Genomic DNA, 70,950 nt, shown 5'->3' with positions numbered 1-70,950 from the left:
CCCACTTGTCAGGCTGGCGGGGTCAAGGCGGTCAAACCCGCCGGCGTTTAGCCGCCGGCGAGGCCGAACGTGGCGGAGGGCTCGGGATTTGCCCTCCGGTGTCCATTCGGGCGGCGGAGACCATCTCCGAGGAGCTGGTGCTCGCGAGCATCCAGTGGGGCAGGGGGAGGAGCCGGGGAGGCCGGAGCTCGCCGGAGCAGAGCTCGCAGCGGCGGCTGGAGCTCGGGCTCGAGCGGCAGAGGGGATGGAGGGTGCAGAAGGGCAGGGGAGTAGGGGGAATCGATGGCGGGGCTCACAGCAGTCTCGGTGGTGTCATCAACGAGCTCGGGGAAGGCTGAACGGCGGCGTGGCAGCGAGGACGATCTCCGGCGTCCGGAGGCGAAGATGACGATGTTGACGGCGTTCCAGGGCGCTCCGGCTTGCGTGGCCCGGTGGAGAGCTTCAGGGCGAGGAGGCGGAGCTCCTGCGCGTGTCAGAGAGGCGAGGGGGAGGCGGTGGCTATGGTGACGGCGAGCAGCGGCGACGGTGGCGTTCGGCCGTGCATGTGGGAGAGAGACCATGGGAGGGGGAGGAATGAGAGAGAGGGAGAGAGGTGTGGGGCGTGCGTGGCGTCGCGCGGGTGATCCAGGCGATGAGAGGGAGAAGCAGGAGGTGGCGGGAAGACATGGCCACGGCCGGCTGTGGCGCGGCCATGCAGCAGCTCCTACTGGCAGGAGCTTGAAGAAGCTCCTGGCAGTTGGGCTGGGCTGCCTGCTGGCTGGGCCGGCCTGTTGGGCCACTGGGCCAGGCCAGGCTGCACAGGGAGGTAAGCGCCAGGTAGGTTTTTTCCCATTTTGTTTTTCTTTTCTATTTTTCTGACATATGTTTTGATTTAATAAAAATACTAAATCATTTTATTTCCTATGCCAATTGTTGTAGGAACTAGTGGTATCATTCCAGAGCTCCTCAACAAATGGCATAATTTTTGGACATATATTATATATATAACAAATATATAGCCAATGCAAATAATTATGCATTAATTCCAAATGCCCAAAATAAATACTTAGGAGCTCCTAAAAATATTGGTTTGATTTTTATCTCTGTCCAATATTTTCAGAGAGCAACATGAGCATTTTCTTGGACCTTTTTGGAGCACTTTTTATTTGGGTCATTTCCAGAAATCCTCATTTCAAATTTAAATGGAATTTAAACATGATGCAGACATGACTAGCTAGTCTAGGTCATACCAGAACTAGGGATGTGACAGCCCTCCTCTCTTGTGGGAGCCTCGTGTCCCTTTCGGACTACTTCTTTCTTCCTAAAATCCTTAAATAATCCAAAACTGATGAAAATTGCCATTAGAGTTGTTTTGGAATCGGTTTACTTACCGTACCACGTACCTATGCCTTTTCGGAGTCTGGAACGTTCTGGAAAGTGTCTCTTATGTATTCCTGAGGGGTTATGGATTCAATAATATTAGTTTCAACGTTGATAGGATTACCTGAAATATAATGTTTAATTTTTTGACCATTTACCACCCTCGGATTTGTGCCTTCAAAGTTGTTGATTTTTATAGCACCAGAACGATAGACCTCCTCGATAACGTAGGGACCTTCCCATTTTGAGAGAAGTTTTCCTGCAAAAAATCTTAAACGAGAGTTGAACAATAACACATAATCTCCTACGTTAAACTCACGCTTTTGTATCCTTTTATCATGCCAGCGTTTGACCCATATACTCAGTGGAGCCTGGTGATGACCCACAAGTGTAGGGGATCTATCATAGTCCTTTCGATAAGTAAGAGTGTCGAACCCAACGAGGAGCAGAAGGAAATGATAAGCGGTTTTCAGTAAGGTTTTCTCTGCAAGCACTGAAATAGTAGGTGATAGATAGTTTTGTGGTAAGATAAATAGTAATGAGCAAAAAGTAAATAAAGTAAATAAAGTGCAGCAAGGTGGCCCAATCCTTTATGTAGCAAAGGATAAGCCTGGACAAATTCTAATAATGAGGAAGGAACTCCCGAGGACACATTGGGAATTATCATCAAGCTAGTTTTCATCACTTCATAAGATTCGCGTTCGGTACTTTGATAATTTGATATGTGGGTGGAGCGGCACTTGGGTACTGCCCTAACATGGACAAGCATCCCACTTATGATTAACCCCTATTGCAAGCATCTGCAACTACAAAAAGGAGTATTAAGGTAAACCTAACCACAACATTAAACATATGGGTCCATATCAACCCCTAATGAAGCAACGCATAAACTAGAGTTTAAGCTTCTGTCACTCTAGCAACCCATCATCTACTTATTACTTCCCTATGCCTTCCTCTAGGCCCAAATAATGGTGAAGTGTCATGTAGTCGACATTCACATAACACCACTAGAGGAGAGACAACATACATCTCATCAAAATATCGAACGAATATCAAATTCACATGCTACTAATAGCAAGACTTCACCCATGTCCTCAGGAACAAACGTAACTACTCACAAAGCATATTCATGTTCATAATCAGAGGGGTAATAATATGCATGAAGGATCTGAACATATGATATTCCACCAAGTAAACCAATTAGTATCAACTACAAGGAGTAATCAACACTACTAGCAACCCACATGTACCAATTTGTGGGTTTGATACAAGATTGGATACAAGAGATGAACTAGAGTTTTGAGATGAGATGGTGCTGGTGAAGATGTTGATGGAGATTGACCCCCTCTCGATGAGAGGATCGTTGGTGATGACGTTGGTGATGATTTCCCCCTCCCAGAGGGAAGTGCCCCCGGCAGAACAGCTCCGCCAGAGCCCTAGATTTATTCCGCGAAGGTTCCGCCTCGTGGCGGCGGAGTTTCGTCCCGTAAGCTTGCCCACGATTTTTTCCAGGGGAAAACCCTTCATATAGCAGAAGATGGACGCCGGAAGCCCACTAGGGGGCCCAGGAGATAGGGGTCGCGCCCTAGTTGGGCGCCCCCTATCTCCTGGACAGGGTGTGGGGCCCCTGGCCTATTTCTTTTGCTCATAATTTCTTAATAAATCCAAAAAGTTGTTTCGTGGAGTATCAGGACTTTTGGAGTTGTGCAGAATAGGTTTCCAACGTTTGCTCCTTTTCCAGCCAGAATTCCAGTTGTCGGCATCCCCCCTCTTCATGGTAAACCTGGTAAAATAAAAGAGAATAGCCATAAGTATTGAGATATAATGTGTAATAACAACCCATAATGCAATAAATATTTATATAAAAGCATGATGCAAAATGGACGTATCACCTGGCAACTTATTCTGATGGATCACCTCTTCTTGTCTGTATACAGGGCACTGCTAATGTTACTAAGGAAGCAGGTGTTGCCTCGCATGGTCGCACTCTCTGGACCTATTCCAACATCCGTTGCAGCGTATTCGGGATGGATACTAGTGTACTAGCGCCAACACCTTCTCCCTGGTTCAGTATTGAAAGTCTTGGAGGAAACTCGCTCTTCCTTGGACAAAACTATCCAATGATGGTGGAAGGCGATCTAGCTGCTGTTGACACAACATTACTACCATTTATGAGAAGCAAATGTATCTATACCTCGGACATTGCTATGCTTCCCTACCATCCCAATATGGGTCCCGACATAGGCCGCTTCCCAGAGAATCACTTCTGGTTCAAAGCAAGCGTTTCCAACTCCGACGAGTGGTTGAGCTGAAGTTCATTTCATCGCTTTGTTATTTGTTGTGTGAGAAAAACTTAGTAGAATGTTTTGTTGGAAATGATCTATAATCCAACTTGTATCCTCGTTGTCGTTGTGGGTTGATGACTTGTTGTATGTAATCAATGGTACATTTGCATATGCGTCCATCAACTCACGCCTGCTAGTGGTGTCCATATGAACAGTGCTAGTGATTTTAGTTGCAAAAATTAGATAGTGCTAGTGACTTTTAGCTGCATATTTTGACAAATCACAGTGTTACAAGGTCGACAAATGACAATGTTACTAGATAAACAAATGTGAATCTTTCCAGTTTGACAAATGGCAACATACCCAAAATGACAGATATGCAAATCTTACCCAATTGTTTGTACGTGGTTGCACACGGGTCATGCAGAACAACCACTTGCGTTGAAGGGATGCAGAAATCCTGCTCGGCATATTTTCCCTTGGCTTCCTGTGGAAGCTGTCGGTTTGCATACAGGTGTTCTAACTAAAATGTTTGTGATGAGTGTTTTATATTTTAAAACCATTGACGTTTTTTTCAAAAGAAAATCGTTTGATAAGTCTGTACATTAAGAGAGAAAAACGCAAGTTCGTTCAAACCATATCTTTCATTCAGTCACACTGCAAATTTATATTCATATGATCGAGAATTCGAGATACAGTATTAAACCCTAAAAAAACTATTTCCAGCGGCGGCGGAGGCGGCGTGCCGCGCTGTCGTTGTAGTTGTCGTCCTCCGGGGCGCCGTTGTTGAAGTCTTCAAGGCAACACAAAATGTTCTTCACTTGTAAATCAAACATCATGTCGTCGCGCGATCGACGGGCGGGCTTGGGAGGACGACAACTGGCGCCGCTAAGAGGTAGCGGTCGACGGCAACGTCCCATGGAAGTCAAAGGGCTCGCTTCCTAGTGAGAATGCACAACGTACAGCTCGCATGCTTCCCGGTGAGCCTGCGCATTGGAGGACAACTTGCACGCCTCTCGGTTAACCTGTGCACCGGATTGCGCTCACACGCCTCCCGCTAAGTCAAGGTCAAGCAGCTGTCCACACGGCACCTCCTATAGCCATTAAAACCAAGACACGTGGCATCACGTGAATGGTTAACAGAACACACACAGTTTGAATTATACAAACGTTTGAGATATTAAATTGGTAGCTATTTTTTCAAAATGCCTTTGTTGGCTGTCATTATTCGAGTGCGCCTTCTATCAAAATGGTCACAAAAAATGTCACAGCATGTCGGGTGCCATTCCATGATAGCATGCCAAGTTTCATGAATTTCATACGAGTTTTGGGTTTACTAGAATTTAAAAACCAGGCATCTCAACATTTTGCCGGCAATCAACAGCGCCCTGGTGTTTGAAATTCATTCCCATTTCTTGCATGGGACCTAAGCATGCACCCAAGGACACAGATTTGATTTTTCAACCAATTTATATGCACTGGAGCATGTGCATGTGGTTCAAATTTGAATTATGCACATAAAATGCCTAGAAACCCCAGTTAATGCATAAAAATGTCCAAACGAACCTCGAAAAATCACAAAAATTGACACAACACTCCTGTTGTTCTATGTTGACACTAGATTTTTTTTGAAAGCAATAAGATGCAATGGACATCGTTTCGTCCCCAAAGGTGGGACGTTCCCTATCGAAAACCATCATGCTTGTTGTGAGAAGCTCTGGTTTGTGAGAAGCTTATACCCGAACCTGCCCCAAATGGGACATTTTTTTTACCATGGCATGTTGATGCCGCTCCATGATAGCATGCCAAGTTTCATGAATTTCAGACGAGTTTTGGATTTACTAGAATTTAAAAACCAGGTATCTCAATGTTTTGCCGGCAATCAACAGTGCCCTGGTGTTTGAAATTCATTCCCGTCACTTGCATGGGACCTAAGCATGCACCCAAGGACACACATGTGATTTTTCAACCATCTTTAGTGCATTGGAGCATGTGCTTGTAGTTAAAATTTGAATTATGCACATAAAATGCCTAGAAAACCCAGTTAATGCATACAAATGTCCAAACGAACCCCGAAAAATCACAAAATTTAACACAACACTCATGTTGTTCTATGTTGTCACTAGAAAAAGAATTGAAATCAAGAAGAGGCAACGGATATCGTTTCGTCCAGAAAGGTGAAATGTTCCCTACCGTAACCATGAGGCTTGTTGTCAGAAGCTCTAGTTTTTGAGAAGCTTATATACCACAACCTGCCCCAAATGGGATAATATTTTTGCCACTGCATGTTGATGCCGTTCCATGCTAGCGTGTCAAGGTTCATAAATTTTAGACGCGTTTTTGATTTACTAGAATTCAAAAACCAAGTATCTCAATGTTAGCGGCCGAGCGACGGTGGCAAGGTGTTTGACATTCATTCTCATTCTTGCATGGGACTTAAGCATGTAACCAAGGACACACATTCCAATTCTGAACCACTTTATATGCACTGGAGCATGTGCATGTAGTTCAAATTTGAATTATGCACATGAATGCATAGAAAACTCAGTCAATGTATAAAAATGTCCAAGAGAACCCCGAAAACTCCCAAAAAATGACACAACACTTGTGTTGTTCTACGTTGACACGAGAAAAATTTAGAAAGTAAGAAGAGGCAACATATATCGTTTGTCCGCCAAGGTGGCACGTTCCCTACCGAAACCATCTGGCTTGTTGTGAGAGAAGCTCCGGTTTGCGAGAAGCTTATACCCAAACCTCGCCCAAATGGGAAAATATGTTTACCACGGCATGTCGATGCCATTCCATGATATCATGTCAAGTTTCATGAATTTCAGCCGAGTTTTTGATTTACTATAATTTTATAACCATGTATCTCAATGTTAGCGGCTGAGCGACAATGTCAAGGTGTTTGACATTCATTCTCATTTCTTGTCTGTGACCTAAGCTTGCAACCAAGGACAAACATTTGATTTTGCAACCCGTTTTTTAGGGACTGGAGCATGTGCTTTGATTTTGAATTGTGCACCTAAAATTGCTAGAAAACCAATTTAACGTATAAAATTTCCAAACGAACCCTGAATAATTCCAATTTTTTTATGACACACATATAGTTGCATGTTCACTGCAGATAAAAGGTCTAGCAATTCAAACACTGTCCATTGCCGCTGTGATCCCATTATGTAATTCAAATCAAAATGAAAAATCAAGTAAATCCCACACAGTTTATTGTCACCAATCGTGTGAGATGCAGTACAAAATATCCTGGAGCACCGTTGTTGTATAGTACGCCTATGGCTTACGCGAGAAGGTGCGTCGGCTACAGTCCACAGCCGGCGTGTCAAGCACACTAGATTGCTCCCCAAATACTCCCGCCTCTGCATCCCTCACAATCTCAAAAGTATCTGCTCGCCGTTATCCAAATTTTTAGTAACCCCGCCTTCTTACTCCCGCCTAGTAAAATTTTCAGTTGCCGTAGTATTTCCTCAAACACCACCTTAACCCCCCCACACACACACACCACACACTCCACAAAACCTGCGCTCACCGACACAGACCACCCCCGTAACCATTTATAGGTCGCCCCCATCGCTGCCACTTCCATCCTCAACCTCTGCATGTGTGCCGGGGAGCTCGAGGAGCCAATGGCCCAAGAGAGGTTTATCATAGCCTCTTCGCCTGACGCCGGTGAGGTGGCCTCCGAGGTATCCCCTTCATCTTCCGCGGGCTCTTTATTGATCCGACGTCGCCGGCCCCCCGATCCGCCAGCCGCTGCACCCCTTCGCTAGTTCGAGGACTTCCCCATCCTCCCTCAGACCCGGCAACCCACAATGTCCTACCTCGGGGTCCGGTAGCGGCGATGGGGGATGTGGGTCGCTGAGATTACATATCGAGAGACCCACACCTGCCGGTGGCTCGGTAGCTTCCACACGGCTGAGCTCACGACCATGGAGTACGACCACTGGCAGGTCCTCTACCACGGCACGACGGCTAGGCTCAATTTCCCCTTTGGCACACATCCGGTCCACCTCGTTCCACCGGAGCCAGGGCTGGTGAGCTCGTCTATGGCGCGGGAGGACCGCGAGGCGTGGGAGCGCCTCGAGGTCGAGGCCGCCGACGAGGCCTACATGCAAGAGCTCCGCCGGCAGCACCCGGAACTCATGGAGGCGGAGCGGGCGATCTTTGTCGGCGAGGTTATCGCGCTCTCCTCCGATTACGAGGTCGAAGGCGGCGAGGACGGTGGCAAGATTATAGCGCTCCCCTCCAATGACGAGGTCGAAGGCGGAAAGGACAACAGTGCGGAGGGCGGCGAGGTTATCATGTTCTCCTCCGATGACGAGGTCGAAGGCGGCGAGGACAGCGGTGCGGAGGGCATCCAGGTGGGCGGCAAGGACGAGGAGATCGATGTCGACGAGTGGAGGAGTGCCTTCCCCAACGACCCCGATGACGGCACCGTCCCGGACCCGGCTCGTGGCACACCGTACCTGACGAGGAAGGATTGGCTCGACCTCTACTTCGATCGAAAGTAGTTTAGCTTAGTTTAAATTTATGTTTTATGTTCGGTTATGCAAAACTATCTATGTTTATGTTTGAATGCATGCTACTTTCGGTTGAACCTGCTTTGAACTTGATCAAATTGAAGTTTACAACATTAAGTTTAGGCGATCGACTAGAAATGGCCAAAAATTGCTGGAGTATATATATATCCACTAATTGTTTTAGTCCTAACTTTTAAAGGATCGGCTATAGATGGCCTTATGCCTTGTTTATTTCAGTTCTTCACAATGTGATGCTCTATATGTGCAACTATTTGTCGTGCAATTCAATTTCATCAATAACAGTTTCAACAATACCACTATGAATTACGATATTTGGTTGTTGTTAAGGATATTGCAATTAACATGCCTTTTCATTTTTTAACAGTAACTAGTGTACTTTAGACCCGCACAATACCAGTTTGAATGACTATTTGCTTGTTTATAAATGTTATGCCTGATGCAGTTAACACACCTTTCCACTTCTTGTTTTGCTTAACTAGCATGCTTAAGCCTGCACACTGAAGCTATCATTTGTAGATTATGTTGTCTACCATGGATATATTTGGTTGATGTTTAGCCTGTTGTGCTTAACATGCCTTTATATGTACTCATACAGGACAATATTGAGAATAGTGTTGTTTTTTCCATCGAGGTTAGTTTCATCGCATTGCTTATATGTACTTATTGTTCAGGATCTCGGTAGCTGGTACCATATAGCCTGGGGGCTGATAAGGGATTAATCGTCGAATCAGACATTTCACTGAATATATTTGTAACCCATTTATCAGTAGGTTAACTAGGTCATATTTAATATATCTGAGGCTACATAGGAACATGCATTGTAATGAATGACTAAATATGCAATCCCATGCTACATAGCAACAAGGAAGAGTGTTACCTTAATGTTCGTGTTACCTTAATGTTCTGATGATGTCTAGATATACATGTATAAAATCTTATATAATGGGATGGACGGAGTGTTGTACTACATAATTTTGCAATTGTTGTTTAGCTTCTAATATTAACTTGGTGCTTTTAGGTACACATGTCATTGCCAAAGATCCACACTTCAACCCTTTCTGCGTATGTGGCAATGAGATATTCATAAACCAACATCAAGTGAGGAAACTGATAAAGATTGTTATTAAAATGGGTCAAAAGATGTCAATCAAACTATATGTTTACACTTTATGCAAGACAACAGTGAACTGCAAGATGGTAAGTAAGAACCCTGTAGCCTTCTTTTTACTGCCCGTAATGAGTTGTGTTAGATGACAATGTCTGAATCTTTTTTCCTTTGCAGTGGATCCTGAAGTAGTTTACTCAAGATTACCTCTCAAACTACATGGTTGGCGGCCAACCATCACAAGGGGTTGGACTAGAGTTGTGCATGTCTTCTGCATCTAGGAGAGCACAATAGGGCCATTCCGCTTCACCTTGTTCAGCAACCAGAATGTGTTGCCTCTTTCTTTACCATCTGTAATAGTACAAGTATAAAACCCCGGTTCATCATTCTTTATTTGATGCTTATGTAATTCTTAAACATATGTACCTGTGAATTGAATAATGCATTGGTTGTTTGAACCTGATGGATATGAATAAAGCTATAGCCTACTTTCAAGTTTAAATTAGGTACAATTTTAAATAGCAGCAATTAAATTAGGGAGAAATTACGAAATGCAAGTCATTATGGCGCACACGGTTAATAAAGCACAGCGTGTGCGATATACATCATAATCCGACACGGTTCACAGAGTGGAAACATGTGTAACAATGCACACAGTTGTTGTTTGCAAAGCGTGTGTGATGCTAGACACTATCACATACGGTGTGGGAAAACTAAATGTGTGTGAATGTCTACCTATCATACACGGTTTGTGATGTGCCTAGAAAACTCCCATGCCTGGAATCTGCCTAGGCCTGGAATCTGCCTGGGTTTAGGTAAAAACCACAAAACTCCGACTGTGATGGCAATGCCAGCACAAACGAGTAGCAAGGATGAATCGTTTCGGATATGCGAGACATCGGAAACGATTATAGAGGGGCAACTGTATGCATCAAGGCTCCCTATCCCCGACGGTTTCTGGGTCGTGTGGGAAGGACCCCCCTATCGCCCACACTCACTAGGTGACGGTTCCAAGCGCCATCGCGGAAAGGGGTTAAAAACCGTTTGTATAGCACCGATGCGTACCAGTGAAATAAGATGCATAAAAGATAAACATCACATGCAATCAAAATATGTAACATGATATGTCCATCATCATCTTGTGCTTTTGATCTCCATCATCGAAGCAACGTCATGATCTCCATCATCACCGGCTTGATATCTTGATCGCCATCGTAGTGTCGTGGTCGTCTCGCCAACCATTGCTTCTACGACTATCGCTACCGCTTAGTGATAAAGTAAAGCAATTACATAGCGCTTGTATTTCATACAATAAAGCGACAACCATATGGCTCCTGCCAGTTGCCGATAACTTTTACAAAACATGATCATCTCATAAAACAATCTTTATATCACATCATGTCTTGACCATATGACATCACAACATGCCCTGCAAAAACAAGTTAGACGTCCTCTACTTTGTTTCTTGCAAGTTTTACGTGGCTGCTACGGGCTGCTAGCATGAACTGTACATACCTACGGCACAAAAACTACAACGACGATTTATCAAGTTTGCTATTTTAACCTTCACAAGGATCGGCCGTAGTCAAATTCGATTCAACTAAAGTTGGAGAAACAGACACCCACCAGCCACCTTTATGCAAAACTAGTTGCATGTCTGTCGGTGGAACTAGCCTCATGAACGCGGTCATGTAAGGTTGGTCCGGGCCGCTTCATCCAACAATACAGCCGAATCAAGATAAGGCATTGGTGGTAAGCAGTATGACGATCAGCGCCCACAACTCTTTGTGTTCTACTCGTGCATATCATCTACGCATAGACCTGGCTCAGATGCCACTGTTGGGAAATGTAGCATGCAATTTCAAAAAAATTCCTACGCCCACGCTATATCTATCTAGGAGATGCATAGCAACGAGAGGGGAGAGTGTGTCCACGTACCCTCATAGACCAAAAGAGGAAGTGTTAACTTAACGCGGTTGATGTAGTGGAACGTCTTCTCGAATCAACCGATCAAGTACCGAACGTACGGCACCTCCGAGTTCTGCACACGTTCAGCTTGATGACGTCCCTCGAACTCTTGATCCAGTAGAGGCACGAAGGAGTCGATGAGTTCTGTCAGCACGATGGCGTGATGACGGTGTTGGTGAAGTGATCTGCGTAGGGGTTTGCCTAAGCACTACGACAATATGATCGGAGGAGTAAACGATGGAGGGGGCCACCGCACACGGCTAATACAATTGATGTGCCTTTGGGGTGCCCCCTGCCCCCGTATATAAAGGAGGAAGGGGAGGCCGGACGGCCCTAGGGGCACGCCAAGTGGGGGGAGTCCCATTCAGCTCCCCCTTCCTTCCAATGGAGAGGGGAAAAGGGGAAAGAGGTGGAGAGGGAGAAAGAAAGGGGGGGCGTGCCCCTCCCCCTTGTCCAATTCGGACTCCATTGGGGGGCGCCACCTCCCATGGCCTGCCTCCTCCTCTCCACTATGGCCCATGAGGCCCATTAACTTTCCCGGGGGGTTCCGGTAACCTCCTGGTACTCCGAAAAATCCCCGAACCTCTTCGAAACCATTCCGGTGTCCGTACACAACCTTCCAATATATCAGTATTGACCTCTCGACCATTTCGAGACTCCTCATCATGTCTGTGATCTCATCCGGGACCCCGAACAACCTTCGGTCACCAAAACACATAACTCATATAATACATATCGTCATCGAACGTTAAGCGTGCGGACCCTAGGGGTTCGAGAACTATGTAGACATGACCGAGACATCTCTCCGGTCAATAACCAAAAGCGGAACCTGGATGTTCATATCGGTTCCCACATATTTTACGAAGATCTTTATCGGTCGAACCGCAATGTCAACATACGTTATTCCCTTTGTCATCGGTATGTTACTTGCCCGAGATTCGATCGTCGGTATCTTCATACCTAGTTCAATCTCATTACCGGCAAGTCTCTTTACTCGTTCCGTAGTGCATCATCCCGTAACTAACTCATTAGTCACATTGCTTGCAAGGCTTCATATGATGTGCATTACCGAGAGGGCCCAGAGATACCTCTCCAATACTCGGAGTGACAAATCCTAATCTCGATCTATGCCATCCCAACAAACACCTTCAGAGATACCTGTAGAGCATCTTTATAGTCACCCAGTTACGTTGTGACGTTTGATAGCACATAAGGCATTCCTCCGGTGTCCGGGAGTTGCACAATCTCATAGCTGGAGGTATATATATATTTGACATGAAGAAAGCAGTGGCAATAAAACTAAACGATCATTATGCTAAGCTAACAGGTGGGTCTTGTCCATCACATCACTCCACTAATGGTGTGATACCGTTTATCAAATGACAACTCATGTCCATGGTTAGGAAACTTAACCATCTTTGATCAACGAGCTAGTCTAGTAGAGGCATACTAGGGACACGGTGTTTTGTCTATGTATCCACACATGTATCAAGTTTCCGGATAATACAATTCTAGCATGAATAATAAACATTTATCATGAATAAGGAAATATAAAATAACAATTTTATTATTGCCTCTAGGTCATATTTCCTTCAGAGAGTATGGTATAATACATAAAAAATCTAGATATATGTTGACAAATTTCTGTTCAATCTACTCATTAATGGTCGACCGATTAATCCAACTAATAGGCCGATTCACTGATTAATCGCTACTCCTAAACCAACCGAGCAGCTACTAGTTAACAATTTCTTGAACATTGATTTCGTGTAGCATTGTATCCATTGTCATAGGGCCACCATCAACCTAACACTGAATATATATACGTAAACCACACCAAATTTCATCCACCGCATAGCACTAGAATGACTGCTTGAGGCGAGGAGAAGCAACAAGAACAATGATGTAAAAAAACATGGCAGGTCGGGAATTGGGTTTTCACATAAGTGCTTGTAACACTTTATTTATTGGTATCTAAAAAAGTACATCGCAACAAATTGATTACGAGAAACATGAATAACAAAAAAACATGATAATTAAAAAGCTACATGAAGGTTCTTCGAAGTGGTCTTTACCGCTACATTTTGCATCTATCTTTAGCTCTTCGTAGAGTTACCATTTGAGGAAGTAAGTTAACACAAGAGATTTTGTCGTTAATCTACTAGGGGGGTGAAGGCGGTGAAGGCCTCGCATTTTTTTAAGGGAGTGAATGCCTCTCATTCAATTGAGGACAATGATGTTGGATTGGGTTTCCAATTTTGTCTTGATCAACGATTTTCAAGAAGCTCTCTCATTCAAGTGAGATGTTCAATTTTAAATTTGATTTCACGACTTTGACTAGTCAATGATTTCTCAAATTAATCGGCAACAACCAGCTTATAAAAATATATCAATCTCGCCCACGCTCTCGTCATCTGTCACAAAAAATATGAACATGCAATATTGTAGGACCAATATGAGATTGGATTGAGTTCCCAATTTTGGACTTGTCAACAATTTCTCGAGGAGCTCTCTCATTCTAGTGAGGTGTTCAATTTTGAATTTAGTTCATGATTTTAACTAGTCAATGTTTTCTCAAATCAATCCGCAACAACCAGCTTATAAAAATACATCAGTCTCGCACCCTCTCATCACCAGACAAAAAAATGTCAACATGTCACACTATAGAACCAATATAACACATATGTCACCACTGCAAGAAATTGGCGTGCATACGTGTGGGTTTATTTGCAGATAACACATAATTATACATTCATGATTGATCCAGGGATCTGGTTGTAATTTTTATTACTTTCAGTCTTCTTTGTACTGCCATGATTGATTATGAATAGATCGAAAAGTTCTCTGACAAAAAAAATTAACGTCTAAAAAGAGACCATCAAAATACCACATTACAAAAAAAAACCTCATCATCTCTCCCGCACGTCAAACCAACTTTTTTTAATGAAATCACAAAAACACCAACCATGCGGCGAAGTGTGTCCAATCCTTCTAGTGTTCATCTACGTCTTAACTTCTTCGAAGAGTTACAGTTTGAACAAGTAAATTACATTGAACTACCACTTTTGTAAAACAAAAAACTACTAAACACTACTACCTCCATCTCGGTGTATAAGTCATTCGTGTAGTTTTAGGTCGACAATTTAACTATCCAAATATTTATTATATGTAATGAAAAATATATATTTAGAAACTATATCCGTGTAGAAATCTAGTGATATATTTTTCATGACATATAACACATATTTAATTTCTCAAATCGATGACTTAGAACTACGTGAATGACTTATACACCGAGACGGAGGGAGTACTTTGATTTGCTTTTTGAGAAAAGTGCCAACTTTGTGGCAGAAGTAAATGTGGACTTAAAAAGACATTTCTATGCCTAATACGTCCTACTTGTACCTATACATTTTGAAATTGTCACACTTATTTCTTATCATTTAATGCATTATTTAATATATTATTGGACTAACCAAATAATTATCAGCCAAAAGGCAATTTCATGTTTGTGTTTGTGGATATAGGAACCTTACTGAACTCTGACAAATCCGAGAAAATTCAAGCGTCAATATTTCAACGAAAGAGGACACCTGCCAAAAGATGGGCTCAGGAGCTACAGGACCACACGCCTTAGGCCTAGGGCATGTGGGCCCATAGGTGCCCCCTAGACTTACCGTGCCATTTTCCGTCACAGCTACTCCCTCCGTTCCAAATTACTTGTCTTCGATTTGTCTAGATACGGATGTATCTAGCACTAAAATGAGTCTAGATACGGATGTATCTAGACAAATCTAAGACAAGTAATTCAGAACGGAGGGAGTACATACTTTGTTATCCGAGCCAAAATTCATCTACAATCATGTGTTGGTAGTCTGACGGAGGGGAAATTCACTGCCACCTTCACCAATGATTCGTCCTCCATTGTTTCTCGATGTGGTGTGAGTAGTCCACCTTCCAGAATATGGGTTTGTAGAAGTAGCTATGTAGCAACATCTCTCTACTGGTATGTGATAAATAATTACTTTATGATCAAATCATGATGTTCGATTGGATAATTTATAGATGTGTATTAATCTCACGTTCATATTTCCTTTCATTAGTCAATCTAGATGAAAGAACAATAGAGTTATGTTAGTGGTGTCCATTAGGTGGAGTGGAGTGAATCCCTATTTGTAAAGTACACTCAATGTCAAAGAGAGAAAATGCTTAGATGGATCTTCCTCTCTAAGAATAAATGATTGCTTGACTTGTTATATTGTATCACGAGCGATGAGAGGAAGGGAGAGTTCTTTTGGGCGGTTTAAAAAAATAAGCTGCCTCTTCCCAACTTAGAAAATAAGCCGTCTCCTAAATGTTTTGGGACTTCTAAATTAGTTTTCTCATAACTAGTTTAGAAGCTCCAATGAATAAGAGAGGCGACTTATGGGGAAAACTGGGGAGAAGGCGGCTTATTTTTGAAGCTGCCAAAAGAAGTGACCCGAATTACTTTCAAACGCATGGCATCTTGCTTATGCAATGCTCTATTTCAGTATTTAATATTTGAAGTGAGTTCACAAGTGTTTCGAGTACATTGGGTGGAGTGTTAGCTATTAGATATGGTATGTGTTGGCCTCTGGTAGAATTATGGATGTACAGTGGATACATAACATGATCCAAATCTATGATGATATTTGTCATGAATGTTTGGTTGATCATTACACATACATATGCTTATACATGTGTCGTCGCTATTATGAGAGACACTATCAGTGAACATATGAACCCCGTTCCAACTCTCTACATAAAAAAACTCCCCAAAAAGTAATATACATGCATTTTTGTTTTCAATATTTAGAATTCCAAAAATACAAAGCATTTTGAACTACATTATGTTTAAAAAACTTGTTGCAACTATCGGGGCCAGTAAGATTGACAACCTCACTACAATGATTCGGGGCACAAACAATTTCGTAATATGTATTGCATGTTACTTGATAGAGTCTATGGGTGTTGCCTTTAGGGAATCATACCTTGGTTTCTCGGTTGAAGGAAAAGGTTACCACTTGCTGCAAACCTCTACTTTTATTGTCCCAACAATTACTGCCTAGCACTATCACGAGAGTAGCAAGCACCAAGCCCTTTTCTGCTATTGTCGAGGAGGTAACATTAAGTCTTCTAGGTTCTGCATTACAATTTTATCTTTCTTATTATGTAGTTTGTTAGTTGCATTTTATTCACCTTAGTTAATTTATTAAAAAACTAAAAACAACAACACAATATTCCAATTGGTAGTTACTTTCTTTTATCTAGTTACTAATAGTTATATATGAAAAATGTCATAAAACGATATGACAAGGTAGTCGGCCGTGCGTCCATGCATCAATATTGTGCAAGATAGTCCAAGCCACAACGAACCCGAAACATTTTCCTCATCTCCTTCCACGAGAGAGTCAAGCTAGGGTTTTTCTGCTCTCATCGGCCCCGTCGCCAATCTTCCCCATCTCCTGTGGCCTTAGGGTCATGGAGGCGTGGTGGATCCTGTCCCTGCCGGTGGGAGGGCTCATGCTCGGTTTTTAGGTATTTTTTTAGATTGTTTAGTGTTTGTGTCCTGCTCGAGAAGACGAGACGACGACAGCTCCCTGAAGATGGAATAAGATTCTCCTGCCTAGCCCCAGCTCCGGCGGTGTGTCTAGCGTCGTTGGAGGGTGTGTGGAGGTGTGCCTCTGGCAGATCTCGTGGGATTCAGTTGCCATCAGCCTTTGGTGGATCTGCTTGAATCCGGTCTTTGTTTGTCTATGTTCATGCGTCTATAAGTTGGATCCTTTCAATTTACACTTTCCTTCATCGGCGACCGACTGTTCTGGTGTGTTGGTCCTTAGGGCCCTTAGCACGACGCCTTATAGACTGCCTACTACAACAAGGTTTGCACGGCTTCAGTGAGGGAGGGGCGATGACGGCGGCGCCTTCGGCTCGCTCCAGTACTTGTAGTTGTCGCTAGGTGATCTACTGACATAGATGTTATTTGTATTGCTTTTTGTGTTCTTTGCATTGCCATGATGTTTGATGAATAGATCGGAAGTTATTCTCGAAAAAAAATCATGGAATATCTCACCCTACATCTTCATGGCAGCAAGATTCCACACCCCTGCTCTCGCTAACGTGCGTCACTCAACAAAATTCCGATTAATCCATCTTAGTACCTCCAAAGTTTTCAGTGATGCTCTACACATATCGATGACTAAAGTCAGAAAACAGTATGCTTTGGCCATGCAACTGCTGCAAAACAGTAAACGGAAGAGATGAAAATCCTGAAATATTGTCCATCCTTTCTGTTTTTTTTAACATAGTACAGACGCAAGCGCTCATATACACACGCATACACTCACCGCTATGATTGTCCATCCTTTCTGGGTTGTGGCACAGGAACCGCCATCGGTGTATGTGTATCTGTATCCATATCTTATACAGTACTCCACAGAACTTGGTCATATAGCGCAGCAAAAGAAAAACATATGGTGAAACTCTCTCAGGCTACTAGAAACTTCCTGAAAAACAGCCGGCAAACTGCATTTGGAAGAGCACTTTGGCTGTGGTCTAGAATTTACGGAGATATGTTTCTTATACATGCCACAATTCAATACTTTCGAAATGTCATTATGAAAACACAATAAAACTGTGGGGTTAATTAATTATGGTACTCTAAAACTAGGCTGTTCGTGCGATCAGCGATTTTGGTGAACACTGCCAGCGATGCTCCTCCAATGAAAATACATGTGCACGCATCTTGAACTGGGTCCAACTCTCACGGTAGGATTATCATATGCATCTCCACCTCAAAGAAGTCGTCCCTGTGGCGCTGTCATATGTGCATCGCTCCACTACTTGATTTTCTAGCTTTAAGATGATGCAGTGTCAAATTCCCAGTCCTCATGTTGAGTCTTTATTTGGAGCTGGACCCGTTGGTGGGCGAGCCAAATCTAAGTTTTGCATCTCACTTGCGAGCATTGCCCTTCTTTCTTTCAAGAAGTTGAGCCGGTTTGTCAGCTTAGCTAATGCAGTTGGTGGTCCACCCCCAGGTTCCTGAAAGAAATAACATGCATATATAGTTGCATAAATTCAGTAAAATGAAAAAGAGAGGCAGTAGTAGCACCCACAAACTTATATCAAACAGGGACAGCATATAATATGTCCCAAAGGCATACAGATTACCTCTGTTCTATTACTTGAAAAGGCATTCAGTCCTTGAAGCCTGTGTAGGCTATTTGAGTTTTGCCTCAACAATCTTTGAGCACCTGGGCAAAACAAATCATTTTGAACTACTAAGATTGTTGCTATTAACTTTTGCTTCCTTGGGCACAGTTACTCTAATGATATCAAGTATAATTACTGATAGTACCAACTGGACCTGTATTGTATTGATAGTTAGTACTCAGTTGCAGCTTCTGGTGAGCTGGCTTACCTGTTGAAGAAGACGAATTCTGTGCGGCTTGCCTTCTCAATTGTTCAACAATATCCGCCTGAAATGAATCAATTCTTTTATTGAATAATGGAACTAAAATGGAAGAACTTAAAAGCACAACCAGGTTGTGTTTCCATCCAGTCATCCTTAACTTCAATGAGCCTGGGCCCTTTGCCACTTAATGTACTATTTGTAAAGTATTGAAATATGCAAGATAACAAGGGCATTCTTTTGGCATAATTGTTACTGACATTTTTGGTTCTTATTGTATATCAGGAAAACTCTTAACTCACATGACTAGCTTGCTTATACAGTTTGAACAGCATATACTATGTTTATCATTCCAGTATAGTATCAGGAATAACATTAGATCATTCAGCGCAAGGTAACAGCAGAGTAGCAGTCCCGGTCCCAGACAGGACATTTCTAGCAAAGCGGAAGGAAAAGCCTCAGATTTCTCTACTCGTATGGTCTTACCATGCCTGCATTGGGTAACATTCGAGATAAAGGATTGGTCCCAATAGCTGATGATGCTTCGGTTGATGAGCTGATTTCATTTTGTTTCTCTCTGGAGAAAAGTAGCCACTTCAGTACAAGTCTATTTCAAGTATATTCCTTTCCATGATTAAGAACTCTAAATAGACAGAACAAAATACTAAGAAAGGATCTAGCAAGCCTTACTACTCCAACTAAAAAAACAAAGCCTTACTCGGCAAGCTTGTCTTGGAGCCGTTTGTTGCATGATTCACATAGTGGGATGGAGCTCAGCTGGGCCTGGCTGCTGAGTTGTCCGCGTAGATCACAAGCCTTTTGCTTCAAATTCACAACATCAGCTTCAGCAGCAGCAACTTCCTGAAGATTAGCCTTAGTCTGTTTTTAACAGAAGAAAATTTTCAAAACAGTGAAAAGAATTTAAATTTAACGAAATATAAACACCGAGTACCTTGCTGTCTATTGACGACGGGAGGGACACCTGCCCTCTTCGCATATTCATCAGCCCAGACTCCAATGAGGCCCTCAAACTTCTCTCCTTATGCAGCTGATCTCGCAAAGTTTCCACCTGTTGAATGCACAAGCTATTCATGTTGAATAGAAAATGCAAAACTTACTCTAAAAACGTACCAAAACAACTCCATGAGCTCAAGAGTACCATATAGTTGTGAGTTATAATTTGCTGTATCAAACAATCGCCTACCTTGAGGGCTCATAGATTGGTGGTCACCATTAACTGAAAGTCCCAGTAAGGTACCCATTGTATAATAAGTTGTATCATCCAATTTGTGATGAATAAATGAGAACGACAGTGGCATTTAAAGGTTTTAGTAGAATTATCCAGTTTGGGTCGCCATGGCTAGTGGAGTTCAGGTCATAATATATCATTGTTACAAGAAAGATAATTGCTTAGCATTACTTGACATTATTTAAATGGAGAAAAAAAAAAGCAAAAAACATGTGTATTGTCACATTGCCCCATCGTGGCTAATGGTTCAAATTGTAGCCTAAATCAAGTATGAAAATTACATGGCCACATGGGGCTGTCCGGGTAAGTGCTCTTAGCTTGTAGAGAGTTACTAAAACATCTTAAGATAGAACCAGTCAACATAATCCACAAAACAAAATGCAGCAGAAACTCGTATGTTTCGACAAAATCTCAAGGAGTTTTTTCTGATACCTAATAAAGTTTGACTGCCAAATAGAGCCAGAACTGGTAGCTTGGTTGCCTTTGCTATGATATAGGACAGTGTCTTAAAGCTAGAGAACATTTCTGAGATAGAGAAGTATGATTAGCAAGGCACGCAAATCCTGTTTTCTGTAACAGCTAATGAAGCATTTAAAAAGGGGAAAAGGTGAAGGAACATGAGTTTGTAGTGCTGCATGTCAGATGCTTCAGCAGCAAGAATTAATGGCCCATCTGAAGAAATGACACAATCAAACCCTGAGTAAAGTGCAAAAAACCAATTTGTTGACTCCAAAATGTGAGTACCATCCCCAAACTTAATGTGGCTTTCGTGATGTGGTCACGTTTCTTGGCTTAAGATGTTTGGGTAGTACTTGCGCTTATAACTGCTAGCGTAATATTCCTGTTGCACATAGTTTCTGATGCTTTTCCACATCTATTGCAAGTTTCCTTTCGTTGATGGTATCATAATAATCCCTTAATGAGACAAGCGACCTAGGGGTTCTCTTTCTGGAAAGAAAATAAAAACCTTGAGTTTGAGCTCTTACTTCTTTTTCAAGTGCTAAACGGCGTTCATGTAATGTTCCTTTCCGCTTTTCTAGACTTGTCTGGAGGTTTTTATTTTCTTTGACCTGAAAAATACAAACATCATTTCAGATGAAAGAATTCGATGTTACATAACTTTGTGTGGTCCTAGGGGAAAAGGATGCACCTCCTTTGAAACTTTAGATTGGAGATCGGCCTTGTTGTTCTCAAGCTTCTCAATAAGAGCCCTAATACAGAAGCTCAATTAGAATATCAATAACTCAAAAATATCAACAGTGTAAATTATAAATATTATGGGAAAATAATACTCAAGAAAGTATATGCATGCACGGGTGAGTGCATATATTCCAGAAAGTACTTGTTCATCTCGGAAGAATCTAAAAAGGAATCATAGCAACATGTATAACTTGTGCGCCTACAAAAATGTGTGTTATGCAAAGAAGATGAAAGATGTAATTTTTCTTTTGGACTTTTGCGGCTACAACCTTTTGTTTTTGTTGTACTGTGCACGTTGATCATATTTTTGCACAATATTTACAGGTTTACATCTCGTAACATGTTAGCCCATCTACAATTTGGGGATCTTTTCTAGTGTGCAAGTATGCAATTCAAAACCATGTGCAAACCTCAATCTCTATGGCAATTTTTAGAAGGTACAACTATTGCAGATGTAAATGATAAATGCTCCACCTATTATGGAATGACGTTCCAGGACTGACCATGGAAAATGTGCAAATACCCTTTGCAGTTTACAAATCGTCATATTTGTGCATTAGCTTTTCAAGTGCACATATTACAGCATGTGTATATGCCTTTTGCAGTTCACAAATGCTCATATTTGCTTTCAAGTTCTCGCATTACAGCACGTTTGTTCTTCCTTGACTGTTTCACACATTTTTTTAAAGCAGGTACATGTTTTCAAAAAGAGTTGCTCAAAATCTGCACTTGACATGCTATATTTTGTTTACTTGATGACATGCACTAGTGCATTTTGAAAAGAAATGTGGAAAATCCAAGGAAATGTGCATTATATCAACATGTGATATAATGTGTGCATTTTAAATATTCATGCACAAATATAACCATTTAAGAGATACGTAAAGATACAAGACCTGGAGGATGAATATAACAATTATGAGCCTCTTTGATTTGAAGGGAAACAAAGAATTAGAACTCTTATGGATTTCGTCATTGTAGCATCGTTTATTCGTAGGAATGAGGCAAAGGAAATCATAGGGAAATTTATTTTTGACGCCAGTCCAACGGAAAAACATAGGAAATTTAGCATCCAGTATGACCTCATGTTTTATTCCTACACGTAGGATCAAGGTAAAGCACAGTGATGGGATCAATCACGTTAGCGTTGGAACATCATTAGTAGGACTCCTGTATTTTTACGATTCAAACAAGTCATGTAAAACTTTCCCAGTGTTTTACAATCCTCTGTTCTACACATGCATTCCTATTGCGTTCCTGTATTTTTTTTCCTATTCCCTTGTTATAATCCTATGAATAAAGAGTCCCATATGTATAATATATGGTCGTGTTTTGCATGAACATTTGAAAACATTTTTTACAGCTGCATTTTGGAATTATTTTATGTCTCCAATAAATGCACATTCAAATCAGCATTACAGGAGCATATAGCCGTCTACTTACTCATCATCACTGCAGCCCTCAACGTCCAGGTCCTTTCTTGCCTGTAAATACATTACTCGTCAAACTTTATGATTATCGTGGTGGCATTGAAATGCAGAACTATGCAGATAACAACTGAACTTACTGAAGTACGGCCCCATAATGTCTTTTTGCCCCTATTAGCTGAGCTGCTTGACTTCGTAAATTTTGCTTTCGAAGATGATGAATGGGATTTTGCTATATGATCTGTGGATCCTTTGTCCTCCCTTGACAAACCACGTTCTGTTTTTCCCACTTTCATCTGAGGTTGAACAACCTATCATTGTCAGTACATGCAGTGCCAGAGATATTGTTTTAAATAAATTGAGCAAGATGAATTGTAAGGGAGACAAAGAAGTTTACAAGTGCATTAAGTCAGAGCATAAGGCCATAGTTTTGGCCAATCTGTGTGTTTGAAGCACATGAGTTAGTTATTTGAGGCTTCATGCAAGGGGGCTCTAAAGTGTAAGTCTTTTTTTTTTCCTTGAACACACCCAAATGCGTGTCATTTTGTATTAGAAATAGTCTTCTTCAATATCATATCTCAGACCATTAAGCTACTGAGAGTGTGCCAAGGTTCTTTCATACAAGAATGAAATACAAGCTTCAAGAATATATTTGAAATATATAGCAATAAGCAGTCCCTGTTTTCTTCGAGAAAACGCAAAAGCCTTGCATTTTAATGCATTGATAGAAAGAAGAGTTTTTACAAGCCCTCAGAAGGGCACTTTAAGTTCTAAGCTTTAAGCTATGTAAGAAATTGACACTAAGTTTTAAGCTATGTTGGAAACGCTGAATCAACTGTTGACTTCTTATCAGCATGCACGTGATGAAACCGTGGGCAAGTCAAATATGAAAGCATAATCTATTCATCTTTATGACTACTTGGTTCGACCAGCAAAATATTAGCCTTTAAACGGAATACTCATTTACCAGATTTAGAAAGAAACTTCAGTGACAAGTTGCACATTGAGAAGACACTATCGGATGAGCGAACATGTTCAATGTATGATTTCACCATAAAATTTGACTGGCAAAAGTGAAATTAATTTTGATAAGGAGATCAACTATCATATTTTCAGGGGAAGATCATCCATAGTCTCTTTCATTGAATATAAGCTGACTTATCTTCTCTCTCTCTCTCTCTTTTGCAAGGAAACATGGTTTTTGCAGGAAATTCTGACACCAGCACTTGGAATGCCCCATCTATAATGTTTGAAATTTGTACTATTGCTGTCAGTTAGCATACCTTGTCACGTTTGGCATTGATTCTACTATTGCCATCACATTCACTGCCGCCAGAAGAGTGTTCGGTATTATCATCCAAGTCTTCTTCAATGTCATCTTCACCAGAATCATAAGAACCATCCTCATCATGGTTGTCATTATCCGTGGAATATTCCTTGTCAACATCACCGTCGTCAGACTCAGTATAAGCGTCCGAAGAACCTTCTTCTATGTCCTATATAGGTTACTGTTTAATTAGTATTCATGACGTCACTTCAAGGAGAACCTAATATAAAAAGAAAAGAAATAAATAAGAACATGACAAGGGAAGAAAGAGCATACATCAAATATCTGATCATATTCCTCAAGCATGATGATAACAATAGCTTGAGCATGGTTGGCTGCAGCGGCAGCTTGAAGCAGCTGGAATGAACCATCCCCAGCCATACTGAAGTCTTTATCAATTTCACATTCACCAAGAAGAAGAGGACGAAGAAGGAGTGGTGCCATACAAGCCGCCAAAGCGGAACTAGACATCCTGTTCACAGCTTTGTGTGATCCAACGATCATCATCATCTTAAGGATCCTAAAAGAAAACCGATGAGTCTGGTATTCATTGGTGGAATTTGATGTTGTTATTGCTGTGCAGGCTAAATTTAACTCATCATCAAACCATTAGATAATGTAAACGGATGAGGACATATTCTTACAGAATGACAATCCAAGACATAACACTTTTGGTGATAAAATTTGAAACAAAAGCATCCTAGGTAAATACCTCTGCAATAATTGCCGATTTGGTTCCGGGAAAACTTCATATATAACTTTATTTAAAGCATCAAGTCTTTTTGTCTTGTCAGTTCCTGCACCACCACTTGTCTTTATCAGTTTATGGTTCCAAACAAATAAAAATGTTCCGAGGGCATACTGGTGCTGATTTTTTGGTACATACTTCATGAAAAATAGTTATTGGGATTATACATCAGTTTTTTTAGGCTCAGGAATGCATTATTGTTCTTCAATTATAAATAAAGTTCTGAGCCAGTCTTACGGTAAGCTGTAACCAGCGCGGTGCAACATGCTGCAGGAACTGGCGAAGCTGGCATCTCTCGAAGAATAGTCTGTAGTTTGGAGCAAAACAAATGTTACAGAAAATATAGAAACATAGTATATTCCTTGTGAATCAGAGTTAGCGTTGCCAAATAAACACCTTAATACAGTCACCAATAACATGCCCATCCTCATCTGGGGAGAACTCTTTCTTTCCTACAAAAATCAGTTAAAGTGAACTAGCAGACATAAAATTCTCAGAGGTTATGCAAAATAGTTGTATCTTCAAAAGAAAATCTTTGTGAAAGTGCAGGGCAAAGAAAAAAAAGGTCTTCTAAAGATTCAATTAAACAATGGTAAAACTCCTGACGCACTAAATTGCCAAACATCTTAAATAAAGGGCAACCTGGTGCATGTAGCTCCCGCTTGCGCAGGGTCCAGGGAAGGGTTCGACCACTTTGGGTCTATAGTACGCAGCCTTTCCCTACATTTCTGTAAGAGGCTGTTTCCAGGACTTGAACCCATGACCTCATGGTCACAAGGCAGCAGCTTTACCACTGCGCCAAGGCTCCCCTTCAAAAGGGGCAGCCCCAGTGCATGTAGCTCCCGCTTGCGCAGGGTCTGGGGAAGGGTCCGACCACTTTGGGTCTATTGTACGCAGCCTTTCCCTACATTTCTGCAAGAGGCTGTTTCCAGGACTTGAACCCGTGACCTCATGGTCACAAGGCAGCAGCTTTACCACTGCGCCAAACATCTTAAATAAGAACAAAAAAGTTAGAACAGAGGAAATCACCCTTTTCATAATCACGAAATCTGCGTTTGACTTCTTCAACATCAGCAGATTGACGGAGGATTCCTTCTCCCTTGCAACCTACAAACACAGTGTTTTTTTGCTCGTTACTGAACGGCAAGATTTTTAAATGTCATGTTTCCGCATGATTGCTTTCAATGCACACCAGGTAAATATGAGCATAAAATTAAACCTAAGGAAGGGTCGGTCTGGATAGTGTACTGATATTACAGGGAAAAACACTTACCATAATCTTCAATGAACCTCAAGGCCTTCTCCAGGAAAGCTGGACTACCATCAGCCTCTACAAGTGCAAACTGTGCAGGTCTCCCAATAACAGATGATTTATCCTCCGCTGCAAACGAAACAACATAATTTGCTTATTCAGTGCAACATAAGCACACACAGATGTGGGAAAGAATAATAAATTAGACATTATACATTTGATTCAACAAAAAAATGGCAATAAATACTATGGCATCTGACACTGGCATACAAAATAAACCTACTCAGATCCGCATAATGCAGTTTTTTCTGTAACAGCAGAATCCAGCTGAATTAAATATTAATGAATAATAGAAGGAATAAGGATCTTCATGTAAGTAGTGATTGCCCATGCCCTGATCAAGTGCATGGAGGAACGAAGCAAGAAAATAAATCCCTACGGGTCCATCATCTCTACGCTGTGTCTACTACATTGGGCTGCAGTGTTAGTGTAGGACTAGAGACATGACATCCAAACTGGAATTTATCCTACAAACTTCATTTTTTGAGTGCCCCGGAATTTCTCAACCATTAGCACGTTTAGGAAGTGATTAAGATTTTTTTTTTCAAGTAGTGAACGATGAAGTTGAACACCAAACTGGAAGTCTGGAACATACTTTGCCAGATATATGAAATGAAACAAAAACAGGTGTGATCAAACAATAAGAATGAAGCCTGAAAAAATTGACATGAAGAAATTTCATAAATACAGCCCACAATGTGACTTGTCTATTTTTATATAAATACCATTAGCCCAAAATAAAACAAAAGCTTAGATGTTAGCCCAGCTTGTGCAGGTTTGGTGAAAGTTAACATAGCTTACACTGTTCAGTTGAAGCTTCAGAAGATTCTGTTCCATCAGCGTTAAATATTGAATTTTGCCCCACTGTACTCGCTACACTTGGTGCCTGCGCTAAAGCACTCTCTAATGCATTTCTCCACTCGTTGAGTTCTTCTGTAGTTTCTGCCTGCTTGGAGACAAATCACACCATTAAATTCCTAAACAGTGCCACACAGGTATGATAGTAGTATTGAATATTAATCGAACAATTGCCCCTCCCAAACACAACCAGGGTTGCCACGTTCCACTGCTCCAGTTCCACAGCCACCCCTGTTGCCCCGCTATTTACTGATCCTCAAGAACCATACTAAGAAATGCCAATCGTCCCAATGGGAACACAAAGATCAGTACGACAGGAATTATGAAAGATATGAAACCAACCTTCAGAGTAAAAGTACGCCCTTCGCGGCCATCAGGAAATAACACTGTTAAAAGTTTCCTGTCTTCTTTGACTACAACACTGAAACATTTATCAAAATTATATGTTTATTGGATAGCATTAACGGAAATCCCCCTTTCAGCAAAATTTCAATTATGCATACCTTCCGGAGTTATTCAAGTCGATTCCACCAAGTGTAACAACTGGTTCATTTCCTCTGGGAGGTGCATTCTGAAAATAAAGCAGAACATAGGAGCAATTGGCATGTTTAGAGGCCTAATACTAATATTTATAGTTGCCCATAAATGTCATGAAGAATCCTAAAAGAACTATGTATGCTTCAGCAGTAGTACTTGTTCTGTAATCATGTTCACCCCCTAAAAAATGGTGGCACTAACAGTCAACAATATCCTTGCCTTTACTATTTGCTTTCTGTCACTTCCGGTATCCAATTAATAGTATGAAAAGAGAATTTATATCCCGCTTCACATTCGGGTTCACTCCTTAAACTGTGCAAGTATCACTATTTGTATTAGGATTATGACCTAGACCAAAGTAGCAGTGGTAGAGCTTCAGAGAAAAAGTTGGGCGGGCTGGTCAGAAGGAGAAACTAAAATTTTCAAATTCCACAATATATATACTACTCCTTCCGATCCATATTATTCACTCCATCCCAAAATGTAAGACCATTTTTGACACTACGACAAGTAATATGACCGGAGGGAGTATTTGTTTCGGTAGGCATTAGTCAGTGCGTAGCACTTTTGTTCATCAACAGGATGAAAGACTATTCGTAGTGCTACAGGCAGCCTATAGGAAAATTGGCATTGAATGATAAATGAGATTTTTTGGGAATATAAAAAATACATTGTGCGGCTCAGCAGCCAGCAAAGCTCGTTTCAGACCTACATTGCCGTGCTGCTGGACGGCTCTGGGGGCAAGGGGCAGTGCTGGCTGCATGTGCGACTCGCTGCCGTACCATGCTTGTCAGTTGCCAGTAGGAGGGAGCCTGCAGGCTTGGATAAACTGCATTTAGTAGACTGGGCTGGGTTCCGAAGCACAGTTAAAATAAAATGAGCACAATTCCTGGGTGGGCCATGGCCCAGTTTTGCCCTAAGGAAGCTCCGCCCCTGCAAAGTAGGCACTAATTTGTTGGGATATCTGAGCAATAAGATGCCATTAGCTGATATAACTTGCCTTTCACCTTTCATGTATTTTACATGGTGTCGGCTAGCATACTATCATGTGTACTTTAGTTATGTCCTTACTCAACCTTAACAAGCAGATCAGATAACAAGGTATACAGAATGATATCTAGACATCTGATTCTTTCCTCGAAGCATTTTGCTAAAGACTTCAGGTTATATATAAAGTTTTCGTCAGCTGCACTCATGTACTCCATTAAAATGAATTTGCAGCAAAATTACTACATTATAGTTTATAGTACTAATACAACATCAGCACAGAAAAAGACTCGCGCGAACTTGCATGTGCTATTAATCAATATGTAGTACCACACCCATCAGTTCTACAACAAGAAATGGCAGATTGGTAGCTTCCCTAGGGCCGCACACATTTTCAAGTGGTATCGATTAACCGATGGTACAAACCGGAAGTTGCATATAACTGGTGTTGTAAACAACGAGATGTATACTCGATGCTCTATTTTCAATCACTGTTGGAAATTTGGGACCATGATCTTGGAGGTACACTGTGGAACAAGGCTGGCAACTCCAGGGGGGCAATAGCGTAGCGGACAGCTAGGAGAAGCGAGTGAGAGAATAGAGAAATAGATGTGAGACTATTTCATTGCTTAATTAACGTAACACCACTGGGTCCTCTACATATAAATATAACACAATTCCACTGTAAAGAACAAACCATATCGTATTTCCAATTGGCTATGGCTCAGATTAAAAGAACCCATTTACGTATAGGTACTATAGGGATCTTGTCCTTAATTGGTTGCACTGGCTGGAGCTAGCGCCAGTTGCTGGCCTTCTTGGGCCATGCGGCACACATAGGGAATTCCCCACATAGCAATCATGGTAATAGAAATTTCATGGAAAATAAATAAGGTTCAAGCATTTGCTACAAGAATTAGATAACCCAATTGAGCAGTCAACTAGCAGATTTACAATCTAATGCCGTGCAGACCTTTAGTCTGCTTTGTTACAATAAAGTTTGTGTTAAGCTTGGAGAACAAAGCAAGTTAATCATAGGATCTTTATGAGTGAATAGCTGATGCAAAGAAACACAGCAAAGTACTGCAATGTATCTTACAGGGTCACTTCTGAAGAACACTAATGATGCCCTTGTAAGAACAAACCAGCGCTTTTTCCATGTTGTCCAACCAATCCCTGTTATGTATCACAAATAATCAAATATGAACAATAGCGTGGCTACAAATATTTAGAATTCAAATTAAAGCAAAGGTGATCAAATGTAAGAAAATGACAGTTTGGGTAGCAACAAAATTCCACATGCAAAATATGGAGTTATAAGTAGAAACATTCTGATCCACTTAATTAAACCGCAACAGAATTTCCTTGACAATTTCAGTAAAAATCATCAACCATGTCTGTTGGCTTGACTTCGTTCTTCATTGGGCTTAAAGGTATCATGATTGTGAAGCAATTAGATTAGCCTACAGACCAGGCATTTTACAGAAGTACACGTTACTCTATGCCCAAACTTTTAAGCATATGACTTTATGGGGAAGCAAGCACTATAATGCCCCCATGCCATCAGAGAAATAAACAGATAGTATGTTGTTAGATTTTTAGTATTCAGTACAAGAGCGACTAGGTTGAACCATAGCGAGTTCTAAGTTAATGTGAATGATTATACTTTGCAATATATAGTCCAGCAAACTGGCTAATATTCTACCTGCTAGAATATGATACAGTAATACAAGCAACGTCTAATGGACATCATGTTTATAAAAGCTCCATGACAGATGATATGATTAACATTGTCATAATTGTGTGACTTCAGGCAACATGTTTTGCTGTTCTTCTGTGGTTCAATCATACCCCCTCCGTCCCAAAATAAGTGTCTCAACTTTAATACAATTTTGTACTAAAGTTAGTATAAAGTTGAGACACTTATTTTGGGACGGAGGCAGTATTAATTTAGTATCCCATTGGAAGGACAAAAAATTCCTATTAATAGATATATGAACTGGAGGGCTTCTGACCGTAGTCCTTACCACAAACATCTTGTTTAGATGTAACGTCTAGCAGGTAAAAGAGAGGGAGAAATATATATCTAGCCATGCTAAACCACAATTTAGCCATCCGAACATACCTTTAGATGAAAGCAGTAGATGTCCACTCTTGAGAACCTGCAAACAGATATACAAAATTGACACCATCATTCGGAGTTAATAGCATGATTTTGAAATAGCAGTTTAAAGACTCCCATTCTGATCATAAACAGACTTATAGTAAATCTGAAGTTGCAGCTATGGGTAGCAGTTACATGGCTTATGTAAACATATATAGAGAGACATTCTACCAAAGCTTAAGGTCATTTGGAGAACAGTGTGACATAAACTTTGAGTGCAAGTTGATCCGACAAACCTGGCAGTTAGGACATGAAGTTTGTGGACTATCACCGGTTTCACCAGTCTGGGAGTTCGGGTCTCCCTCTCCACATCGGCATATCTTGAACTGACCTGCATTCTCCGAAGGCTGCGAAGATGATACCTATCAAAAGGATGAAACGAAGTGGAGTAAGTACTTAGCATAAAGCAACAAACAAGTGATAACAAGGCAGGCAGAACTTGAGATTAACTAAAACGAGCAAACTACATGCGCAGATTTATGTGCACATAGTATCAACTGAATCAACAATAGAGGATCTTAACAACAGAACATTTGTCTTTTGTTATTGTGCTATGGAAGCACTATATATTCATATCGATGGTTACCATTCCTTGACAAAATTTAGAAATCTCCCTTGGTCTCTTTCTTATCTTTATCGCCTACTGTTGTACTAAAATACCACTTCACCTTAAGTCATAAGTACTAACTTTCATGCACCAACCAGCAGAATCAAAAGTCCAAACTGATGGAGAAGGTCGGGTGATCCACATATACTTCAACACCCCCTCACACATGTGGTTTGAGAAGGCCTAAACGTGGACAAAAGGAGGGCAGGGCAAGCAAAAAAAATTATTCAAAAGCCGAGACTTGAACCCAAGACCTCTTGTGCCTAATACCATATTAAGTTTCATGCACAAACTTTCCCGCAAAAAAAAAAGTTTCATGCACAAACTAATAGAACCAAAAGCCCGAACTGATGGAGAAGTTTGGCCAATCCCCATATACTTGAACAAATATGCAGGCCAGCCAGGCACCATATGTCCATATTGTCCAAGTGACATAAAGGTAAATATTTTATTTTAGAAAATAACAACACATATTTTTCTTTGAGGTAGTCAAAAGGTAGTCCCTGCATAAATTTCATTAAAAACACAAGATATGGTTTAACTTGATTTCTGGAATCCAGGCAACCCATTTTGTCTATAAATGATAATATTTTATGCTTATCAGCTGCCTAGTGACTCTTAACAACAAAAGTACAGTGAGATAAATCATAGAATCTACGCATTAGAAACACATCTATAAAGAACTACAAAAACTAAAATAAAGAATAATTGTTCTATTGCCAGTAAAGGAGAAGCAAAGAAGCGGCACGGTGGAGCCACATCAACTCCTCAAAAGTCTACAATACCAGCACACAGACGTTTGAAAATTTTAGTAAGTCTGCTTGTACAGCCCCACTCTGTAAATATTTCTTGTTTTAATAGATTTTTACTGTTAGAGCCCCCCTATATATTGTCAGCCTGCTTACTTTATTCACAACCCAAATGTCATGAATCATAATTTCATTTCATTTGGCATGTCTTTCACTGGAATGCATATTGAAGATCTTTTTTTTGTTAGTCAAGTACACCACTTGATAAACATAGCAGGCGCTCACTCACCGATCAACCAAAGTGAGCTCTTTGTCTCACATTTTATTGCAAAACATTAATTATATTGGTCTAGTATCTTCTGAAAGAAAATTAAAATCAACTGAAAAAGTGACTAAACAGTGGGGTCCAATGAATACTTTGCTGAAATGCTAGAACGGATAAGGAACATGGAGAATATATCAAAAATAATAATGCTATACTTGAATCATATGACAATCTTACTGGCTGGTAAGGAATCCTGAACTCTGAAGCTGACATTGTCTTCTCAAAATAGCTGACTTATGAACAACTCAGGATGATCTGTCCCACCAACGAGTTGATGTTTCTTAAGCGGCTGATGCAATGTACAGTGTTACTCGTAATAAATCCATGAGACTTGTTAATGACAATTACAAAATAAATAGCATGATATAGCACCATAATTTGGAAGGAATCACTAATTTGTCGAGTTTTTGGATAAAGACGTCTCTCTATCAGAGCTACAGTTAAATGTTTTCTGATTGTATTCATCCTATATACCTTTTTTTTAAGATAAACTCATCCTATATACCTAAATAGTTCATTTCCACTACCTCTAATATCTTAACATGCACACATGCCAGCTCATCAAAGGCCCACCACAACATGTATGGGGAAAAAATTCCATTATTGGTTGATCCCATGCACACATGTCACCTCACCACACATGTCACCTCATCAAAGGTCCACTCAACATGCATGAGAAAAAAAATCATTGTATTATGCTATCAATATATGTTTTGACTATACAGTAATCAAATAGAATATATAAGATGTGTTTTAGTTTTAGTTCATATGTTCTTAATTCAGCTACTCATGTTTCATAAAATTAAATCACTCAAAATATGTTGGAATCGATTCCCGCAGTCGGGCTCCACGACGGCATGACGGGCAGATGCGGCGCCCGGGCATCCCTACCTCCCCGCGGCGGGTGGCGCACCTGGGGTGCTAGAGACGGCGGCGGCGTGGTCCGGTGCGACCCAGGCTGCTGGTGGCCGCCTTTGCCGTGGCCGCGGCGGATGGTGGTGGCCCAGCGGCAGTGGGTGGTGGTGGTGCCGGCCGAGGTTGGGGATGGTGGCCGCGACGGCTCGGCCAAATCTGACCTCGCGGTGCCGCGGGCAGCTGCCTTGACCGGGGCCCTCTCGGCTGGTCGGGGTGGCGGCGTAGTGGCGGTGGTTCGACCCCCTCCTCCTGATTCATGGGGCGTTCGGCTCTGCGGTTGGCAGCGCATCCGACGGGTGGAGTACGACGGCTCAGTGCTTCTCGCCTTTGGCTGGCCTCGGTGATAGGGGCACTCTGGGGGATTGGCAGGGGTGCCTCCGGGTCTTGCTGTTGCCAGAGGTGGCGACGGTGACCTGGACCCAGTTCGAGAAATGGCGTGGCGGCTGCGGCGTGGCCGACAGCCGCCGGTGGCCTCCCCCGCACTGCTCCGGCCGGCGGGGTTCCGAACTTACCAAAAGGGCATGCTTTTCTGGCCTCAACGTCGGTGATCCATGTTGATGGGAGTGGGGTGGTCTTCGCTGTCGGGACGTCAGCTTTGGTGGTGGGAGCGCGGGGAGCTCATGCTCAGGTGCTACCTGATTGCCATGACCGTGTGGGCGGCGTGGCGACCGGGGGGTGACGATCGGTGGCGGTGGTGTGGCATTCATACTGCCAAGGGCAATAAGTGTGGGCCGGGGTGAAAATATGTTCTGTCTTCTGGCACGCCGGAGGCAGCGATGTTTGTTCCCTTCTTGAAGGCATCACCGCAGTACTCATTGCCCGTCATGTTGCTCTAAGGAAAACCCTGATCCTCGGTTTGGACGGTGGGGCACTCTAGTGTCGTATCCTTCCTTAAGGCACCGCTTTGGAGCTCACAGGTCGTCGTATGCAGCTTCGTCTCTTCGCAATGGCGTGTTCACGGTTAAGGACCTCGGTAGCTCTTGTAGTGGTATGGGTGGTGTTGCTGCGCTCAGCGCCGATGTATCCGCCTTGGGTGTGTGCATGTGTTGGGGTGGCGTGAGTTTGTATCGAGCTGTTGATGGTTGATGCTTAATATATAAAGCAGGGCAAAAGCCTTTTTCGATAATACTAGTTCAATCTATGTACAAGTCATAAAGTCATAATAATCGTGAGCTAAGCCAAGAGAAAATGTGATAGATATTCCGAAATACGGTGTGTGCCCAGGACCCTGAAGGCAGTGGTTGGCAAGGATATGGATGTACCAGTAGAAACTGAAGCCCGGAAACTTTTAATTTCTCTTCAAGAGTTGGAGTTGGTTTCCACATCCACCATAAGTATCAGCTTGAGATATGTAAGCCATTGGCTGGACCTGGGGAGTTATACAGCAGAGGCAAAATCACGAGACATAAGTAAGATTTGATATAGCATGGAGACAATCATACAATGTATAGAAGTTTGATGCTGGTAAGTAAGATGAATACAGTACTAGTATTACTGTCGGCAGGTACCCTGCAAGCAGATGCAAGATTATTCAGACAAAGATGCACATGCACCGATGGCAGGAGCTACTGTACATGCCAATGAGTTATGGCCGAAAGCAGAATGCATGCGGGAAAAAGGCATGCAAGGCCAGGCCAATTGACAGGACTGAAACCTGAAACCAAACTTCCTCCATGCACCGGGACCAGAGAAACGAAGGCGCATTGTCGAAACAAAACAAAACAAAAGAGGAGGCAGAATCAAATGCGCGGATTCAGATAGACCAGAGACCAATTCGGATGAACAAATCGATTTGAGCATTTGCATTTTTCACAAGTCAGACATCTGAAATCGCAGGAGGGAGGGAGACAATCGTCCCAGCACGGCGCAGCCGCGAAAGCAAGCGGGGAGGAAGGGATCTAGAGGGGCGCGGAGCGGGCAAGGGGACGCGAACCGGGGCAATGCGGCTCCTCTGTCTAGCTAGAAAAATGGGGGCAACGCAACAGGGGAAAAAACCGAGCGTTCGCCCAGACAGAAAAATGCACCGGTGAAGGAGGAGCATCGACGGAGGCGGCAAGGCAATGCGGGGCTCACCTGCGGCCGCAACGCGATCGGGAAGTCAATCTCACAGCGGCGGGCACGCCATCGATCCCACCTCCTCCTCCTCCTCCCCCCTTATCTCTCTCCCCCTTCTCCCTCTCTCTCCCGTTCTATTTTTCTCCCGTCTCTTCCCTCTCGCCCGCACTTTCTCCGGGGACTTGTTTTGGAACGGGGGCGCCCAACGAAATAGACGTGTCACTGCAGGGTGGGGCCTTATCCCGCCGGGCCCACACGCCAGGGCATCGCCCCGGTCCCATTCCTTTCCGCCGTTCCTTTCCCCGAGCGAGACGGGGGCTCGCGGACGGGGTCAAGCGATCCGGGCCGTCCGCCCGGCGCCCGGGGATACGTGGCGGAGGATGACGGTACACCGAGGGGGAGAGGATGCTTCTGCTCTGCGCGGTGAGGGCGGGCGGGCGGGCGGAGTGGTGGGAAGCATGTCGTTAACGGGAGGACAGGCTCTGCCGCGGGGCCCACCGGCAGCAGTATCTAGTAGTAGGAGTAGTAGGCCCTTGTGCTTGGAAATTTTGTTTTCTTCTTCCTTTTGTCCTTGGGCATGGAGCCCACCCGACCCGGATGCCACGCCCTTTCCGCCCGTGCTCACGTGTCCTCTGCACTTGTCATCGATCACCAATGATCAATCTACTAGGATTCTCGAGTGATTTCATTTCAGAGCGAAAGAGCATCACGATCAGTTGGGGAACGAATGAGCTACCCCAGCCAACCAGACACAGTTGTATGCTATTATTACTACCCCATCAACGTGAGATTGTTAAGAATTAACAGCGTCTGATGGCCTTGGGATATTAGTGCCGATACATAGTAGTAGTACATGGCAACGATACTCTACAGGATCCAATGCAATGGCAGAGATACTGATCGTGGAGTCCTAGATAAGCCAACTCCTACTATCTCCATAGGAGCCATGTGCGAAAGAACCCGGACCCCCTTCACGGTCGCACAGTACTCCAAGACCCTTTTGATCTCACCAAAAAGAAAGTACTCACAAGGCCCACGTACAGACAGTCACCCGTGAGGAAACAGGCAATGCAAGATATCTGCCCGTACATGCGTGACAAACAGCATGGGCGGGGACGAAGATTTGCGCCGCCGACTGGCCCACCAAACCCCCAAGTCCAAGACCAAGGGTGTATAATTCCCTCATCAGGATCATGCCAGATGAAGCAACAGCAAACACACATTCCGTTAAGAGACTTGCTACAAAGCGCACCGTTTCAAGTGCAGAAACAGAACTGCTACAAAGCGCACCGTTTCAAGTGCAGAAACAGAAGCGCTGATTTGTCGCATAAAACTCATGCCGTTGTAACAGCGACACGTGGTCCTCCTTTGTCGACGGCATTGACGGCTCGCAGCTAACACACTGACACAGTGTTTCCACTCTCAGCTGTCACCGCTTGGTTCATCGTCCTCGTCGAGGTTGATGCCAGAGATGCTCATCTTCCCTGTGTTTACTGCAGTGCAAAGGCAGAACGAATGAGCTAACAGGACAGACATCAGGAATCCACACACAGTTGTTTATAGTGCAGACTAGCTAGCAGATTGAAATACTGGGCCAGCCTATTGGTGCTCAGAGCTCACTATCCATGCTTACTAATGCCATCCACTATGGATAGAATCGTGATCAAGGCTTCTTGTTCATTCACGCAGAAATTTTAGTACTCCATGCTTACCAACTGCGTCCAGTCCGCAAAGATTTGGCATATACTTGCTAATATGTTCTTCAGCGGCTTTATCGGCCTTCAGCGTCTCGCATTCGAAAGAGACCAAGACTTTCTTATTCCCATGTTTCTTTTGAACCAATCCAACAACGTCATCTTCCCATCTGCAAGAGATAATGTTTGCATAAGGAGAACAGCACAAAACAACATTATAAAACACTAACTAATACTAGTACAACCTCTGTAAACTAATATAAGACTTTTTAGATCACTACTTCACAGTCCAGAGGGAGTACTTCACAGCATCAGGAGCACTATCCTTCACCAACTAGTGCAAGTAATCTTTTATCAAGCAAGACAGTAAATTCTAAACAATCAAGAATCAAATTCCAACCATATGTGTTACGTACTCCCTCCGTCCGGGTTTATTAGGCCTAAAGACAACTTCTCTTATACCAAGACATATAGTAATTTGCTCACATTAATTCTTCCATTCCACTCCCAATGCACTCTCTCACATGCATGCAACCAATGAAAAAGCACACATGAAGTGTATTAATTTTTCAGCCATGACACCAACAACAATGACTTTCAATGCAACCAATGAAATGGTTGCATGCATGCACCTTTCCAAAGCGAGGCCTTATAAAAAGGGACATGCTTGTGATGCTAAGAGGCCTAATAAACCCGGACGGAGGGAGTAGATATAGTTCATAACCCATGCAGCATCAATTTAAGAACAGGATCCACATAATCTCTCAAGTAGGTAGTTTTATCCTTTAAACTTGGAAGCGTCCAGCAATAAGGTAGTTTATCCTTTAAGCTATGATGAGTCCATATATGGTAAGATTGAGAGTTCAAGTCTAGATCTGACTTGTGGATCAAGTCGACCAAAATAATAGGACTGTAATCTACTCTCTGACGTAAGCAGGAGAATAGACGAATAGTTCGTCTACTTTGCCTCCCGGGGCAACAGCCCCTCCTGTACCTCTCCTCAAAACCCAAGTTCATAACAATACACTTGAGAGTTGAACATGAAATCATTAACACAATGAAACATCACATCTAACAGCCTAAGGCTACTTTGTTCAAAGAAAAAACATTGAACACCCCATAAGTTGGCCTTCATAGAAAAAAAGGGGAGGGACTTGAATTTGTATATAGTAAAGAGGGACTAAAGCATTAATTACTCAATAAAGGGCTAAATAGTTGCAGATAAGGCTTGATTTATGGCTGCTTAGTGTCATGATGAAGAAGTAAACTTGTCGCCATGCCGGTCATGACTCATGATACATTTGACAATACCAAACCATCTAGACTGCACCAAAATTTTGGATACCCAAAATCCAAAATTTTGGTCGGGCAAACCTACTAAACACATCCTGAACATTTATAAATCATGGCAAAGAGATACTACAGAGGTATGCAACTCCGTGCCAGTGAGGCAAGGTAATTTTCACAGTATCACAAAATAAGACAATGATAAATTAAATTGTGTTTTGGCCTTAATTAATCACTTGCGAATAGAGATACACAAAATAGCGTACAAGGACCAATAATCCAATATAGGAGTACCCTGTTTCATCGGATTATTCCCATTCATTTAATAAATGCACTTCTTGAAAACATAATCCATTACAACAACTTCAGATAGTATAGTGCTTTCAAAACACAGTTATGGTACAGTGTTTTGATATAGCCTGAGAAAGGATATGACGTACATGCAGCTAAACTTGATGGGCATGAGCATCAGCAAATCACGCCACACCGTTTTTGCAAACAGTAAATTCAACAACATTAAATTTTGTTCTGACGAAATCCACCCATGAGTGAAGACTTACCCATGCAAATGGTCAATGTTTTGTAATCGAGCAGCATCATGCCCCCTGCATTCCACCACAACCACCTTCTCTGTCTTCCTCTGTCACATGAGCATAGGTTAACCTCTACCACACAGACTACAAATTATATAAGAATAAGAGATAACTGAGTTTTTAGGATATCTGTAGGTAACTTCTGATAGATCCAAGATAAGCCGAGGTAGTATCATTTTAGAAAGGAAGGTAAGCTAAGATAGTAAGATAATCTGTCAGTAGAATACATACTTGGTGGAGAAGAACATAACAGATGTCTGACCTTAAAATTAATGATGGAGAGCTTTATAAGGCGGTAATCATCTCCTCGGCTACATTCCCTCTCGCATGGTATCGCTTACATGATACAAAAGGAAAAGAAACTGCAATATAAGCTAAAGTTACCTTCTCTTCTGTGTAATAAATAGTAAAGAGTAAACACAAATATGGTGCACAGTTGCAAAAGACAACGGAAGCCGAGTAGAAGCACAGAAATTCACTTGTATAATTAAGAACAATATCATATCAACTGTGCATCATTCTTCAGATAGAGAAAAAGAACAAAAATGCTTACTTCCTAATGTAACAGGTTATGGCATATTACACAGCACCGGAATACTGTTATGCTAGCAATCTAGCAGAACTTACAATTCAGTTCGAAATAAAGATAAACTTCTACACAGATAAACCCTAATAATATATCGCTACCACTTGTGCTGAACAAAGGGGGGTTTTGGTGGCAACACAAACGATTGAAGCGAGATGCAGTTGGAGCCCAGCCACACAATGCCCGCGTATAGGAATTAGGGGTCAATCGATAAACAAGTACAAGAAGGGTGAACGAAGAGAGATGTGTACGGGTGCCCTGGAGGCCGTAGCAGGCGGAGTCCGGAAGGCGGATGAAGTGGCCGGAGATGGCGCCAGAGGGCAGCAGCGCTATGGACGCGACGCCCTCCATCTTCTCGCCAGTATCTCCCTCCTCGACTTGCGCCCCAGCATCCTCCGCCTCCGCCGGCGGCGGCTGACGGTCGCCATTCGCCTGCGAGTCCGACAGAGAGCCCATCGTTCACACCTCGCCCAAGAGCCGAGTGCGCCTCCTAGGAGCGAAAGCGGAAACCAACGGATGTTTTGCACATAACCCCGCCAACTGCAGTTTTCTTTGCCGCAGGTCCCCGAGGCTTTACTAGGACAAGGGGTATCTACGGAATAAGCTTCATAGTAAAGGGTGCATTTGAGAATCTACCATAGCAAGCAAACCTCGACTTGTGCTACCTGCTACGCGGCTCTCCCAAAATCCCCAAAGCCTCGTCCCCCAAAGCCAGATTTCTTCTCCAGCCTTCATCGCGCGAGAGGCGTCCATGGCGGCGGCGGGCCCAGCCAAAACGGAGGTGCTGTCCCTCTTCCGCGCCTTCCTCCGCACGGCGAGGCAGTTCTCCGACTACAACATCCGCGAGTACACGCGGCGCCGCGCGGCGGACGCCTTCCGCGAGAACCGCGCCCTCGCCGACGCGCCGGCCGCGGCGGCGGCCTTCGCGGACGGGAAGCAGCAGCTGGAGGTGGCCAAGAGGCAAGTGCTGGTGTACTCTCTGTACGCGCCCAAGGCCAAGAGCGTTGTGGAGATGAAGATTCAGTGAGCGACACCAGAGAGAGGTTTCACGCCCGCCATCTCCTCCTTTTCCCCCTTTCGGGTCTGTGCTCTTTTATGTACTGTCATAGTAGGGTTACGCCGATCTGACGCTAATAGAATTTTGCCATTACTATGTTTGCTGGATAATTGCCCTGATACGGTGGTTGCTATTGTTCAATAAGTTCGCAAATTAATGATCATGATACTATGTGTTTCGCATACCGATTTTACATGTGAAATTAACTACCTGATTGTGGCTTTAGAATTATCGTATAGTCTTGCCCTGGTGTTCTTGCAGTGGTGCTACCTTTGGCTATTACTACATCCCAGTAGCATTCGTGCGCTACTCCATACTTGTCTTGCTGACCATGATCAAATGTGTGGAAGAATTATTAAGGGTGTATTGAAGTCAATCGTGTTACCCATCAACTGTTTGACGAAATGTTGAAAGCGCGCATCCTCAGTTACAAGGCCAAACCAGATCAGGTTTTGCACGACATAAGTTGTTGTGAGAAATGAAATAGACTGGCTATGCACCGAGTAGTGTTTACTAGAATGTCCTGATCCGTTCAAGAAAAGGATAACATTGCAAGGCACGAGTCATAATGTATACAACTTATTACTTATTAGTTCAATAACACAAACTGCATATGGCAAATAGCCATTAATAAAACTACAAAAGAAAAATCATGGATCTATTCTTGGCTAGCTGAAGACAAGCAAGGTACTATAAAACTTAGTATCGAAATCAGAGGAGGTCTTCTCATACTGTCACAATATGGTGAAGCATTGCCACACTGAGACTATATGGGGTAAATATGAATCTTACTAAGAATGCGGAGAGCACACATTGAAGCATTCTGTATTGATTTAATGGTTGCTTCTTGCTTGCCAATCAGGATGCCAGCTTGGGAAGCTGGCACAAGTAGCTGTGTTGGCCCTGCAGGACCAGCACCTTGCTGAGGCTGGTGGTTTCAGTGTCTAAACCATCTGTTATTCTTTTATGTACTCTGCACAAACCATCAACAGCTGGAGGAACCAGTTCATCTGGCTCATCCATTGCTGGAATCATTACCTTTAAACAGGAAAATAGTGTCTAATACAGGAAATTTAAGTACTAGAAATATGCATGAGCACTGAGGAGACAATACGTCATTGTAAGTATAGAACATATATTTTCATCCTACACTAGTTTGGTGAAATGACCGCAATGCTTACAACTACCACTGCTGCCCCAAGGCCAATAATTATTGAAATGCCGCATACTGGTAAACAAACAGAAAGGCATCCATATGGTACACCTACCACACCGGGTTCGGCCTAGGCAAGAACAACTTATGTCCAGCTGGGAAGGTTTCAGAATATCAGTACTTTCCTATTTTAGCACAATTTATCCAAGATGTGTTAATTAGGGCATGTTGGTTCATTCCTGTGCTGCACTCTGGAATGTGATACTCTTTCTGGTAATCTTTATGTTACATCTCAAGTACTCCCTCCGTCCCAAAATAAGTGTCTCAACAGTAATACAACTTTGTACTAAAGCTAGTAAAAAGTTTGAGACGCTTATTTTGGGACGGAGGCAGTAAATAAAATAAAACTGATGATTAAGGTTAGCATAATGCCAAACTATGTGCTTAGTGTGATTGCATCACTTCAGAGTTGTACCATTATACCTGATATAAGCTATAGAACTCTTAAATATAAATATTACAGAACGTGTTATATATGGTCTTTACTTGCTGTTGAAGGGCGTGCAGTTGTATATTTGATTTCAAAGATATCATCATTTTCTAAAAGAACCATCTAGGGTTTGATGAAAATGTCAGGATTATGCCTTTTCACACTATTTTAGCCCCGTTAAAACTTTGCTAAACTGATTTCCTTTTGGCCAAAAATCAAACGAGTGATGGAATAATCAACTTCTTGACAGGCATCTTCATCCAATACTCAAAAGACTGAAAGTCGTATTTGCATCAAAGGAGTGCAAAAGCAAACTCTGTTAACCATGACTGTTCATCTATTTTTTGGATACAAAAAGGGATTTGACTTGAGGCCTTAGACTGCAGTGAGAGCTTGGAAATATTAGTTTTCTACGGTTATCGTCACCATTGTGTTCTCCACAAATGTCATTCCATGAATAGTTTGCTCTTTACAGGTTCTATACTTGTACAGAAACTTCTGTGAATAGTGGTATGAATATCAATCTATCGTATGTTGCCCTGTTGTTGTATACAATTGTGTATGCCGACAAATTTGATTTTGATTTGCATTTGCACATCAGCTACCGAACTGACCAAATATCAGTATTCACGCTGGTAACTGATCAGCTCTTTTTGTAGCAAGAAAATCCAAAATCACCCACAAAAAAATCCAAATGCGGGCCTTGCAGGGCTTTTTCTTGCCATGATCTTTGCAGCGCACCTTTTACTGGCTTATTTCCCCTTCCATATTTTCGCCCCTGTGCATTTTTGTTGGGCCAGGTTTGACCATCTTTGCTTTTTGTACTGATCTTGTCGAGTAAATATTTGTTGGTTTGCTAGCAATTATACCTGGTCCACATAATGTTTACAAAAATACTTGCACAGCATAACATTAAGGATAGGTTGGATAACGTAGTGGTATGGTGGTTACTTAAAGCAACATCATCAAATCAAGGTGATGAACGGCGATGACCAAGCAACGGACAGGTGACCATGAGGTCCATGACTGTTAAGCAATGTGGTTTTATTGTAGCATTGGCCACTAGGGTCGGCCATGAGATACAGCTGATTTACATTTCTTTTTAGACGATAGTACAATTGACTGGACTAGCAGATAGTTTGAAAGTACCCATGTGTGTATTCATGTCTATTCACAATTTGGTGGGTGCACATGGACAAATGGCATTTGTCCTGCCCATATCGTTACATTTTTAGCCGGATGCAGAGGTCACCATCTCAGTTCTCATGCGCACCCAAGGCGCCACCACCTTCGGTTACGCCGGCCTGTAACCTCATCATCTGATCCGTCAGAATTGGTAACGATGTGCACATTCTCGTCGCTCTCCAGCCCGGGTGTGTTTGTTCCGTGTGAGCGAGGATGTTCATTGTCCGACTCTGAACCTTCATCCATGTCGTCCTGGCATGACATTTGGCCGAGGAGCTCCTGACTGTCTGGAACATTGTTGTTGCCTTCGTCAGTTGCTTCTTGGAGCCGACAGAAATCCAACAAGATATCACTGCCATCCTCCGTTGCTTCTGGAAGCTCAGAGAAGTCCACCAAGATGTTGTTCTCGGCGGCGATCTCTTTTGTCAATTTCTTCTTCAGTTCCATGCTCGTTGTGTTTCCGGACAGCTTCCAGACCAACTGCAATGGCAACACAAACAACGCATGTGAACTCCCCGCCCGCAGTTCCTCTTTCCTTTTTCCACTGTGAATCAATGAGACCCGCTAGAAATGATCAAATGTACTATAGGAGTTCTTACGATGGGATCGACGATGCCGGTGCCCTCCTTGGCCGCGACAGCAAAGTCGCCGCCGAACTTGTCTGCGAGGATGGTACGGGCAAACAGCAGCTCCTGCAGGTCGCCGCACCACCCGGCGGCGAACATGATGCTGGCCGCCGCTTCCCGTTGCTCCTCGCCGCACTCCCTACGGTCCAAACAGAATAGCAATGTTCATTGTCCAATGGACATAGAGAACCAAAGATGAGAACAGGCGTGATGAGGCAGGCAGACATACTCCGGCTTGTCTAACTGCTCAGCCTGCTCGATGAGGCGCTTGCAGTAGAGCTCTATGATGCCGAACGCCTCCAGCATGTTGTCCTCCTGGATAACCTGCTCTGCCTGCGCGCAGAAACACCAGCATCAGTATGGCTGCATCGAAGGGTACCACCACGTCTCGCTTCATGTCGTCGGTACGCACGCGGTGGAGGGCGCGGTCAAGGTGGCCGAGGACGAGGAGCTGGCTGACATCGCTGCAGGCGATGGACCTGCGAGCAAGGCGCGGCCGGCGGGCGACGGCGATGCGGGAGACGGCGAGCCCCAGGAGGGACTTGAGCTTCGCTGTCTGCTTGGAGGTCTTGTGGAGGAATCCCATGGCCGGACGATGCTTTGCACGTTGGCCCGGCGGTGGGTGTTGGCTTTGCTCTTCTGTTATATTCGGTTGTATTGCTATTTGCCTAGAACAGACGGCGTTTGGATGCTGATCTTGGTTGCATTGCTGGTCCTTTGCGTGGAGAGGAGGAGGGATATGATCAGATGGGTTGCTTGTGGGTGGACTCATGCTGAAGTCCGCCTTGGAGGGACAAGAATTTGTAGGCTCATGTGTTTCCAATCCTTGTAGGATTTAACATGCCATGACATCCAATTTATATGTCTTTCGCTAATGCTACAAATGTTTTTAAAATATTGCGAGCAAATGAGATCCTCGTTGGTTACCCTTAGGAGTCAACCCGGCAATTCGACCCATGGGTAGGCACGCCCATGGGCACCCGACCTGAATGGGTAGGGTATGGGTCTCCATGTGCGCCCATGGGTAATGTGACATCTATGTGACTCGGTGAAATTATGTAATTATTAACTAATTATTTAACATGTATGCACGAGGCACATAGAGAAACATAGAAAAAAATGTAGGATGAATGCATGGATCTATACATGCATGGGCCAAGCACGTAACACAGAACACACGAGAAAAATAATTGCCAACTGAAGAAGAAGAAGAATAGGTGCGTGAGGCTCATGCACAAGGAGAGAAGGACCTGGCCCATCCCTCAAAAATGAGAAGCGGCCGGCCCATGGTTTTGCCCGCGCAAAGCTAAAAGCACTTGGGCCATGTTCCACTTGACTCTGGCTCACCCATTCCAGTGCAGTATTGCAGTAGTGTTGATCGATAGTACCACCTCGCTTGTGGGAGTAGAAAACGAAGGGTTGGACACCTATATAAGACAACCACAAGGGAAGAGGAGGGGAGTCATGTTGTCTGCGTGGCTTGCTTCGGAACAAACGATACAAAAAAGGTTTTTTATTGCACTCACCCGATGGATGCCCAATTGGGTCGGGCGACCCGACGGGTTCAGGCATGGGTCTAACCTAAGGCCCATGGGTAAGGTGTTTCGGGCAAGGGTCTGGTTTAGGAAAACCCGACCCGACTGCCACCTTGACTTAGGAGAGTGCATTTTGTCCCTTCAGAAAAAAAAAAGAAAAAAAGATGAGAGTGTATTTTGCGCACGCAAGAGTGAGTAGTACTTGAGTTTTATTACAAATACACTCTCCTAAGTACTCCTTCCGTAAACTAATATAAGAGTGTTTAGATCACACTCTTATATTAGTTTACGGAGGGAGTACTTGAGTGTATTTTGCGCACTCATTGAAAAGGGCTTTCGGCCCGGCTCCATTTGCTAATCAATGAAACCCGAACAAGGTCGGGGTACAGTTGTATTTTTATTACAAATTGCTAATCAATGAAACCCGAACAAGGTCGGGGTACAGTTGTATTTTTATTACAAATAATGCACGCAGAGGGAACAACAAACTCAGCTGCCTCAGCAAATGAAACTAGGAGAGACTCCCTAAACAGTTTAGAAAAGAGAAACAGCAAAGGCTAGAGAGAGGGGAAAAGCACAACACGCGCCTCATCTGAAGGCAATTAATAACAGGGCAGGGCACGGCGCCAAACTCCTCTTCCAGCCCACTCCTCCAGATTACTAATCAACGGGCAGCACACCTCGTGGAGAGAGGCCACATCTTCCAAGGATGAGCCCGGATTTGACCACAAGATGAGCGGGGGATCTCCTGCTGCCCGTTCTAGTCTCCTCACGCACTCTTTCATCTCCAACTTGGCAGCATCTAGCCAGAGCACCTCCCACATAGTAAGGATGCTGGCAAATTTCCTGACGATCACCTGCATCTCAGACAAAGCCACCCGGTGGAAACAAATGTTATTTCTGCATTTCCAGAGAGCCTATAGGGGCAAAATTTCGTGTTTTGACCCTTTTTACAAAGAAATTCAAGATCTGACCCCTGTCTGAAACTATTTCGGGATCTGACCCTTTTGACTACCGCCAGGAGGGCCGGCGGTAGGTTTGCACGTCCTACCGCCATCATCAGTGGCGGTAGGCCCTCTAACGGCGACTGACGGCCGTCGGCGCGTACTGACGGGGGAAGGGCCTACCGCCACAGCCTGAGGCGGTAGGGTTCGGTGGCCTACCGCCCGAGGTGGTGGCGGTAGGTACCGAAGAGGCAAGTGATGTTGCGGGCGGGCCCTACCCCACCCACCAGCCCCTTCTTCCTCCTCCCCTCGACTCGAACAGAGTCGAGCGCCGCCTCTCTCCTCATCCCGATCCCCTCCCTCGATCTCCCTCTTCCGTCCACCATTTTCGCGGATCTTTGGGGCAAATCGAAGAGGCCGGTAAGCTCCTCCATTCCGTCCAATCAGTTTTCGCAATGGTTTTTTATTTTTGAAGTTATTTTTGGCACTAGGTGCAACCTGGGTTTTGGTGTTGATTTTTTTATGATGTTTTAGTTGTTTAGGAGTATATGATTTAGTAGTAGGCCTATGTGAGGATGTGTGGGTGAAACAATTGCAACATATGTGAGGATATGTTGGTGAATGCATATATGTTGGTCCATTTTATTTTGTGATGTATATATGAATTTTATAAGAAATCTTTCTGTATGTTGAATGCAAGATTGTGAGGATAAAGGCATAACAAAATTCGTAGATGGTTAATGTATTGCAAATTTGTGAAGATGTATGTTTTGCAAAATTGGTAGGTGGTTAATGCATAGTGTGAAAATGTGTATTTCTATTTTATATAGTTGCAAATGTATGAACCCTAGGTTTAGTCTTTCTTATAGCCATACGAGGAACCCTCTCTAGTTGATATGATGAACCCTAGAACCTAGATGAACCCTAGGTTTAGTCTTTCTTATAGCCATATGTGATGATTTATTGTGTGAATATTGTAGATATTCGTTTTGCTTGCATTAGAACAAATATTGATGTTTAATTAACTTTATCCAATCAATGCTTATATAAGGAACATGGTGCCACCACCACCAATTGACGAGGATGATGACTATGAAGACCCACTTGAGGAAGCCATCTGTGCTCAAAGAGTGAGGCTGAGCGAACGGGAGGTGTACAACCTATGGGACAACTTTCTGCCACGTGCTGAGTTGATCGGGGCGCCATTCGTGACCCGTCTGACAAGTACCATGATCGATTGACATGTCATGGTATGTTATTAGTGTAGAATCCACGGAATTGTTAATAGTTTAAATAATCCATACTTATCAATTGATATGTTTTTCTTATTCAGAAATTGCCAAAGAGCCTATCTGAGAGTTGTGGCATCGAGGCTGATGAAGAAGGCTATGCTGGAATACGCCTTACCGCAAGGGGCCCCGTCACTACTTGTGCGTACGGCGTGGAAACAGACGGTCGCACACATTTAAACACAGATGGGTGGAAGAACTTCCTCGTTGACAAGAATCTTCATGTTGGACAGGCCATCCTTATTACTATCAGGAAGACCAACCGTCAAGGCTTGAAGATGATGATCGTCATCGATATCATCTAAACTATATATGCGTGTGGCTGCTGATGATCGTCATGTTTGATTGCTACCTATTTTGGCTTCGTGAAATTATTTGGATGTGATCAAACTATGTTATGTTTATGTCTATGAAATTGTGATCAAACTATGTTATGTTTATGTCTATGAAATTATGATCAAACTATGTTATTTGATACTTGTTTCTTAATCTGTAATGGCGAAACTAATTATGCTTATGTCTATGAAATTGTGCCTATTGGTTCTTATGTTCAGGGCCCTTGCATATTTCTATGAAAATGTGATCACACTATTTGGATGTGATCAAACTTCTTATGTCTACAAAACTTTACACGAAACACAGGATCCTACCGCCAGGCTCCCTGGCGGTAGGGTCAGACAGCCTACCGCCGTGAGCCCTGGCGGTAGGGTGAACCTACCGTCAAGACGCTTGCATATCTCGTTACAGAAGGCATGCACGGCAAAACCCTGCCACACCTTACCGCCAGATCCCCTGGCGGTAGGGTTAGACAGCTTACCGCCTGGTTGTCTGGCGGTAAGGTACTTATCCACGTCAGCGCGCGGTGACGGCCCCCGTCTTGCTCCGTCACACCCTACCGCCAGGGTATCGGGCGATAGTCTGTCTAACCCTACCGCCAGGGGCTCTGGCGGTAGCAAAAGGGTCAAATCCCGAATTTTTTTCGAACGGGGTCAGATCTTGATTTTGTTTGCAAAAAGGGTCAAAACATGAAATTCAGCCGCCTACAGGGCTGATGCTTGCACTATAGCAGCAGCAATGTTGGGGCTATGTTCCCAATAGTCAAGCATAGTAGGTATTTTTGTATGGTTAACACTACTAGTAAGCTCACCAACAACTCTCCAGAGCTCTACAGCAACATTAATAATCTTCCAACTCACTCAAATTAATAGTACTTGAGTTTGCCTCTTTGCGCGCCTTAAAATTCTTTAAAATCGTAATATGGGCATCATGTTATATATAACACGAGCACGCACAAAACAGTTCGAAGCAAGTATAGGATCAAGCATACCCTGCACAAAGAACGAAAATGTCCGACTTGCTTTTTAAACAAATATAACCCCCAACACTTGTCCTTTTTTGCACACATGGCAATTTTGATCATATTTATGCATGAACATTTCTGGCCGCACTAGTTTTAACAAACACACATCACATTATGCGTGTTGACGTTTTCTACCTTTTTAGCACTGTTTTTCATTTAATTGAGAGAAGTAAAAGAATGCATGATCAAAGTGAATATAACTAATATCACAATGAGAATAAGAAAAAACTAAATCTATTAGAAGGTGGGGAAAGGGAGGGGCCAAGATACTTGCAAGCTATCTACTACCTCTGTCCGGGTTTAAAAGGCCCCCGGACGGACAGAGCTAGTCCACTTTTACAAGGCCGACTAGACTTAAGTTGCTTGCTCAAAGGAGAATAAAGCGAAATTAGTTAATGCATGAATGCATGCCCGTCAGTGCATGTCCTATGAATGTCTTTTACTGGCCATGCATGCGCCGGCGCTGGTAACCGCAGTGGAGCCCTGGGATATTTGCTTTTAATACCCATGTTAACTACAACCATGCGGCAATGCATGCAGCCGCTTAAATATTGCGTGAAACCCGTTGCAGTTACCTTGGTATGAGAGGGGACTTTTAAACTCGTACGGAGGTACAATCAGGCTGGTTGTAACGGGGAGTATCATATAGTAGTATCATGCATATGATACTAGTGTATGATACTACATCCGTAATGCATGGTATCATATGTTGATATCATACATGACTACATTTTATTGCCATGCATGACACAAAGTAACACATCATTTAATATGATACGGTATCATGATATGATACTCAAGGCTCTCTTTTTTCATTTAATTCTATGCCACCTCATCAAAATTGCTTAGTTGGCATGCATGATACTACGTATGATACTCCCATTACAACCAGCCTCATAGATTTCACCGATTCAACCCGCATGGAGACGGCCTTAACCTTCTATCATCATGTAATCAAACACCCGTCACAGAGGGGGAGGGGTGTCGTATGTGAACGTGTTGATCCAAGATGTTTTTAACTTACAAGATTTATATTTCCAACCGAGCGCGACAACTAAAGTAGATGCCAAAGAACTTTCAAATTTCATAATCGAAGTGTAAGAGTGAAATACAGTTGTGTCTCCCAGCCTATGCGTGTTCAAGTCTCGGCTCGGATGTTGTGTCTCACATTCTCCTCTTAATTAATAAAACTGTAGGAGCTTCTGGTCTAATTTTAAAGAGTAAAATACAGATGTCTTCCCTTCTCTTGTACAGTGAGCCATAGTTCTTCATGACCATCCTCCGATACTAATTTTGAACCTACACATAGCAATTACATTTTGGGCCAGATGCAGATCGAGGAATGACTTTGTCTCCTCATGCGCACTGAAAGCTATCGCCATCTTCGGCTTCAGCGGCCTATCATCCGATCCATAAGAGTAGAAAATGCTCGAGGCATTATCGTTGTCACTCTAGTCTAGTCCAAAGGCATTCATCCTGTCAAAAGCGACGACGGCCATCGTCAGGCTCTGGACTTGCACCCATGAGTCCAAACACGACAATCTCCTGACCGTGCAGAACAACGCCGCCATTGCTTATGGGGACTTGGACAAATCCACCGAGATATTGTTCTCGGCGGCGATCTCTTTGAGCACCTTCTTCTTCAGGCTAATGCTTGTCGTGTCTCCGGACAACTTCCACACCAGCTGCAATGGTAACACAAATCATGCATGTGACTGCTACCTTTCCTCTACAACTCCAAATCAATGGACGCCTAGAAATGAAGACTATAACTTTTACCATCGGCTCGACGACCGCGGTGCCCACCTTGGCGTCGGCAGTGATATCGTCGCCGAACTTGTCGACGAGGATGTTGCGGGCAGACTGTAGCTCCGGCAGGTCACTGCACCGCTTGGCAGCAAATACGAGTCCGGCAACTGCTTCCTTTACCTCCTCGCTACATTCCCTGTACGCTAAACATATTAGTTTTCTTGCCCAAAACATTGACATTGAAGTGGATGATCTAAAAGCATTAACAAAAAGGAGAAGAAATTAAGAGATCAGATCAGGTGTGATCAAGAGACGTACTTGGGCTTGTCTAGCTGATCGGCTTTCTTGACAAGGCACTTGCAGTAGAGCTCTATGATGCCGAGCGCCTCCAACATGTTGTCCTCCTTTATGACCTGCTCTACCTGCTCAGAAGAAAAAGCCAGCATCAGTAAAAAAAAGGAAAAAGAAAATGTAAGATCTTTAGAAGAATAACATGTCAGATGCTTGGAGGCCATAGCTAGGCACGCACACGCTGGAGAGCGCGGTCGGTTTGGCCGAGGGAGAGGAGCTGGCAGACGTCGCCGGAGGCAATGGACTTGCGAGCAAGGCGCGGCTTGCGGGCGATGGCTACACGTGAGACGGTGAGCTCGAGAAGGGACTTGAGCTTGCGGGTCTGCTTGGAGAACTTCCTGAGGAATCCCATGACTGGTGATCTGGTCTTGCCGGAGTTCCTTGAGGTGTTGGAGTTTTTGACCGGACCAACGATGCGCCTACCGGCGGTCGGCGGCGGTATCGTTGGTCCTTGGATGGGTGGTAGGGGGAGGAGGAGCTGAGTTATTCGGAGGAACAAAGGTTTTCTAGGGCAGTGTTTCTCTGTTTTTGGAAGTCTAATTTTAGTGCACAGGCTGTTGGTTCAGTTACATAAAACGAACTTCTTTCATATTTGGAACATGAGGGCTGGACGTGCACATAATAGGGAGCAAAACGTGTGAAGAAAGTTTTCTTAATAAAAAAACTAGCAAAAGGGCCCGTGCGTTGCAACGGGGTAATAAAATTGTGCCGTTCAAATCAATCCATCGAGAACATAGACAACATTTGGTCAAAAGAAAGAACATAAATATCTAAATGAGTATATAAATAATATATAAATTCAAATCAAATGAAATCAGTGGCTGAGAGCACTTAAGAAATAGTTGTGCTAATATTACACATTTAGTAATTGACTATACACAAGCTTAGAGGCCACAATTTATTCTGAAACCCTTAGTTAAATTTAGCGATTAAACATCCATTATACAAATGTGTAAATACAAACAATGATTATATTGCAAGAAACTACTATGTATTACTGGTAAAATCCAATAGCTTACTCAATCAAATGTTTGCCACTACTTTCCATCAGTTTTCATTAATCAAACAGTATAGCGTACAAACCCGACATCAAAAAATAATTCAAATCCCAAGCTAATCTGCTTCACTCTCTCCCGCTCTGCACTAATAATAAAGTGAAACTTCTTATGAAGCCAAATTGCATAGTCTGGCTTTTGAAAGGAAAATAAATGCACAATGACACACAACCTGGCAAACAAATAAAGATTAATTTGGTCAAAAGTAAGGTCAAATTTTGCATGACTCCGTAATATTATTCTTCATACACAATTAATATTTTACTCTAATGTGTTACAACACAACACTAAAGAACTCGCTTACACGACAACAGAACCATTAATAGTGATAGCAGAAGATCTTCAGTATTAAATATATGTGCACAATGATCATGTCACAAACATGCAGAAGATTGCTTGAGAAACTACATGTTGTAGATATTTGTCACACCCTAGCTAGTTCATGCATTAGAGTATTGCATCATGTCTATTTCTTTCAACAGAAACTTGAAATGGGGATGACAGAACCCCCAGCCCCCTCTGAAACCAACTAGGGTTTACTAAAAATATTTTCAATGAACCTGAAATGCCCTTCTAAAATGTCCATCATTTTTGTTTTGGTTCAGAATCTCTGCCAAAAGTGGTGCACAATTTTCTAGGTCATCCTAAGGTCTTTGAATTAAATCATAAGTATTTGAGTTTGGGCATTTAAATTATATAAAATATTTTAAATGTTCAAATAATCCTAAACTAAAATGTTCCATGTTGTTTATATTCTAAACAGTGGGCATGAGCAGTTTGGGGATTTTTGGAGTTGTTTAGGTATTTTTAGTAAGTCCACAAAGTTACAGAATAAATAGAAAAGAGAAATAAAAAGAGAGAGAGGGAACTAACCTGGTAGCCCGCTAGCCAGCCCACCTAGCCGGCCCAGCCCAGCAGCCGCTCCAGCGAGCTGCTTGCCTTCGCCAGGCAGGCAGGCAGGTGCTCGACAGCGGCACCAGCGCGCGCCACGCAGCTGCCCGTCGCCCTGCTTCCTCCCCTCGCCTCTCTGCTGGCCGGTACGACCTCCACATCGCGCTCCGAACCCGGTGGACACATCCATTCTCTACCCCGCCTCTCTCCCTCGCTCTCCCGCTCTATGGCCAACGCCACCGCAGCCGCACCGTCGTCGTAGTCGCGCTCTCCGTTGTCCCTGCGCCGTGCCGACGTGTCCAGGAGCTCCGCCGCCCTCCTCTTCTTCGATCTAGCCGAGCCCCGAGCGCTCGCTTGCCCCGAGGCCTCTGCACCGACCTCACCCGACTCCGCCATCGCCGGAGATCCCCTTCGCCGTCACCACCGCACCAGCTCGTCCCCGACCGCGCCGTCTGCTTCCTCTAGACCGCCGTGAGCCTAGCTACCTCCTCCCCCTTTCCTTTCTCGCTCTCGTGCATCACAGCGAGCACACGAAGCTTCACCGCACGCGCCGCCGCCGAGCTCATCGCCGACATGTCTCCGGCCACCCACTGGCCACACCACCCTGTCCAACACACTCACGGCATCCCCAGGAGCCCAACGCACCTCACCACGAGCCCCACCGTGTCCCGTAGCCTCGGGTTCATCCTCACCCGAACTCCGGCGACCGCCAAAGTCGTCGCCGGCGACGTTTCCGGCCACCCCGAGCTCAACCACCACCACCAAGAGCTGCGGCTTGCTCCCAGCTACGCGTAGATGCCCTCCGCCGCTCATTTGGTCGCCAGAACGCACAAATGCACTCTCGCCGCCGCGTTCGGCCTCGCCGGCGGCTAAACGCCGGTGAGTTGACCCCGCTGACCCTCGTTTAACCACGGGTGGGCCCAGTTTGACCCCCCTGGGTCAACGACAGGTGGGGCCCAACCCTGTTAACAAATTAGGATTAGTATTAACTAATAATTAGTTAAACTAATTACACTGACGCACGGGACCCACTAGTCAGGTTTGACCTGGACTGTTCCGTTGACCACTGACGTCATCCTGACGTAATGCTGACGTAATAATTTATTTACTGGAATTATTTTTATACAGGAAATTCCAGGAAATACCACAAACTTCAAAAAATCATAGAAATTAATCTGTAGCTCCAAATGCAAAGTGTTATATATGAAAAATGATCAGAAAAATCCAATCTATCCATCTGTACTGGTTTCATGCATGTTTAAACAATTTAACCTGCTGTTTAGTACAGAACAAGATAAAGCACTTATAAGGGCCATTTTATGAGTTTGAAACTTGAATCTTTGATTCAAAATGGTTCAAACCCATCTGGTCTTAGTTGCATTAGCCCAATACACTCATTTTGCCATGTCTCATGCATGCATCATATTGTTTGGTGATGTTGTGTATCGGTGCTCTTTGCGGCAGGATCTGCCCCCGAGGAGTACCACAATTACCCTAACGAAGAACAATATCAGTGCATCGACCCATCAGGCAAGCAACCAACCATTTGATCATATCGATACAATCCCATGTTCTCGCTTCTGCTCTCTTTTACTGCATTAAGACAACGCATTTCAAACTGCTGTGTGCTACGGTAGTTGAACCCATTTCCTCTGCATGACCTGTCATTGCCACAGTAACTAGATGAAACCCACTAGCATGTGTAGGAGTTGATTGAGCCGTATGTATGTGTTGTTCCTACCTTGCTATGCCTGCTATGCTTAGAGTCGTGTCAGGTCTGGTTCATCTAGGTGATGGGCTAGAGTGAAATGATTATGCCGGTAATGAGAGTGATGTGTTGAACACGATTTGATAAAGGTATCAATGAGAGGCCATGTAGGAGTACATGGTGGGTTGTTTCATTGAAGCCGACCTTAAGCACTGAGATCTGTATGTGTGATTTAAGATTCAGCTACTACCATGCATTGGGCCCTGAAATATGACCCCGCTCGACTTCTTATCCACCCTAGTCCTCTGTCCAGGAGTTGCAAGTAGTTTCTGGTGTTTGTAGCTTATTGGAGGCCGTGGACAGCGCTGACCCGCGGGGTGGGCTGTGATGCGGTAGGTACGTGGCCGGGTACACCGGGCACCCGTTAGGTGTCTCGGAACCCTGTACACATCGTTCGGGGCCGTATGTGGAAACCTTGGCCGGACTCCCTACGGATGGAACCTGAATAGGCGATAAACCTGGACTAGAGACTTAGGTGTTTAGGTAGGTCGTGGTCTACACCCACGTCGGCTTTCGCTTGAAGTCTGCCGAGCACATCTCGTGTGCAGACGCTAAGTGGTGGAAACAAGTATGAAGAAGTACACCCCTGCAGGGTTATCATTATCTATTCGAATAGCCGCATCCGCGGTAAAGGACTACTTGGTTGCCTATACAGTTCATAGACAAGTAAATGGATACTACTAAAAATCTCAAGATAAGCATGAGTGCCGAGGATGGCTCTTCCGTAGGAAGACGGAGGTGGATCCTCGGTGGTGTATTGAAGTGGTGAGTAGTGGACTCGAGTGCGCAAAACCATTTCAAGTTGGTGTCTCGTAGGATAGCTTAGCCAAGAGTCAAAGCTGGCTTGCTGCAATAACCCCACCAACCCTTCTTGATAATGTGCATGTATGTAGGATCTGATGTAAGTCTTGCTGAGTACCTTTGTACTCATGTTCCTTTAATTAACATTTTACAGAAGACGCTGCAACCCCTTCTGACGGGTTCTTCGTAGACGTTGACATCGATGAGTATACTGAGGCCCAGGTGGTGATCCTGAACTTATGAAGGACCATGTAGTATAGCCAGGCTTCTCCAAGCCTCTTTTATTTTACTAGATGTCTGTACTCAGACAAGTTACTTCCGCTGTTGGCTTGTATGCTTGTATGACTTGAATGTGGGTCGTGTGACCCGTACTTGTGTGTATGCTATGTATGGCTCTCTGAGCCTTTAAATAAAAGTACTTGTGTTGTAGAGTCATGTTGTGATGCCTTGTTGTAATTGCACATATCGAGAATATTCTGTGTATGATTGAAATGCTTGGTATGTGTGGGATCTGACTATCTAGTTGTTTATTCTTAGTAGCCTCTCTTACCGGAAAATGTCTCCTAGTGCTTCCATTGAGCCATGGTAGCTCGCTACTGCTCCGGAACACTTAGGCTGGCCGGCATGTGTCCTTCTTCGTTCCTGTGTCTGTCCCTTCGGGGAAATGTCACGCGATGAATACCAGAGTCGTGTTAGCCCGCTACAGCCCGGTTTACCGGATCCTGCTAGCCCAGTGCTACAGCTCGGATTCACTTGCTGATGACCGACACGTTCGATGCTGGGTCATGGATGCCTGTCCCTGTAAGTCTGTGCCACTTTGGGTTTACGACTAGCCATGTCAGCCCGGGCTCCTTACCATATGGATGCTAGCGACACTATCATATACGTGTGCCAAAAGGCGCAAACGGTCCCGGGCAAAGGTAAGGTGACACCCGTGGGAATACCGTGCGTGAGGCCGCAAAGTGATATGAGGTGTTACATGCTAGATCGATGTGGCATTGAGTCGGGGTCCTGACAGCGTTGGCATCAGAGCCGGACTGCCTGTAGGTTCTCCAAGCCAAACTGGTCGATGTTGAGTCTAGAAATGCTTTAGTTATATGTAGGGTAATTGATTGTGGGAGGGAACGTAAGGCTCTTTTTACTCCTTTACCTTATGGCATTCTGATCTGAGTTAGTCTATTCTTCCACCGGGGGTTAAGGAATTAGGATCTCTTTTCTTTATCAGGTTCACGTGTTACTAATCAGTAGTACCTTATAGGTTTGATGGATACAAGCCTAGTTCAGTTCTACTACCCCATTATGTGCTAAGATGGACCCAGAACCTTGATATGATGTTGTTGAGCGTCTATGCAATTCTTTGCAAAATGTCTCAAAATCCTTTTTGAGCATTTACAGCCGTTATGCTGTCCAAATTCTGCTAGAAATTCTAATACCTTTGCATTATATCATGTTTCAGATGGCTTCCCGCCCTCAGAATCAAGTGGTTTGCCTGACTCGATGTATCGATGTGCCCGGTCATACGGCTATGTTAGTCCGGGTAATGATCGAGACGGGTTACCGTTGGTATCCCGAATACACTGTCGAAGAGCAGTTCCGAGACTTTAATCAAACCCAATATCTCTGCACTGTCAGGATATTTCCCTCTTATCCTAGATCTACCAAGCCCCTCCACTGTTCCTATGGACTCGGGGTTACTATTGAGATGGCTGTGCAGGATGCTGCCTACTCTATGATGACCATCATGCGAGTCAGGACTGGCCTGCTTCGGAACACCGATTTCCGATATATGCCAGCTTCACTCCCGGGAGCACAAGGGTATCTCCAAGCTATCTATGCTGACTCCACTCAGGAGGACTCACTAACTCGCACCACTGCCGAGATGCTCGAGGATAAGGACCGAGAGAATCGGGCCTTAAGATTGGAGCTATTCAACACCCGTGCTGATCATTGGGCCATCTTGACTCGGTTTGCACCGGCTGTGCAAGCAGGATATATGGATATGAGAGATCTGTATCCTGTTAGGTCTGCTCTACCAGACATGATGGATTGGCGTGATGTGGGCGGCATCACCCCACCCCGTGGTCCCCGTAGGCCACTGTTTGTTGGTCCAAGACCTCATCCTAGCCCCTATGGCCCACAAGCTCCTCATGACCGTCTGTTTCTGGATGGTCACGTTGAGCTTCCAGGCTATGGTGGTGACTTCTATGAGGACTACTATGGAGCTGTCTGAGTTAGTAGTAGTATCTCTAGTATCGTAATAGTTGTATTTCCACCGTCCTGCGTGACCTGTGGAATATGACTTAGTGTGTACCACTTTCCGGAGGTGCAGAAAAATAATGTATAGGAGCTTGGAATGCCTCCGATGAGATGTAATCTTCCTTTCACCGTAGTAGTACTTTGTTTGATTTTGTACTAAACCTTGTATGGTGTGTATGACGATGGAATAAAAGAAGCAGTTTCTGTATCTACCATGTCATACGGATGATCATCTTACATTCCAAGTTATCCATTACATTCTACATTTCTATGTCAGAATCTTATCATCCTGGACTAAACCATTGTCTTGTTTTCCTAGGATGGTTAACACCCGCACCAACCCTGCTCCCCCAGAGAAGGCCGAAGGCAGCAGAGTTGGGGAAACAAACCTGCCTCACCCTCCTTCTCTGGTCGAGGTTATGCTGGAAGCCGAGAGAAACAAGCGGGAGACCAACCGTTTGTTGGAGCGCATCGAGCAGAACACAGCACACCATCAGAGGAATAACTTGGTGTCGCTCAGCGACTTCATCAAGTTACATCCACCCACCTTCCACCACTCTGTCGAGCCTCTCGACGCCGATGACTGGCTTCGCAGTATTACTCACAAGCTACGCTCTGCACTCGTAGCTGAGGCTGATAAGGTCACATTTGCTGCATATCATCTTGAAGACCCCGCCAGTCTCTGGTGGGAGAACTATGGAGCCATGCGCCCAGTGGGCCAGGTCACTACTTGGGCTGAATTCAGCGAGGCTTTCCGTAAACATCACATTCCGGAGGGTCTTATGGACCGTAAACGTGAGGAGTTCTGCAGTTTCACTCAAGGTAGACTCTCTGTGGATGCATACAGCAGGGAGTTCGGTAACCTAGCACGATATGTAACTGAGGAAGTTTCCACCGATGCCAAGAAGCAGGCAAGGTTCCGCAAGGGACTTAGCCCTGAGCTTCGCCGTGACCTCCGTCTGCATGAGTGCACATTTTTTTAGAAGCTTGTTAACAAGGCCATCAATGCTGAGTCTGGTCAGTCTGATTATGAAGCAACACGCAAGCATGGCCGCGACATGGGTTCCTCATCCGGTGCTGGTCCACAGAAGCGTCGGGTGTGGGTGCCTAACACTGCCCTGCCACCCAGGTTCACACCGAGGCCATCCTATCAGGAGCCTCGTCCAGCTCAACAATATGCACCAGCTAAGCCCTATGGTGGGCCAACCAACAATGCTCCTCCACGCACCAGCTCCGTGACATGCTTCAAGTGTGGGGAATCGGACCACTATATGCGCGAGTGTCCCCAGACCAACCCCAATCAGTCTGGAAAAGCTGTTGGCCGTGGCAAGCCGACAGGGAAAGTGTTCTACGCCAAGCCGGCCACCGCTGCACGTGGCCATGTCAACTGTATCTCTGCTGAAGAAGCTCAAGAGGATCCCAACGTCGTACTCGGTACGCTCCTTGTTAATTGCCACCCGGCATCTGTTCTTTTCGATATTGGAGCATCCCATTCATTCATATCCGAAAACTATGCTCGTCTGCATAATACCGCATTCTGTGACATGCCTTCCACTATGGAAATTTCTACTCCTGGTTCTAGATGGCAAACCTCTAGAGTAAGCCATGGGAATGAAATTCAAGTCGGCCGACTTGTTTTCCTTGCATCATTGATAGCTCTCAAATCTTCGGATATCAATATCATCTTGGGTATGGACTGGATGTCAGCCCATCATGCCAAGATTGATTGTTTCTCTAGGACCGTTCAACTCACACATCCTTCGGGAAAGATAGTCAATGTCTTGACCCGAGTAGCCAAGCGACAGCTATATTCTCTTAACACCAGTCCTTTGGCAGACCTCGAAGACGTTCCGGTGGTCCGTGACTTTTCGGATGTCTTTCCAGAGGAATTGCCAGGTGTTCCACCTGACAGAGATGTTGAGTTCGTGATAGATCTCATTCCAGGAACTGTCCCGATTTCTAGAAGACCCTATAAGATGGCACCACTAGAACTAGCCGAGCTTAAGAAACAACTCGATGAGTCCTTGAAAAAGGGTTTCATCCGTCCTAGTTCATCTCCATGGGCTTGTCCCGTCCTCTTCGTCAAGAAAAAGGATGGTACGGATCGGATGGTTGTAGATTATCGACCAGTCAATTTGGTCACAATAAAGAACAAGTATTCACTTCCCAGGATCAACGATCTGTATGATCAGCTCACTGGATCCTCAGTCTTCTCTAAGATGGATTTGAGGTTGGGCTACCATCAAATCAAAATCAGGAACGGGGACATTCCTAAAACAGCCTTTGTTACTCGTTATGGCCAATACGAGTACACCGTCATGTCCTTCGGTTTAACCAACGCTCCAGCCACCTTCTCTCAGTTAATGAACTCAATCTTCATGGAGTATTTGGATAAATTCGTCGTGGTTTACCTTGATGATATACTCATCTACTCCAAGAATGAGGAAGAACATGCTGAGCATCTAAGGTTAGTGTTGATGAAACTTCGAGAGCATCGCCTTTATGCAAAATTTTCTAAATGCGAATTTTGGTTGCCAGAAGTGACCTATCTAGGACATGTAATTTCTGGTAAAGGTATTGCTGTCAATCCCGAGCGAGTTCAAGCCGTCCTTAATTGGACTCCACCTGAATCGGTCAAGCAAGTTCGGAGTTTCCTTGGCTTAGCGAGCTATTGTCGCCGCTTTGTCGAGAACTTCTCCAAAGTTGCTAAACCTCTAACTGAACTCCTCAAGAAAGATAAAAAGTTCGAGTGGAGTCCACAATGTAAGCACAATTTTCAGGAACTGAAAAGATGCCTGACATCTGCTCCCGTATTGGTACCACCAGACTTCTCTAAGGACTTTGTTATCTATTGAGACACCTCGCGACAAGGACTAGGTTGCATTCTCATGCAAGATCGTCATGTAATTGCTTATGCTTCACGGCAATTACACCCACATGAGGAAAACTACCCTACTCATGATCTAGAGCTTGCAGCTGTAGTCCATGCACTCAAAACTTGGCGACATTACCTCCTCGGTAATCGTTGTGAAATCTTCACTGATCACCAAAGTCTGAAGTACATATTCACCCAACCGGATTTGAATCTCAGGCAAAGACGTTGGGTCGAGTTGATCACAGATTTCGACTTAGGGATAACTTACACCCCAGGAAAAGCCAATGTCATGGCTGATGCACTAAGTCGTAAATCTTATTGTAACAATATGATGTTACAACAAAGTCAACCGCTTCTCCATGAGGAATTTCGGAAGCTTAACTTTCACATCGTTCCTCAAGGATTCCTTTCCACCTTGGTGGCGAAACCTACTCTTACGGATCAAATCATCGCTGCCCAAAAACGAGATAAAGGAATATCTAGGATCAAGGAGAACATTGCTAGCGGAGATGCTAAATGTTTCTCTACAAATGATCATGGTGTTGTGTACTTTGAGAACCGTCTAGTGGTTCCCAAAAACTAACATTTACGGCAGTTGATCCTTAAGGAAGCTCATGAATCTCCTCTCACCATTCATCCCGGTAGCACTAAGATGTATCAGGACCAACGCCAGAGGTTCTGGTGGACTAGGATAAAGAGAGACATTGCTCAGTTTGTTGCTAATTGCGACGTCTGTCATCGTGTAAAAGCAGAGCATCAACGACCTGCTGGCACCCTTCAACCCTTAGCTATTCCTGAATGGAAATGGGATAAAATTGGTATGGATTTCATCACCGGTTTTCCCAGGACCAAGAGAGGGAATAACGCTATCTTCATCGTTGTCGATCATCTTTCCAAAGTGGCCCATTTCCTACCTGTTCGCCAGAGTATAACCGCTAGTCAGCTAGCAGACTTGTACATCTCTCGAATAGTGTCCCTCCATGGTGTTCCACTGGAAATTAACTCAGATCGAGGAAGTCTCTTCACCTCTCGATTTTGGGAAAGTTTCCAAAATGCTATGGGAACCCGCCTTTCCTTTAGCACTGCCTTTCACCCTCAATCAAGTGGTCAAGTAGAACGTGTCAACCAGATTCTAGAAGACATGCTTCGAGCTTCTGTTATCTCATTCGGAATGGATTGGGAGAAATGCCTTCCATTTGCCGAATTTGCTTATAACAACAGCTATCAATCTAGCTTGGGTAAAGCCCCTTTTGAAGTTCTCTATGGACGAAGGTGTCGAACGCCTCTTAACTGGTCAGAAACCGGGGAAAGACAATTCTTTGGCCCGGATATGATCCAGGAAGCGGAAGAGCAAGTTCGCATCGTTCGTGAAAAGTTGAAAATAGCCCAATCTCGTCAAAAGAGTCAATATGACCGAAAACATAAGTCTATGACTTTTGAGGTTGACGAGAAGGCTTACCTTCGGGTTACTCCTCTGAAGGGAACCCATCGTTTCGGTATCAAAGGCAAATTGGCTCCTCGCTACATTGGTCCCTTTCGCATTCTTGCCAAGCGAGGAGAAGTTGCCTACCAATTGGAACTACCTCCGCATCTCTCCAGAGTCCACGATGTCTTCCACGTTTCTCAACTCAGGCGTTGCTTCTCGGATCCTATCCGTAGAGTGGACCACGAAACGCTTGATCTTCAAGATAACCTCATGTATCGAGAGTACCCCGTTTGTATCCTCAATCAAGCCGAGCGTACCACTCGACATCATAATATCAAGTTTCTCAAGGTTCAATGGTCGCACCATTCTGAGAAGGAAGCAACTTGGGAAAGGGAGGATCATCTTCGACTTGAGTACCCCGCCTTTTTCCCGGAGGAACCTAAATCTTGGGACGAGATTCTTTTGAGTGGAGGTGAGTTGTCACACCCTAGCTAGTTCATGCATTAGAGCGTTGCATCATGTCTATTTCTTTCAACAGAAACTTGAAATGGGGATGACAGAACCCCCAGCCCCCTCTGAAACCAACTAGGGTTTACTAAAAATATTTTCAATGAACCTGAAATGCCCTTCTAAAATGTCCATCATTTTTGTTTTGGTTCAGAACCTCTGCCAAAAGTGGTGCACAATTTTCTAGGTCATCCTAAGGTCTTTGAATTAAATCATAAGTATTTGAGTTTGGGCATTTAAATTATATAAAATATTTTAAATGTTCAAATAATCCTAAACTAAAATGTTTCATGTTGTTTATATTCTAAACAGTGGGCATGAGCAGTTTGGGGATTTTTGGAGTTGTTTAGGTATTTTTAGTAAGTCCACAAAGTTACAGAATAAATAGAAAAGAGAAATAAAAAGAGAGAGAGGGAACTAACCTGGTAGCCCGCTAGCCAGCCCACCTAGCCGGCCCAGCCCAGCAGCCGCTCCAGCGAGCTGCTTGCCTTCGCCAGGCAGGCAGGCAGGTGCTCGACAGCGGCACCAGCGCGCGCCACGCAGCTGCCCGTCGCCCTGCTTCCTCCCCTCGCCTCTCTGCTGGCCGGTACGACCTCCACATCGCGCTCCGAACCCCGTGGACACATCCATTCTCCCCCTGCCTCTCTCCCTCGCTCTCCTGCTCCATGGCCGACGCCACCGCAGCCGCACCATCGCCGTAGTCGCGCTCTCCGTTGTCCCTGCCCCGTGCCGACGTGTCCAGGAGCTCCGCCGCCCTCCTCTTCTTCGAGCTAGCCGAGCCCCAAGCGCTCGCTTGCCCCGAGGCCTCTACACCGACCTCACCCGACTCCGCCATTGCCGGAGATCCCCTTCGCCGTCACCACCGCACCAGCTCGTCCCCGACCGCGCCGTCTGCTTCCTCTAGACCGCCGTGAGCCTAGCTACCTCCTCCCCCTTTCCTTTCTCGCTCTCGTGCATCACAGCGAGCACACGAAGCTTCACCGCACGCGCCGCCGCGGAGCTCGTCGCCGACGTGTCTCCGGCCACCCACTGGCCACACCACCCTGTCCAACACACTCACGGCATCCCCAGGAGCCCAACGCACCTCACCACGAGCCCCGCCGTGTCCCATAGCCTCGGGTTCATCCTTACCTGAACTCCGACGACCGCCAAAGTCGTCGCCGGCGATGTTTCCGGCCACCCTGAGCTCAACCACCACCATCAAGAGCTGCGGCTTGCTCCCAGCTACGCGTAGATGCCCTCCGCCGCTCATTTGGTCGCCAGAACGCACAAATGCACTCTCGCCGCCGCGTTCGGCCTCGCCGGCGGCTAAACGCCGGTGAGTTGACCCCGCTGACCCTCGTTTGACCACGGGTGGGCCCAGTTTGACCCCCCTGGGTCAATGACAGGTGGGGCCCAACCCTGTTAACAAATTAGGATTAGTATTAACTAATAATTAGTTAAACTAATTACACTGACACACAGGACCCACTAGTCAGGTTTGACCTAGACTGTTCCGTTGACCACTGACGTCATCCTGACGTAATGCTGACGTAATAATTTATTTACTGGAATTATTTTTATACAGGAAATTTCAGGAAATACCACAAACTTCAAAAAATCATAGAAATTAATCTGTAGCTCCAAATGCAAAGTGTTATATATGAAAAATGATCAGAAAAATCCAATCTATCCATCTGTACTGGTTTCATGCATGTCTAAACAATTTAACCTGCTGTTTAGTACAGAACAAGATAAAGCACTTATAAGGGCCATTTATGAGTTTGAAACTTGAATCTTTGATTCAAAATGGTTCAAACCCATCTGGTCTTAGTTGCATTAGCCCAATACACTCATTTTGCCATGTCTCATGCATGCATCATATTGTTGCATATTGTTTGGTGATGTTGTGTATCGGTGCTCTTTGCGGCAGGATCTGCCCCCGAGGAGTACCACAATTACCCTAACGAAGAACAATATCAGTGCATCGCCCCATCAGGCAAGCAACCAACCATTTGATCATATCGATACAATCCCATGTTCTCGCTTCTGCTCTCTTTTACTGCATTAAGACAACGCGTTTCAAACTGCTGTGTGCTACGGTAGTTGAACCCATTTCCTCTGCATGACCTGTCATTGCCACAGTAACTAGATGAAACCCACTAGCATGTGTAGGAGTTGATTGAGCCGTATGTATGTGTTGTTCCTACCTTGCTATGCCTGCTATGCTTAGAGTCGTGCAAGGTCTGGTTCATCTGGGTGATGGGCTAGAGTGAAATGATTATGCCGGTAATGAGAGTGATGTGTTGAACACGATTTGGTAAATGTATCGATGAGAGGCCATGTAGGAGTACATGGTGGGTTATTTCATTGAAGCCGACCTTAAGCACTGAGATCTGTATGTGTGATTTAAGATTCAGCAACTACCATGCATTGGGCCCTGAAATATGACCCCGCTCGACTTCTTATCCACCCTAGTCCTCTGTCCAGGAGTTGCAAGTAGTTTCTGGTGTTTGTAGCTTACTGGAGGCTGTGGACAGCGCTGACCCGCGGGGTGGGCTGTGATGCGGTAGGTACGTGGCTGGGTACACCAGGCACCCGTTAGGTGTCTCGGAACCCTGTACACATCGTTCGGGGCCGTATGTGGAAACCTTGGCCGGACTCCCTACGGATGGAACCTGAATAGGCGATAAACCTGGACTAGAGGCTTAGGTGTTTAGGTAGGTCGTGGTCTACACCCACGTCGGCTTTCGCTTGAAGTCTGCCGAGCACATGTCGTGTGAAGACGCTAAATGGTGGAAACATGTATGAAGAAGTACACCCCTGCAGGGTTATCATTATCTATTCGAATAGCCGCATCCGCGGTAAAGGACTACTTGGTTGCCTATACAGTTCATAGACAAGTAAATGGATACTACTAAAAATCTCAAGATAAGCGTGAGTGCCGAGGATGGCTCTTCCGTAGGAAGACGGAGGTGGATCCTCGGTGGTGTATTGAAGTGGTGAGTAGTGGACTCGAGTGCGCAAAACCATTTCAAGTTGGTGTCTCGTAGGATAGCTTAGCCAAGAGTCAAAGCTGGCTTACTGCAATAACCCCACCAACCCTTCTTGATAATGTGCATGTATGTAGGATCTGATGTAAGTCTTGCTGAGTACCTTTGTACTCATGTTGCTTTAATTAACATTTTAAAGAAGACGCTGCAACCCCTTCTGACGGGTTCTTCGTAGACGTTGACATCGATGAGTATACTGAGGCCCAGGTGGTGATCCTGAGCTTATGAAGGACCATGTAGTATAGCCAGGCTTCTCCAAGCCTCTTTTATTTTACTAGATGTCTGTACTCAGACAAGTTACTTCCGCTGTTGGCTTGTATGCTTGTATGACTTGAATGTGGGTCGTGTGACCCGTACTTGTGTGTATGCTATGTATGGCTCTCTGAGCCTTTAAATAAAAGTACTTGTGTTGTAGAGTCATGTTGTGATGCCTTGTTGTAATTGCACATATCGAGCATATTGTGTGTATGATTGAAATGCTTGGTATGTGTTGGATCTGACTATCTAGTTGTTTATTATTAGTAGCCTCTCTTACCGGGAAATGTCTCTTAGTGCTTCCATTGAGCCATGGTAGCTCGCTACTGCTCCGGAACACTTAGGCTGGCCGGCATGTGTCCTTCTTCGTTCCTGTGTCTGTCCCTTCGGGGAAATGTCACGCGATGAATACCGGAGTCCTGTTAGCCCGCTACAGCCCGGTTTACCGGAGTCCTGCTAGCCCAGTGCTACAGCCCGGATTCACTTGCTAATGACCGACACGTTCGATGCTGGGTCATGGATGCCTGTCCCTGTAAGTCTGTGCCACTTTGGGTTTACGACTAGCCATGTCAGCCCGGGCTCCTTACCATATGGATGCTAGCGACACTATCATATACGTGTGCCAAAAGGCGCAAACGGTCCCGGGCAAAGGTAAGGCGACACCCGTGAGAATACCGTGCGTGAGGCCGCAAAGTGATATGAGGTGTTACATGCTAGATCGACGTGGCATTGAGTCGGGGTCCTGACAATATTCCGACCACTTTGTTGGATTTGCAAAGATTCATCTATATTTAAACAGATTAAAAATTCAAATTAAATCTCTGAAATAAAAAGTCATTTTCATAAGATCTAGAAATCCAAGATTTACACAAAGAGAAACAACATAATCTGATTTATAGGTGACGAAATTTTGCTAGAACTATCACATTGCATCTGATGATTATACTGTGAGCAAAGCATGTCCGTGCATTGCGACGGGATAGAAGAAAATGTAGACCTCTACTCAATAATCATTTTTGAAGACCGCCCACATGCATATGCCCTCTATTTCAATATGGTGTCTCATTCGAGTTGTCGTTTATCCTTTGTCATGCACTCGTCGAGCCGTGTCCACATGATCATAGAAACATTCGAATGTGGTCAATCCCTAGGCAATGAGCTCGGCCACTGCACCGGTCATCTGTCATTGAACCGCGCCGGCGCAAGATAATGCTTAGACTAATATTGTCGAGCTGGAAGCGAGGGCTGCCCTCTGTGAGACCCTCCCTGCACCTGGTCTATATACAACCCCTCTACTGCTGCTCACTTTCAACTTGCAATGTTGTGGACTTGTTTCATGAAGAAAGGGCATGTCCTGCACTTGTCCCGCCTAAATAAGGTCTAAAGGGTGGTGGTACATAACATGATTTTTTGTACTGTACACACATGCGTAGTTATTGGTAACTAAACTTAATAAGTAAATAGCTAGTCACCCTCGATGGAAACTAAATTTTAAATGATCACCTCATAAAATTCTTGATTACTGGCGAAATTTAAAAAGTTGCATGGACAGTGTCGCACAGTACGTGTGTCGATCCACGTCAACGCTGGCATACTCTTGCGCTCCTCGTCTACTTCCTCGTCCTCATCAGTGGTAAATTTGTTTCACGACTCTCATTATAATTTCAGAGCCCACACAAAGATAGCCTTCAAATTCCTTCCTTCAATACCCACAAATCTGCCTCAAATTCCTTCCTTTAATAAATATACACAAGTGTTCTTTTGCATGTGATTATCCATGCAGTCCACAAGCCTGAAATCCATCTATCCTTCCTTTATAATTTCTTAACCCATAAAGATAGCCTTCAATTCTTTCCTTTAATACCCGCAAATTCGTCCTCAAATCCTTCCTACACACAAGTGTTCTTCTTTCCTTTAATACAAACAAATCAGCCCTCAAATTCACCCTTCCTTCTTGTCCGCTCTCTCACCGTTCTTTTTTAGGCGACTTGCTCATAATATAGGAGGCTTGCTTGTATATAAACTGGTAGGAATCTGTTTAAATAAACCATGTGGGACTAATTTCACATAAAATAACTTTGCTTAGTTGGTTGCTACGCCGTACCATGGGACAGGAGGACTGTTCGATCCCCATCAGTAGCTATTTTTCTTACGCCCAGCGAAGGCCTGGCGGGCTATGTGGCCCAATACAGATACCTTGTTTTTTATGGTACATGTCGATCGAAGGTTGAGCTGACGTAGGGCTTTTTTGAATCCGATCGAAGGTCGGGACGACGTACAAAACAGAATGACCACGGACTAAAAACGGACCAAATTACGGTGGTAAGAAGCAATAGCCTCTTTATTATATATATATACTAGCAAAAGAGCCTGTGCGTTACAACGGGAGAGAAAACATAACACACACTCTTAACTGAACAACCATCACTCAGGACCACAATAGGTCCATCTCTTTTATTTTTGCGAGGCATTATATTTGTGTTGCCGCTTATCCTCCTTCTCACCCTCGCCGGCGATGGCCTCGGTGTTCACACAAAACAACAAAAAACGTATGTTGAATATGGTTAATCCTAAGACGTCTCTCTCTCACTCTCTCTCCCTCTCCCTCCCCTCCTCTCGCTCGCTTTCTCTCACTCTCGCGAAGAGAAATCTGTTGTTTTCTCTTGTAACATTTTTCAGAGGTATGCACGTGTAGTTATCGATGTTTTCTTTTCCGTATATGGTTATAGTGGGGTATTTTTTTGCAATCCGGATCGCCGCCGGTATGAAAAAACGGATCTTGTGCTATAAATTATAAGTTTGCTTCCATAACAATATTTTAAAAATATTTAACAGGTAAAATTAACATCATATTTAGATTCCTCGGTGTCACTGGACCACAACATTCTCAGGGCTGATATCCATATAAACATCCCCATTAACAGGAGGAGCAACTGGGTTTCCAAGAACCACAGCTCCACCAGCAGTTGTTTCTGCAGTCATTTGCCTGTTTGTTCATCATCGTAGCAAATATGCCCTGTGTTCCTCCAGCTTGCATGTAGCAGGAGCTGCAGTTACAGGTTAGCTGCATTTGTTGTTGCAGCAGCAAGAAGGTCATCTAGCAGCACACCTGCGGTTACAACTACATATTTTTGCATCAACAAAAAGTAAACTAATGAACCTACAAAGGACGGTGGATGTCATATTCAGAGTCCATGGGAGAAATGGAGAAAGCAAACTGCATGCATTATGGATTATATTACTACAATATAGTGCAAGGAAGGCCATCCTTAGGTCCATACCTCTTAGGAACGTCCAGCGGCATGGTCCCTTGCAGATAGCTTGGCCTCGTCGAGTAGGAGGTTGTCAGGTGCAACATTGTAGTTGGGAGGGTTATCTGTAGTTGACGTATTTATAGTATAGTATTCTTCACTCTTCATTCTCTTGAATCTATCAGACTTGTATGTAATACATATCTTAAGAAAATCAAATGAAACAACATCAGATACATGTAAACATGAAGGAAGCACATTTGTCTAACTAAAATAAGACAAAGAAGAGATCCTTACTGTAATTGCATTCTCAACCAAGTGAAATACTAAGCCTTGCATGCCTATGAGCTCATCAAAAGGGACATCCTCGGCGACATCCATGTCATCCAGACCATCTAACATATGCTCAACTTGGGCCTATTAGAGTGATTTGGATGTTTGTCAGAAAGCTTCTTCACCCAGCTGGCAAGTCTTGAAATCAAGCATGCAAATGTAGATTCATTTCCTGTAGATATTTGATCTTCACGAAATACATGACCACAAACACTAATAACCGGGACAGATCATTCCAAGGCCAACCTTTTCTGATATATAGGTTGTACATCAGAAAATCCCACTGCATTATCTAACCATGTAGTACAAGACACCACTTTAGACCATCAGTACCAGAAAGTAAACTTTGCAAAACTGTTCGTACATACTTGAGTCTTGACAGGATTCATTAGCCATATAAATAGGAATTTTCAGGTTGGGATGGGGCGCAATTAAAAAGCAGATGAGATGCGAGTTTGGCTTCAACAATCATGAAGATATATCAGGAAATTATAAAGTTTGATTCAGTGAATACCTAAATGCAGAACCGACAGATGGAGTTCTGACAAAGTGTGGAGTAGGGGCGAACTACTGGTGGTGTGCCGGCAGCTCAATCCCCAACTCATTCGCTCGTGCGCCGCACCAGGAGAGGAGCGATGCGCCCCTCGCGCGCCTGCGCGTCCCGTCTGGCAGTGGCTTTGACGCCGGTGAAGTCCTCGCTCCTGGACGCCTCCACTCTCGTGTCCTTCGTCTCCGTGCACACCTCCCGCTTCACTGTCGCGGCCTGATGCGGCCCCCGAGCGTAGCCTCCCCGCCATGGCCGCCGCCCCGCCTCTCCATTTTCTCCTCCTCCGTCTCCGCTCGCCCGTCTCCGTGCTCCCCTCCCACCTCACCGCCGCCGCCTGATGTGACGCTTGAGCGCAGCGCGACACCCTCCTAGGTCAGATGAGGCTGTAGTGGAGCTCCACATCGGGATCCATGGCGCTGTTGTTCCTGAGTCCTGATAGAGACACGATTTGAGAGAGAGAAAAGGAAGGGAGAAGGGAGAAGAAGAGAGATAGGGTGCGTGGGAGAGGGTAATGGACAACGGCAGGTCGGCGGCGGTGGCGCGGGACGCCGGCGTTAGTAGCAGGCCGAGGCGCTCGGACCTCGGGGAGGAGCAGAGCACGGGGCAGCGCGGGCTAGATCGGGAGGCAGTTTTTTTCTTTCTCGCCCATGCCGGTTCGATTGACTTTATTATATGGACTGCGGGTTGAATACTTTAAACCACAGGGACTTTTTTGCAAAAGCAGCGACGACGTACCACCAGAAGCACTAATTGCTTTATTAGTAGGTAAAGATAAAGATATATATATATATATATATATATATAGGTATAGGTATAGGTATAGGTATATAGATAGATATAGATATAGAGGTATAGATATAGATATAGATGTGGAATCCTATTGGACATC

General features: G+C 44.2%; 5 protein-coding genes across 8 annotated transcripts; 1 reads left to right on the top strand and 4 right to left on the bottom strand.

Moving 5' to 3' along the window:
* Positions 1-17,801: 17,801 nt before the first annotated feature.
* Positions 17,802-35,279, bottom strand: LOC119290947 (rho GTPase-activating protein REN1-like). Of its 3 annotated transcripts, none has more exons than XM_037569628.1 (26): positions 35,184-35,279; positions 34,373-34,479; positions 32,373-32,484; positions 30,751-30,876; positions 30,476-30,512; positions 29,450-29,526; positions 27,330-27,397; positions 27,169-27,247; positions 26,770-26,914; positions 25,930-26,037; positions 25,686-25,763; positions 25,053-25,108; positions 24,894-24,963; positions 24,621-24,705; positions 24,185-24,428; positions 23,865-24,077; positions 22,722-22,877; positions 22,598-22,638; positions 21,105-21,165; positions 20,941-21,024; positions 19,658-19,774; positions 19,424-19,584; positions 19,192-19,282; positions 18,715-18,772; positions 18,465-18,547; positions 17,802-18,335 (listed from the first exon to the last, which is right to left on the bottom strand). In XM_037569628.1, the coding sequence occupies exons 3-26, from the start codon at positions 32,406-32,408 to the stop codon at positions 18,183-18,185; spliced, it is 2,427 nt and encodes an 808-aa protein (XP_037425525.1). In that variant the 5' UTR covers positions 32,409-32,484; positions 34,373-34,479; positions 35,184-35,279; the 3' UTR covers positions 17,802-18,182. The 3 variants fall into 3 exon arrangements, with proteins under 3 accessions (XP_037425525.1, XP_037425527.1, XP_037425526.1); XM_037569630.1 differs by having other exon boundaries at positions 19,424-19,566; XM_037569629.1 differs by lacking the exons at positions 34,373-34,479; positions 35,184-35,279 and adding an exon at positions 32,723-33,867.
* A 1,022-nt stretch (positions 35,280-36,301) lies between these two features.
* Positions 36,302-39,806, bottom strand: LOC119290946. Its single transcript, XM_037569627.1, has 5 exons — positions 39,577-39,806; positions 39,002-39,075; positions 38,707-38,786; positions 36,878-37,029; positions 36,302-36,658 (listed from the first exon to the last, which is right to left on the bottom strand). The coding sequence occupies exons 1-5, from the start codon at positions 39,779-39,781 to the stop codon at positions 36,588-36,590; spliced, it is 582 nt and encodes a 193-aa protein (XP_037425524.1). The 5' UTR covers positions 39,782-39,806; the 3' UTR covers positions 36,302-36,587.
* A 186-nt stretch (positions 39,807-39,992) lies between these two features.
* Positions 39,993-40,575, top strand: LOC119290945 (LYR motif-containing protein 4-like). The gene has a single exon (XM_037569626.1). The coding sequence runs from the start codon at positions 40,077-40,079 to the stop codon at positions 40,350-40,352; it is 276 nt and encodes a 91-aa protein (XP_037425523.1). The 5' UTR covers positions 39,993-40,076; the 3' UTR covers positions 40,353-40,575.
* Positions 40,576-43,069: 2,494 nt separating this feature from the next.
* LOC119293762 lies at positions 43,070-44,509 on the bottom strand. The gene is made up of 4 exons (XM_037572129.1): positions 44,249-44,509; positions 44,066-44,169; positions 43,810-43,975; positions 43,070-43,690 (listed from the first exon to the last, which is right to left on the bottom strand). The coding sequence occupies exons 1-4, from the start codon at positions 44,420-44,422 to the stop codon at positions 43,289-43,291; spliced, it is 846 nt and encodes a 281-aa protein (XP_037428026.1). The 5' UTR covers positions 44,423-44,509; the 3' UTR covers positions 43,070-43,288.
* Positions 44,510-50,041: 5,532 nt separating this feature from the next.
* On the bottom strand, positions 50,042-51,524 carry LOC119293761 (IST1 homolog). 2 transcript variants are annotated; one of them, XM_037572127.1, is made up of 4 exons: positions 51,243-51,524; positions 51,032-51,135; positions 50,744-50,909; positions 50,042-50,649 (listed from the first exon to the last, which is right to left on the bottom strand). In XM_037572127.1, exons 1-4 carry the CDS (start codon positions 51,414-51,416, stop codon positions 50,539-50,541), a joined length of 555 nt encoding a protein of 184 aa, XP_037428024.1. In that variant the 5' UTR covers positions 51,417-51,524; the 3' UTR covers positions 50,042-50,538. The 2 variants fall into 2 exon arrangements, with proteins under 2 accessions (XP_037428024.1, XP_037428025.1); XM_037572128.1 differs by having other exon boundaries at positions 50,771-50,909.
* Positions 51,525-70,950: the final 19,426 nt, after the last annotated feature.

Source organism: Triticum dicoccoides, chromosome 4B, assembly GCF_002162155.2.
Source record: "Triticum dicoccoides isolate Atlit2015 ecotype Zavitan chromosome 4B, WEW_v2.0, whole genome shotgun sequence".
NCBI classification, from domain to species: domain Eukaryota; kingdom Viridiplantae; phylum Streptophyta; class Magnoliopsida; order Poales; family Poaceae; genus Triticum; species Triticum dicoccoides.
The sequence above is the reverse complement of the archived record's forward strand: the minus strand, read 5'-3'. Positions and strand labels throughout refer to the sequence as shown.

Excerpts from the sequence above, each read along its gene's own strand:
- LOC119290945 (XM_037569626.1), top strand. The coding sequence starts at position 40,077 with ATGGCGGCGGCGGGCCCAGCCAAAACGGAGGTGCTGTCCCTCTTCCGC.
- LOC119293761 (XM_037572127.1), bottom strand. The coding sequence starts at position 51,416 with ATGGGATTCCTCAGGAAGTTCTCCAAGCAGACCCGCAAGCTCAAGTCC. Across the intron at positions 51,136-51,242 it reads CCGACCGCGCTCTCCAGCGT|GTAGAGCAGGTCATAAAGGA; the intron begins GTGCGTGCCTAG and ends TCTTCTGAGCAG. Across the intron at positions 50,910-51,031 it reads GATCAGCTAGACAAGCCCAA|GGAATGTAGCGAGGAGGTAA; the intron begins GTACGTCTCTTG and ends TTTAGCGTACAG.
- LOC119290947 (XM_037569628.1), bottom strand. The coding sequence starts at position 32,408 with ATGTCAGCTTCAGAGTTCAGGATTCCTTACCAGCCA. Across the intron at positions 26,038-26,769 it reads TGAAGCTTCAACTGAACAGT|CGGAGGATAAATCATCTGTT; the intron begins GTAAGCTATGTT and ends TTTCGTTTGCAG. Across the intron at positions 19,585-19,657 it reads CGTCGTCAATAGACAGCAAG|ACTAAGGCTAATCTTCAGGA; the intron begins GTACTCGGTGTT and ends TGTTAAAAACAG.
- LOC119290946 (XM_037569627.1), bottom strand. The coding sequence starts at position 39,781 with ATGGGCTCTCTGTCGGACTCGCAGGCGAATGGCGACCGTCAGCCGCCG. Across the intron at positions 38,787-39,001 it reads TCTCCATCATTAATTTTAAG|AGGAAGACAGAGAAGGTGGT; the intron begins GTCAGACATCTG and ends CTCATGTGACAG. Across the intron at positions 36,659-36,877 it reads TTGCGGACTGGACGCAGTTG|TAAACACAGGGAAGATGAGC; the intron begins GTAAGCATGGAG and ends TTTGCACTGCAG.
- LOC119293762 (XM_037572129.1), bottom strand. The coding sequence starts at position 44,422 with ATGGGATTCCTCCACAAGACCTCCAAGCAGACAGCGAAGCTCAAGTCC. Across the intron at positions 44,170-44,248 it reads TTGACCGCGCCCTCCACCGC|GCAGAGCAGGTTATCCAGGA; the intron begins GTGCGTACCGAC and ends TTCTGCGCGCAG. Across the intron at positions 43,976-44,065 it reads GAGCAGTTAGACAAGCCGGA|GGAGTGCGGCGAGGAGCAAC; the intron begins GTATGTCTGCCT and ends TTTGGACCGTAG.